Source organism: Perna viridis, chromosome 4, assembly GCF_037379345.1.
Source record: "Perna viridis isolate PV_CMFRI_1.1 ecotype Kerala chromosome 4, ASM3737934v1, whole genome shotgun sequence".
In the NCBI taxonomy this organism is placed as follows: Eukaryota; Metazoa; Mollusca; class Bivalvia; order Mytilida; family Mytilidae; genus Perna; species Perna viridis.
The window spans coordinates 32,721,233-32,782,180 of record NC_142448.1 but is presented as its reverse complement, the minus strand read 5'-3'; the positions used below and the strand labels follow the sequence as shown (position 1 = coordinate 32,782,180).

The 60,948-nt window shown below is 31.7% G+C and overlaps 1 protein-coding gene and 1 long non-coding RNA gene across 2 annotated transcripts; both read left to right on the top strand.

Annotated features, from left to right (window-relative positions):
- The first annotated feature begins 306 nt into the window (after positions 1-306).
- Positions 307-6,301, top strand: LOC148619798 (pituitary homeobox x-like). Its single transcript, XM_088580077.1, has 3 exons — positions 307-830; positions 3,596-3,801; positions 5,312-6,301. Exons 1-3 carry the CDS (start codon positions 614-616, stop codon positions 5,837-5,839), a joined length of 951 nt encoding a protein of 316 aa, XP_088436203.1. The 5' UTR covers positions 307-613; the 3' UTR covers positions 5,840-6,301.
- A 7,613-nt stretch (positions 6,302-13,914) lies between these two features.
- On the top strand, positions 13,915-44,952 carry LOC148619797 (uncharacterized). Its single transcript, XR_015921652.1, has 4 exons — positions 13,915-14,290; positions 39,663-39,740; positions 44,517-44,602; positions 44,899-44,952. It is a non-coding gene; the product is annotated as an uncharacterized LOC148619797 (long non-coding RNA).
- Positions 44,953-60,948: the final 15,996 nt, after the last annotated feature.

Here is a 60,948-nt window from a genome sequence, read left to right as displayed (position 1 = left end):
ACATGTGAAAAGTAAAATATCTCCTTCAGCCATATTTCTCAAAAATTTCAAACTAATTCCCAAACTAATTATTGAGTGAAACTATATTATCATTTTGTAAACAAAACTTTCTATTCAAGTTTCGTCAATATTATGCCCTCGGAGTTTAATATTTAAATTAGCGTGTGGCTAATGTTCATAAGCACGTGTGCTGATTGGTTGATTTTATCACAGAAGACAGTAGCCATTGCAATAGTAGGCAGTGACGTCACACACAAGCACATGCCCACAAGGCAAATTTGAGGGGTATATATCCTAGATTGATACTGTTCTCAGTATAAACTAAGCTTGATAAGCAGTCTTTACATATTCTAAACTTTCTTATTTTGTGGAATAAGGAGCCATATCAACTTAAACCTATAATACTTGTACATTATGGTATTTTTACGGGGTTGAAAGCTGATACGTAAATAGGACACAATAAGCCAACAGTGTCGGACAAGGATCAAATGGGACTTTATCTCTAAACAGATACTTACTAAAAGTGAATGTTATTGATACAAAATATTCTGAGTTTTCTTTTCTGGTCCAAATCGGATTAGGAAGACAAAAGGCGGACCTTTATTACATATAGATGGACTCTATGTCGAGTGAACATATTTCATTGGAAGAATTTGTAGCAAGCGTACACAACCAAGAAACCTCAAAGATGACCATGCACCATTTGGAATCAGTCCCTACTGGGACCACAGAATCTTCACTGACAGTCCCTCACAGTGCCCATTCAACACATACTACTATGTTGGAGTCTCCCAGTTCAACTGAAAGCTCCATTGACAAGGGTCATAATGGTATGTGGATATTTTGTCACTAATATTATTACTATTCGTGCAACAAAATTTTTAAAGATTAAATATATATCAATACATGTATTACATGCAAGCTATAAAAAATAATATTTCAAAGCTACAATTCAGGAGGGATTTAATTTGATTTTTCAACAGTACATTTAGGTTGTGTTCATTTTTCGTATATTTTTTTCAATGATTTATTTGGGTAATTCATTAGTATATAATGATATATTATATTATACACATTAACACACTTATTTATTTCATGGTCGTAATGGAAACACGTATTACAAAAAAAAAATATTAGAAAATTACAAAATAGAGTTATTCTTAAATTCGGAAAAAAAGAAGTTATCTCACTCCCACAATATAGACAGATGTATATATGATTTAATTTTACTTTCAAGTACTGGAAATAAATCATTCTTTACACGTTATAATACCAGGCTCTCTAGGCAGCTCAATGCTCTTCTGATTTTTGCAATAAAACATTGATGGATCGTAAGGACCTAAGTGTGACCTTAGCCATGTAAAGTGTTCGTCAAGAGTACTTCTTGAGTGACGCTTGTCAATTTCTTGCTGAAAAATAAGTTTCATTTATTTTTCCAATAGCATGGGGTACTTGAGTACGACTTTTTTGCGTAAGAGCTCATGTTAACTTTATTTTATTAATTTTTTGATATTAAAATAACATTATGTCATTCTTGGCATGTTGCTCTTAGGTTCTTGAAAAAAAAATAACGAGCGTACAGAATTTCATAATAATGCATATGTTATATGTAAATAGCTACCATTTCATACCTCGGATAGCTGTCTTTGAAGATGGTTCTTTTATACGAGCAAATTTCATGCATTACCATTTCATTGGGTTGTTTCAAGATTCAACCAATTATTCCCCGTGTCGTATGATGCTTTTTAAGTGTTTATGCATCATAAATACAAGCCGCAAATTCATAGACAAAGATACGAAATAATTAAACATTCCACATCATTTCTTTGGATGTAAACCTGGCTCCCGTTTTTCAACAATATTTGTTTATCTGCGGATATAAATATTTTAATCTGTTTAATTTTGTCAATGGATTATCAATTCAAGTTTCCGAGTTCAAACCAAGCATAAATTAAAAATATAAATGAAAAAGTTACAATGCAAATCAAACAACACAAAAGGCTAGGTCAGATCTATCTATAGGGGCAGGCATCCTAATAGATTTTTTAAAGCTGTAACGACATTCGACACCTGAAAAACTATGATAAACATCTAGCTTTATTAATTTTCGATGTATTTACAAGTGGGAAATAACAGCGATGCTTATGTTTTAGCCGTAACTTTGTTTTGATTTCTATTATTTTGACATAAAAACTGCGGGCGATTAATCAATTTCATGCTTATTATTTTACAGTTCTTGTTGTGTCCGTTCAAACGAAATTTCTTTGAGTGGGCACGTTCTCGATGATCTGTCGAAGATGAATTAATTTTCTCTGCTCCATCTTTATCGCTAATACCGTTAGGGTAGATTCCCATTGAACTTAGGGTGTCAATTGAATATAAGTGCTTGTGCAACTTCCCTCCAAGCCTTTCAAAGTTTGTCGATTAGTAAATACTTGATAGAGATGCATTTGAAATGAAACATTTCATTTTGAGTTGTAGCTGTAAACGCAGTGGGTATAGATTTTAATGACAAGTGCTTCACGGAAAGCCCACTTATTCTTTCAAATTCCTCCGTCGGCGAACTAACGGGGCGCCTGATATCAGTGCATTAAACATTCAAGTGTATATATGTACAAATTAAACTGACTGAAAATGAAATTAGGAAGGGAATGATCTTGTCGAAATAGACGAAATTCGAATGTTTTGACTCTCAACGTCAATATTAGATAATATTTTTGTACATGCCATGTTCCTCATGTCAAAAGTAATTGTTTTACATATTTACGAATTTTCACAAGTATCATTTTACAATATTTTATGTATAAAAATGCAACATTGTCGAAAATGTCATGTTTTTTTTTAAGTGGGAAAATATTTTGCCGAATTCAGTTATTCAGATTGCTCAATTAGCTTCAATGGCTATCGATGCCAAATTGCAATTTGAAATCGGGACAAGAGACCGTCTCGATTGCTTGTCAAATAAGCTCCTCTGGTCATTTTGATAAGTTATGAAATACATCTTTATTTGATCCGAAAAAAAGAAATAATTAATGGCTTCAGAAAAAGGTGTGGAATTTCGGGCCGAAGTTATATTTTTTTTCTTTATTTAGTCAACACTTTCGGGTGCAATAAATTATTTTGTTCTTGTTTAATAAAGAAAGATTTATCTTTTTTCGAATTGAAAATTTGTGCTTCAAATTTTACACGGAAACCATAAACCTTTTAAATAAATTTACTTTATCATCAGAATTAAAAAGGATTACTGCATATGTACCGCGAACTTTACTTTAGTTTCTAGTGTAACACTCGAAATGTTGACAAAAAGGGTGAAATAAACAAGAAGTTTACACAGAAAAAAAAATCAACTCTGAAAACTTTCCCAAATTTTTTACATTTGAAAAAATATTTTGGTCTGGATTTTTCGGTGCACATAAATATTTAATTTGCGTGCTTTGTTTCAATAGCAAACGCTGCTTATTTTTATTCTATTCTCAATTTGACTGGTTGAAGTTCTGTGTTAATGGATGCTGGTATTTTAGTCAAGCATATACATGTATTGAATTCAGTTGTTATTTTTGGAGTTTAATAAATAGTGATTTTTTTTAATTTACAGACTCCATCGATATTTCGAAACAGAAATGCGAAGACAGTGGATCTGAAGACGACAAAAAGAAAAAGCGTCAACGCCGACAACGGACTCATTTCACGAGTCAACAACTTCAAGAGTTGGAAGCAACATTCGCTAGAAACCGCTATCCGGATATGGCCACTCGGGAGGAAATTTCTGCATGGACAAATTTGACAGAAGCTCGAGTCCGGGTAGGTTTTATCATTTTGAATTTTGTTTTGACTTTGAATTGTAGATTTATAGATATTATATTTATTATTTCAAAAACAGTTTTGCTTAATGAAAGTTGACCAACCGTTCCACTTACTCAAAGTACGTAATGATTATCTCCGAAAGGTTTTTTGTATATTACTTTATGAATTTACCAACATACTTTATGCATTTCTTAAAAAAATACATAAACATGTAAATGTAAAATATAAGCGCTTAAATGCTTAAAAAATACCTTTAACAATTTAAAGAAGTATTCGTAATACTTTTGAAAAAGAAAATGAATAAATAAAATTGCGAGATGTAAAATTAACGTAATTCTTCATCTGCATTTAATCTTATATTTGTGGAATATTAATTGCAAACGAAATAGCGAATTTAATACGATAATTGATAAATAAACTTTCCTATCCAGAAATCTTTTCAACGCGTCACGCCCCGAAATGGGTAATGATGCTAGTGTATCTATTTATCGAGATGTTTTAGATTTTAGATACACAAATTATTGCATAAGGTGTTAGGAATATAATCAGTATTGTTTACTGTGATAACATGGGGTGAGAAGTTGATACAATGAAGTTTATCAAAAATGTAAATGATAATTTTGAAGTATTAGCGTTCGGATTCCCACCCCTAATTTTCTGTAACTTGTGAAAAGTGCATCTTGTGCTATAAAATCCAACATGAACTATCTCGATGAGGTTTGTCATCAATACCGCTATCTTTCTATATGAGATCATAACATAGAACTGTACACTTGTTATTTAATACATTATTGTAACATTGTGCATTTTCCCTGGTTCTTCATGAAAATTAGCACTTTTTTGTTACATGCAAATGCATTTATCTCGGTTCAGTTAATTTCAAATGCATGTATTTGCCGCAATATTATTTAGAAGTCGATTCCGAAATACATATACTTAACTAAACTTGGGTGTTAATAAAATCTGTAGGTTATTTGTACAAAACAATTAAACATTTCAAACATTATAAATAAATTTGTATTAATATCTGAAATCCGTCTTACTTGTTTCCTTGTGGTCATTCTACATGAAATATGTTTCCTAAACATGCCTTAATTTGAAAATTTCAGTTTCATAAGTAGATGACAAATTTTAAAATGTTCGGGGCACTATCAATTCAGTAGCTTTCTACTGTTAGAAAGGAGAGTTTCTTAAGTGATTGTAAATTTACTTTACAAATTTGTATAAATTTCTTAGGAAGAATTAATCTGATATACCCAAGTTTATGATTTAATAAAGTAGAAAATCTCCACCGTTTCCAAACACACTGTTACTACCAAATTGCCTTTATTCAAACAACATATGACCATTTTTGAAATGATATTGAATTTGCTTGAGATAAATGTAATAAAATAGAAAATTTTATCTTTCCACTTGTCTAACGTAGGCTGACGATTCCCATTATCATCCGATTATGATATTAATCATGTTGACACTATTCTTCATTACCTTTTTTCCTTTTCTCTAGGTGTGGTTTAAAAACAGAAGAGCAAAATGGAGGAAGAGGGAAAGAAATATAGACACATTCAAAACTGGATTCGGTTCTCAGTTCACCGGTCTTATGCAGACCCCATTCGACGATTCATTGTACAATGGGTACACAAACCCTAATTATTGGGCAACAAAAGTTCCGAGCCCTCTTGGGGCAAAAACATTTCCGTGGGGTCTTAACTCCGTAAATCCACATCTGTCTTCCGTTGTTTCAACACAACCTATGTGTTTTTCGTCGCCTACAAGTATGTCAAACAGCATTAGCAACGCAATGGTTCCGAACGTTCAAAACGTTCCTACAAATATGGGAACTTCCGGAACGCCATGTCCTTACGGGCCTCCTGGAGCCCCGTACCTTTATACAGCTAACAGGGACCAATGTTCAAGTAGTATTGCCTCATTAAGACTTAGAGCTAAACAACATTCAACATTTGGTTATCCTCCAAGACAGCCATCCCTTTCAGCGTGTCAATATGCAACCGTAGGAAACGGTAGTGTCGTCTGATAGAAATTAAAATGGCGGCTGGACTGTAACGACAATTACTGGTGCATCCGGTTTACCTCCAAAACGGCAATACTATACAATATTGATTCCTAGAATGTTCATCTTGCCAAAATTTGAAGGACACTGCCAAAATGTAAAATAAGGAATCGGACATCATTTACAATGACGGAGACCTCAGCCTGTCTCATTCGAAGTAGTGATTTGATGATGTACATATAGACAAACGTTAAACAGGACTTATTGAGTGTATGAACATATTTATTTTTCTTTGTTGAATACTAAGATAGGACTAATGTCTAGTCTAAGATCAGAATGAACTTCCATTTGACTTTATAGTGCTTTGATCCTGCCTCCTCGCAGATAATATAATCATGTTCTTGTAATATTATAGAAATGAGAACTATGGCAGTAAGTGTCATAATTCGCCTGAAATGTTGTTTACAATTAAATTGTAGAACTTGATATTGTCTTCCGCTTTATTTATTGCGTCTTTTTTTTCCATTGCACAAAAATGTGTACGAAATATTTTACAGCCATTATATTGTCGCGTCTTTTTGAAAATGTTTTTTTCAATCTCCCACGGAAAATACTGTGATTGTTCGCAGCAAATACACCAGTGGCGTTGGGTCCAAGGGTTTCTTGGCTTGGGGCCTCCTTTTTGGAAAATTTTGGTAGTTACGTGCAATATTAGCAGAAATTAGAAAATTATAGCCTTGTACCCACTTTTTTCTCCATCCCTCCCTTCTCAAAATTTCAAGATCCTCCCCGTCATTCAAACGACTACATTTACATTATACTTTAATATTATTGACATTATCATAATTCTATTCAGTTGCAAAAGAACAATATACCATTGATATTGTGCATATGTACTCTTCAGTAACATTTTAATACAAGTCATACAAAAAGTAATAGCAAGGACAACATCAAATGCATCACATTCTAGTGTAAAACAATTTTCTAGGATTGCATCGTTTGGAACGAATACATTAGTATTATGTAAAAAGAAATAATTATTTGTTATATAGAAAATGTTTTGCATGAAAAATTGAATGCAATAGAGTTATTTTATCGTTGGGTTGAAGTTACGAACAGTATATTACAGTTGTATCTTGTACATGTATGTCATCAGATAACTCGCCTGAATATAGCTGAAATATTGCTGCTCGGGCGTTAAACCCCAACAATCAATCAATCAATCAATCATCAGATAACATGGGAACAATGAAAAATGTACATATATGTACGATCATACATGTAGGAGTCACACGTATCATAGACTATAAAAAAAAACCAAAGAAACAAACAATTCAAATTTTATATCTTTTTTGTATTAAAATCAAACTTTTCCAATGATAATTTTTATTCCTGCTAGACAAAACAATGCTGTTTACAAACTGACATATTACTAAGCTCCGAACAGCGTTTGACGTTCCGAAGTCACTCTAGACGCTGCAGCCAGCCCTTTTAACAAATGCAATGATCTTGCAAACTCGGGAAATAGTTAAAGATTTTACGATGAAACCGATGGTAAAGCGACGTTTGATTTGCTACATGTCCGAGAATTTCAAAACGCTTGCCTGCAGAGGTATGTAAGAGAGGAAACGGACGCCTGCCGCTGTTTGGAGCTTGACTTATTGCATTTGTTACTGAAGGTAGTTCCCGTGTCATATTTGGTTTTTTACAACTTATAACATTATTTCAGTAATGTTTATATACTATATATATATATTCGATGTGAGAGACAAATATACTGAGAAGAATGTCCTCACAATTAACATTGAAATCCCGAGAGTTCGTTAAAATTTAATCGTGAACTTGTCTAGAAGAATTTCCCAATTTTAATAAATTGATAGCCGGGTAAAGTTCGTAAAATGCAAATGTAAATTGTGGTAGTAGCATATATACATTTCTAACGTGAACAAATCGACAAGTACACACACACACTCGAAGAAAAAATACAATTTACATCTCCCACTGCCATTCGTAGTTCACATCCGGGGAAGTAATCGAAATTTTATTAACCAAATTTTTTTTAACACTGCGAAATCTTACTTGCTAAAAAATGTATGCGATTCGATGTAATCGCTCCATCTTTTCGGTACCTGTATTTAAAGTATCATTACTCCAAATAGCATTGAACAGAAGAACAATTTAGAGAAATCAGAACCAAAAGACATGGACAAAACGTGAAAACAGGAAACAGAGACGATCCACGTAATACACACAATGTTAACTACAGAATAAAATAAATTACATGTAAAAATTAAGAAGATAAAAACACGAACAATACACAAACAACTAAAGCACTTGCAATGTGACCGCTGACAAAAAACTGGAAGTGATATCGAATGCTCCGAAAATTTAAGCACGTCTTACTTCGAGAGTGGCATAGATGAAAAAATGCATGAACAAGGCAAATATTCACCTTCTAAAATGTTTAGAATCCTCAAACTATATTTGAATTATTACGCGACTTTCAGACGGACGGACAACGGTTTGGCACAAAAAAGTCAGGCGAATAGAAATGTAATGGCCATAAGAAACTTAGAAACACTCGTTTCATACCTTTTTTTTTTTTTTTGGTAATTCAAACTTCTGTTTAAGCAAGTTCTGCTGCATACATGTAACTGTGTATACATTTGTAATACATGTAACTGTGTATACATTTGTATTGATAAAGACAGATTGTGCGTGTATAGATTTTTTGCTCAAAAGTGTTTTCATTGTACATGTACAGACAACATTTTCACTAAATGTAACAAATCCGATTAAGCTTAATAACTAAAATAAATGTTAACAATTCACTATTGTCAGTAGCCAATAAGTTTTCATCACATTTTACTCTGTGGATGAAATAATGAAGAACAAAGAAAGCCTAAATTAAATTAAACGCAGATACAATACAAAAATAAAACAGCAATGTAAGAAAAATGGCAGTGTTTTTATGTAAAATTGTGTTTCTAGCTATTAACCAATTTATTGTATTTTTTTCTTTACACAAAGAGTTTTATTTTAATGGTTATTTCTCAGTTCAAGGGGTCTCCATACCGCACACATTGAAACAACTCTAGTGCCGTACTTTTAAGTGGAATAAACTTTTGTTACATTTTGCTTATGTTTATGCAAGTTTCTTCAATTTGTTAATTGAGCAAAAAATAAAACATCCAGTTCTTTCCCGTCAATTTACACTCACTTCTCGCAGTATATCGGGTTTCAAACCAAACACATAAACCCAACCTTTACATACACTCGTTAGATTTGATAATTAGTCATTTTGACGCTTTAGTTTTATTTGAATTATAATAAATAGATAACCGGATAATCCCTTGTACAATGAAGTATTAACCTTAGCTTGTCAGAATGGCTTGCTTAGAAGATTACGATACATCTGCTTCAATGGCGTGAAACAGACAAAAGGGAGATAATTCTTGGTATTTGACTGTAATGCATTATATTTCTTGAAAAAATATGGCACCAAATACAACACGCTAAAGACATTGGTTGAATAATAACATATTACAGAACCCGCTTTAAATGGTTCTACATCTCAGTTGATTTCTAGGGTAGCGGTATCCATACAGTTCTTCCTTCACTTTTTATATTGTTATACGAAACTTGTAGCAAAAAATTGTTTTAATTTCTGTTGGTTTTTTTTCTTCTTTTACATTTTGTGAACATTTACTGGGAAAATGTGCTGTTCCACGTCGAATTGGTAATACATGAGCTACATTTAACTTGTCTAATAATATTTTCTGCTTAAAACATTGCCGTCAAATTAGATATATACATATGCAAGTAATCTGTAATTTATTGACGGTCACTCAAGTTGGTCTTTCAAACATCTGCAATTGCCTAAAAGTTGGCAATTTAGTCTATATTTAATTTCCATTGTGGCAGATCCAGGGGAGGGTTCCATAGATCGAAACTGGCACCCCTTCTGTTAAAAATATTTTGTTAATTTCACGCAGACTCTTTGGGACAAAATTCAGCAAATAATAGCCTGGAACCCCCTTTTAAATATATCTGGACCCGTCCCTAGTATTGAGTTTCCACTTGTTTGGTCCTGTCTTAATTATTGTCTCAATTGAAATATATTTAACAGATAACATTGGAAAATGAAAACAGCTAAATGTGCAATATTGTTCTTAGGACCGAGATAAACTGAGTTCTTCATATTCCGAACTCTGTGATGTTCCGGTTAATCAAAACGAGGGTAATCCTGCAAATAAACCAAACGTGTATTGCGGCCAACAATTGTCACGTTGAGAGAGTCTTTGATCTTAATCCTGATTATGTCAATTCTTTAATTTCACTTTACGCCTGCAAGTTAATGAAAAATTTAATCCTTCTTAAGTTTAAGATTTACCTTGTTTTAACACAGTTTGTGTTTAATTTACAGAATGTTGGGTCTCAACTTAAACATGTGGCGACTCCAGCTATTGGTCCGAAATTAATCAGAAAATATGTATTCATGCATACTTTCGTGTGTCCTATATTATACAACCAATTTACATGTGGAATAGTCTATGATGTTTTCCTTAAGAGTTATTTGAATTGAAAAATCGTTGAAAATAAATGATTATGAAACATTTATTATAATACAATACAAAATGTATATTATAATAATACAACGATTACTATATTTATGTATATAATCATAATACTCTTTCATTGTACATTGTATATATAAATTATTCGCGTGATAAACGAAAAATTTGGTATTTGGATGAAATGGAACCATGAAATTAATACTTAAATCACACGAATTTCATAAACAATGTCACTTAAAACATTTAACCCACCAAAACTAATAATGATAAAATCACATCACATTTATTCAAACGATCATAAAGCATTTTTCACGTTAAAGCAGTCATGGCATTGGCCAAAGGCCTTTTTGAATGTGTACATCGCTAGTGTTATGAGGATTGACAATATTGAAGTGTCAGTTCTGTTGTTACATGAAGAGTAGTACATGTACCCTAAGCCAAACAAAGTTGATTATATAATGTTCTTTGACAGAAGCTTCGAGTGTTTGCAAAGGTATAAATGTCTACCTTTAGCATCCGATACAAAATCTTTAATCTTTTATCCTTCTAGTTCTCGGCTTTCATCAGCTCTACTCAGACGTTGTATCTTTTTCTTAACCCTTTCAGTTGATAATCAAAATAATCGTGATGAATATTGATAATTTTGGACACATTTATGATAATATTTCAATAAAATCGCCTTGTTTGAATAGCGATATGATATGTCCATTGAAATCAAAGTTGTTGTTCATACCAAGGTGGACCGGAAGACTATATCAGCTATGGAAACATTACTCAAGAGACCAGATGGATGGTTGCAAAAAACTGAAATGCCAAAAATGATAACTGAGGAATTCATACACGGGGCAGAAATATTTTAAACTATACTTAACTATGATTGATACATATATAGTTTGCATGTATAATTCCACCGGGAAATGTCTACTTGTAGATCCTATCCCATTAGAACTCTCATAATCAATAAAATGATTCCATATAAATGTACTTTATTCCTTTAAATCAAAGAATACAAGATGTTGCACCTCTTGAGTGGGACTAAAAAGACATAGATATTATACATATGGATATATTATGATTCTAACTTTCAAATATTATTCTAACCGGTGCATTACCTCCGCAAAAAATAGCGGGAATGCACCTCAGCTTATAGTTTTACTGAACGACCTTAAAACATCATGATGATAATCCAAAACCTTACTAAAACAACCATTCCACGGCTTGGTGCCATTTTCTTAACTTCTCAGTTACGTTTTCTTTCACACAAAAAGTAAGATGTATTATGAATAGGAAATGTTCAATATTTGTATTAAAATATCCAATGTTTATATTTCCTGTACTTTACAAAGTTTATTTATAAAAAAACATCAACGGCAACAAATGTTTTTGTTTCTCAAGTCCAAAATCCCCTCCACGCGCGGTATATATTTTCATGACCGCTGAGTGCAGAAATGACGAACATCTGTATTCCACTTCTGCTGCACTACGAATCATAATAGTATAGGTCAAAAGGGTACCAGAAACAGACCTGTTACACCAAACTCGATCTTTTCTTACGACATAATTACCACGATGACTCCGACATCTTGGAACCATTATGGTATCACATGAAAGAGTCTCCTTTTGTAAAATTCAGCATAAGTTCCAACTTATCTTTTTCAAAGACAAATTCTCTGTTTGTTCATGCTTACTGTGTTTTTAATGAAACACTACTCGACCAGTCTCTAGCCTTATCGGTAACTGTGATCTTACGCATTGTCTTTAGTTACGTAAACATTGTCAGACCTAATATTGGAATTATTCGGCTACTTGATGTAACTTTGATAACTTGGTATTGGATCCTTAACTGTACTTTTAACATCCTTTGAATGGAGAACATTAAAAAGCAAGCATCGACGTCATTTCACATATATTTTTACAAAGGATTGCTTTGACTTCCGTCTCTTATTTCATCGTTTTTTCAGTAGTGTACACTTCTGTCGCCATCGATATGTGCTATTTTTAATTATTCTTTTGTAATACTAACATATATGTATCGTTAAATTGTATAACGAACTGCTTAAATTCTGCCGTTAATCATAGCTTAGATTGACAAACTAGCAGAAGGTAATAAATATATGCTAACCTCACTATCCGAACTCTTGAACTATCCACAAAATGTTTAGCCTTTTAAGAAGTGAAACCCCCTAAACTGTACTTACGAATATGGGGTATAGCACAATTTATGCATATTTATATGTGGTAGTCTACCAAGAACGTGTTGTTTTTGTTTTTGTTTTTTTTTTGCAACGGAAACGGTAATAATATAATAATTCAATATTAATAAATTCAAAACTCTGGAGACAAATGGGAGATCAAAAAGATACTGATTGTACGGATAAAACGACGATTCATATAAAATGAAGAAAGGCAGTTCATCTTCAAATAAAAACATCATTCATATTAGACTAATTGTTCCCCATCAGAAGAAAAGTTGGTCAAGCTACAAGTAGAACTACCAGTATTTAATAAACATGTTCCACATATGTTACCGAAGTGCTCGCCTAATTACAAAAAAAATATGTTCTAGAGGAATTATTGAGAGGTTTCGGTGGGTCTGCATGTATTTATGTACCCAATACGAACATACATGTATATATCCACAGTTTTATAAATAAAAAACGTTGATTTGAAGACGTCTTATAAAGCTTGACTCTTATACATGTATAACAATGTCTGATACATGTGCGTTCTATCCTTGTAGAGAATGAATCGTGCATTCAAATGAACTAGTACATACATGCACCCTACTTAATAATGTCCTAACGGTAACTTAAGTCCATCTATCAAACAAAATACATGTAATTACATGTACTTCTTTCTATTTGCTGTTGGCTTCAGTTGTATTACAGTTCAAATGCATTTATCTGTGAAATGTCTGCAAAAGTGAGAAACGATAAAAAGTCGGAAACTTGAAAGGCGTTATATACGTTGATATCAAAATCCCAAGGGCCAATTAGCGTGTTGTTCATACATCCAGCCTATACGTCTTAAGACGTGCTTTTCACGGGTTCAGTTTCAGTGTGTCGCCTTTTTGGTCAAATATCACAATTTTTTCTTGTAATTTTATCAGAGATGGATTATGACTTCGTCTGAGTTTACACTACTCCAACCAGTTAACCAAATATAGGCGGATACGTCGAAATATATCATTAATAAAACAAAGATAAAATTTACTGATATCGTTGAGGAGAAATTTTGCTTTATAAGTTGTTTATTTGCTTTTCTTTCATTATACATGCACATTGCTTTCAATATCTCGTTAAAAATCGTTAATTTTCACAATTTCATTTCTATACATGTATTTGAGACGACTTAATTGTTGTTTGAATTTCGGGGCATTTGAAACATTTTCTAATCCCGCTGGCTTGCTGGTATATCCTTAGTTATTGAATTGTCATAATACTATTTTTGTTTGCCCTAGAGGATTTTTAGTCTGATGTTTTATCCTCGGCTTATTTTTATCCAATGATAAGAGTTGGTTTTAATTTGAATATTAGTAATGAATGATGGCTGTTCTTATGTGTGTCTAACTTGGGTATTATATTACATTTATGGAAACAAATCTCTGTCTGAAGTTTTTTATAGCCATAATTGAGATATGCTTTACTACCTTGGAAGCTGAAACCAAACTTAATCCCGGTCGCCATTTTGAGCGATATGCGATTTTTGATTACTAGTTACTGAGTGAGCTTTGGTTTTGGAACGTTCGATGTTTTCGAGGTCCGAAAATGGTGGACTAAAATATTGTGCGTTTCTTTAGAGCGTAAACTTTCGATTTTGTCACTGACTACTGGATTAGGACAACGGTTCTATGTTTTGGAATGTTTAGATACGCCAATGGTGCGGACTTGTCTTATCGGTAAGTCCTCCTTTTTGTATTTTGGGGTCAAGGGGTCAACTTTTGCAACATGTGGATCAACCCCCCCCTTTTTTATTTTGTAGCTTTTCTTTTGTTTGCTACTCCATTAGTTCAAATTCATATTTGGTTTAATAAAAAATATATACATCAAAATGGAAACAAGTAATTCTTTGTACGAAGCGATTTGAATAGAAAAGCGGTTTTTTGCATTTCTTTTTATATTTTTTTTCTAAGTTTAGTCCCAAAAATATGATCCGTCTGTGATATGCAGGTGATGCTGATGTAAAATTTATATTTCAAATAAAAAATGATTATTTGTTTTAAATGTAGTACAAAAAAATAAAGCTTGACGGGTATAACACTAAAGAGAAAAGAAAAAAAAACGGCATATGCGCGCATTTTTTCTCAAAATCTTTCTTTAAAAATAAATTGAAAAGGTTATATTATAAATAAATGCATTCCATCCGTTTTGATAACTACAAAACTGCTACTTTTAGCATCAAATAAATTTCAACAAATTACGTATATTTCTAGAGATTATAACAAAACTTTTATATTTTTAAAACACGCAATTTCACATTTTAATTTGGACAATATTTGTTGATTCAAAAAACGAATTTGAGGTGTTTTATTTTATTTTTAAATTGTAAATCTTTAAATAAATTTAATTCGCAAAGTCTTTAAAATTCGAATATTAAATGCGGAATAAAATTCAGCCTTATTCTAATAATCTAATTGTACTAAAGTTCTTCTCATGAATATTAAAACATCTTATTTTAATAATAAATGTAAATGTACATGATCAGCAATAATTTCTCTCTGTTGAATTTTGATAAGGTGTTTGTTGAAGGAGTTTGTAATTTATTTCTATACAGATAATTGAAGTATTTGTACCAGACGAGTTAATTGCAATTACTCTGACCGTCGCTTCTTTATCACACCAAAATCGGGAAAATTCCTCAGAAAACAAATCAAATTTAACACAAATTGTACAATTTGTCACATTTCGTATTACTTTAAAAAATTGTCCTTTGTATTTTATAATTATAGCAAATTATATTTTGAATAATTTAAGACTTAATATTGAAACGATTTTAAGATTGTTAATTGAAAAAAAAAAGATTATAAATTATTATTCTTCTATTTTTACTCCATTAAAATGAATTTCATTTCATTTATCATTTAAAATATTTTAAGAATTTTAGGCTCTTAGGTCTCTGTTTTAAAAAAATAGAAAACTTAATATTTTTTGGTAAAATTCAAATTTGTGTAAAATGATTCTTTAAAATTGTAATTCAAAATTAAAGGTTTTTGTATAATGAATTCATTCCGGTCTTGGATTGACATTTTCATCCTGGTTGGACAGTTGTCTCTTTGATGTATACACCATACATAATCTCATTACATTTAAAAAATTACAGTTTACATTTTCTTATTTGGAAAAGATATTATTTGAAACAAGCTTATATTAAACTAATTATTATAAGTTAAAATATAAAATTTCATTTGATCTTAAAATGCAAATTTACTTCTAATTTGAATAAATACGCATAACAACATTAAAATCAAATTTGCAACGGGCGGAGTCGCTGGAAACATGTGAATTTCACTATATTGTAAATGTTTGTGTTAAAAACATAAAAGCAATTATGAGTTGCTCAGATTTTTTATTTGCATTGTTTAATTTCAAAACATGCGAGTTCCGCCCTATCCATGTTAAACATACTATGCATGGATTTTTGATCAATAAATTTATTTTAAAGGAGAAAACTTTGTGTGCTTAGCTATTAACTTTTCCATGAAAAGGAGGCCATTTGCTGCCTTAATTAGTTACTAGTTATTCTCTGAATGAATGTTCGATTTGTTTCCAAAACGGACAACTTAAATTGATTTCTTTATACTCGACGGCACAGAAGTAGAAAATAATGTGCATAATCTAGGCCTAGTAGAAATTCGGGATGGTTGCTTTTATCTAGAAAAAATTCAAAAATGAAAAACAAAATTTCGGCCTAGACTGTCGAAAATTTACTTTGCGAAAAATTCCTATGAAATTAAGTACTGAAGAAAAATCTAAACTTTTCCACTATTAAGTACACGTAGATGTTTATATGTATGTAGCCACCACGAATATATTGAGCTAAACGTGTAATTTACCGTGTTTCATGTCAGATCGAAACTTGAAACCATTTTTATTAACACCCCGATATATGTTGAAATGAAATAATTTTTTTATCTCATAGATGAAGTATTTGTGTAGTAAAAAATTGATGTTTTAACAGAACGTCAATCGACGTGAACATTCAAGCTTCATTAAAAATATATATTTAGGGTACAGAGACAATGCAGTATATTTCCAACCATATGGAATTTACAATCGACTTTTTGTTTCAAACGTTAAAGTATATAAACAATGTTAAGAAAATATTAAATTCGACACTTAACTAAAACGCAAAATTAATGCGGTCATAAATTAAACACTAAGTGAAAAAAATAGAGAAGCCAACGCATATACAACAGAATCTGTTACAGCCTGAAACATATATCGTAAACTTATCTTTATTTATTTAACCTTTTCAATTAGCATGTCGCGAATTATAAGCCCCTTAAACCTCAAAGGATTAAAAAATAATGTTATCGCTGTAAAAATTCGTTTCGCGCGTAAACGAAAACTGATAACAAAATTATACATATATCTTTGAAAAAGTTGTATGCAAACAACAGTAAAGTTGGTTTTCAAAAATTGTTGTTTTGTTTTCTTTATCTACGTGTACATTGTATTGGGTGTAAATTGAACGTCCCTTAATTGCGATTTAGTTTCTAGATGCATTTTTTTTTAATTTTCAATACTATCGGTATGTACAATTTGTCGAGACAGAACATGTTTTTTTTTTATGAAAACAACTTTTTTTGCCGCCAATTCTTCTTAAATTTATACTTAAAGAAAGCTGATGACAAAATTTGTCTAGTTTGTACCATTTTCTGCTTTTTGTCCAATTTTTGCCTCCAAAATAACACACCTAGGCATTTAGTTAAAATTTGTGTACACACTATATGGGTACTCTTAATGTTAGATAAACATTTCATACGTTTGAATAAACTTTATTTGAACACACACAATATTAAAATTACAGTATCTTTTGAAGCCATCGAACCGGATAGGCTATCTACCACAATAGAAGTGTTGTTAGCCTGACATTAGTAAGCTGACCACACAAGGAAGGCGCGATCTTATTCAAAACCATTTTAAACACTAAAAGGATATAGTTGTTCCACCTATGTGCCATTGTAGGTATGTGAAAGGGTTCTCTAAACATAAATGAACAATGATGGCATAGAAACAGGATGTTCCTATTCGATGACTAAAGTTGGCCATCTTGAGAGATGTCCATATTTACAATGCCTGTGGTTGTCTTGGCGTGGATTGAAAGCCCTTGTCTAGTACCGTTCCATACTTTTCGCACGTTTAAATAGATTGATTAAGGATTTGGCATAAGTGTCTAAACATATCAATTACTGCTATTAGGGTTATCCTGTAAGTTTGAATACTCATCTGGAGCATGTAGAGAAATGCCCCAATTCTGAAATGGCTGTAAATGGTAGATAACAATGGTCTGATAAGGCAGAAGGTTCATACTGTTTTTAAGTGAGATTTTCTTCGTACAACTGCACATATACATCTGTAGTAAAGCCATGCACTACCTGATAAGTTTGGGAGTTCTACTCGGTACATCAATGCTGTACTCAGGGGCTGTACTCAGGGACTGTATTTAACCAAGACAGATTCATGTACTAATTGCATAGTAATTCACTTTTGTTTCTTTGTACTTGTTATGTTGTTGTGTCTGTCTGTTTTCCCTCTCTAGTATTTATCCTTAGAAATATTCATTTGATTTCCGCTGGAATCTTCGTTCCCTTGATTACTCCACTATGACATGTTTGATGTACATGTACAATATTGTGTATGAAATACTGTACTAAATCATCAAAAGTTCCTGTTTTATTAAAAACAAAATAGTTCTATGATTAACCATGAAATTTACCGCTTTATACATGCATGTGAGGTATAAAGCTGCTGTTCTAAGCCAAGTTTCATGTAGTACAATACATGTAGTGTTTGTTTCAACCAACACATTTGCAGTTTTTGTTTGGTACAAAATGCTGTTTTCGACCAAAAATATGCATACTATATACATTTATATATCATTTTAATCTGTATAATATTTCTGTACTAGTCTTGACAATGTCATCTAAAGTTTATTCGATAAAAATACTACATGAGACTCTCAGACACGACATGTCACGTTTTTCCGCACATTACAACTACTCAATTCATGAACAATTTATGCCATACACGTGCAATACTATTAAAATTGTACTTGGCTAAGTAATGAAGTGAATTCCAAACAATAATGTTGTAATCAGCCATGCTATATAATTTATTTGTTATATATATATATATATATATATATATATATGGATGTATTAAGTAGCACTCCAGCTAAGGATCATGCAAAATGATTCATGGGTAAAAAGCCTACATATTTTTATTTTTGATATTTTGTTTGAAATGTCATAGTAAACAGAAATAAACATTTGGTTTTTCATATAACCCGTGCTCTTAGGAGATAAAAATTAAATAAAATGCACTGTAGATTTCAAAATTAAGGGAGATAACTCTGTAAATGGCGCTCAAATACAATAGAATCCATTGTATTTTCAATGTCTATTATCTCCTAAGAGCAGGCAGATTTGAATGAATAATTACACATTTCATAGTACAGACCCATAAAACAACTTAATTACAAAAATAAAAATATGTAGCCTTTTTTGGGGTGTATCACATTTTTCAGATTTTGCATGATTCTTACAAAGACAGCTACTTAATTCGAAAGATTATTGTAGATAATAATGCATATTTGGCGTGTTCAATCAAAATATTATAAATTAAATTCTAATTGATGTAACAAATTTGAATTGTACTCATACAAAGACAGGTTCAGGCTTATCACGTATGTATACTGCTGTTCGAAACAATGACCCGAGAAGTTTTATTCTGTAATATTATTGTACTCAGCCAGGACATGCTAAGTTTTTTTCCAACGTGAAACAGCATAATATTCTGTTTCAAATAACCCACAGAGTAAAACTATATAAATGCAAGTTGCTTTTATCATCGAACTTTTCGAAAAAGTTACGACATATTTATAAATTATTAAGCATTTTTTTTGGGGAACACTTCATCTCTGCGATCAGGAATCGTTCATCCACCTCAGCATCTATTACAATGAACTGGGAAATCAAAGATGGTGTTCTCGAAAAAAGCCTAAGATTAATTCGTTCCACGACACGTCCTATGACCAATTCAGAGATGAACTACGGATCATCTCAGAACACTACTTACATATGACTCAAGGCTATCTCAGACGCATCTGATCTAAGGTCGCCTGAAGCATATCCTACAGTAACTTCAAAATTTTAAATCGTTATTGAAATTTTCTTACTAAATATTGTCGGACAAAACCAATTATCAAATTGTTTATTTATCTAAGTTTCACATGTATATTAATCAAATGCATGAGTTCAAATATAATAAAATAAAAGCTCAAAAGTGGTATAATTCAAAATGGAAAACAATTTGTTTAAAAAAAATGAATTTGAAGTGTCATCGTATTGTGAAACACGAAGTTCAAGTTTAAAATCATGCATGCACGATTTCTTTACGAGTTAAGCGAAGTGTGCATAAATTTCACGTTCGTCTTCAAATAACAATGAGCAAAAAGTGAAATCCAAACGTTTCGGAGACGCAAGTACATATTCTTTTTGGATGAGGTTGGGTGTCAAAAGAGCATTTTATTCGACAAGAGCCGAATTGTAGCCAAAACGCTGCTGGAAAGTTAGGATGAGGATATGAATAATACTATCTTCAGACACCTAATTACATGTAAGTCTCCTAAAGTTACGACAAAAAATGCGGTATATCCTAAGTTAAGAGAGCATCGTGAAAACGATTTAGGACAAAAAACAAAAACAAAAAACAAAAAAACAAAAAAAAAAAAAAAAACGTTGCATAAGATGGCCACAGGACACGTCTTAATCCACAGATGGCTTCGAGAAAACCATATCCGAGTTAATTTTAACCAGTATTATCGACCAACTAGTAGACAGTTTGGAATTCTGATCTGATATGGTCTTATACATGTAGTTTCAGTAACACATGGCTAAAGAAAAGCCGATATAAAAAAACAACATTGTAAACTATGGATTTACATGTATCATTCTATATATTTAATGGACCATCTTAACAAAATTTATCATATTATGGGTTATTTTCAACAATTTTCATAGAGAGCTGTGACTTCTTTCCCTTCATAATTCCTGCCGAGAGTGAAAAACAATATATGCAAAATCTGAATCTTTTGCAAAGTTAAATGAGATTATTCCGTATGACTTTTGTACTTCTTTGACATTATGATTATAAGCCATGATTGACGTGGACGTGAAAGAGGAGGACTTAGCAATGCTGAAATTCAGAGTCATGATCATCAATGGATTCGGTAGCGCAAAGTGAGAGAGTTGGAAAATTCAATGTAAAAGCTTTTAATGAATGATACCTTTTAAGATGTACACTGTTATTCGTATTTCGTTTCTTTTAGCTGGTTGTATATGCTCACGAATTAACGTAGTTTCGACTTCACGGAAAGTTTACACATTTATAATTTCAATATATCAGTAAGAATATCTACACTCCACCAGACGACAGGGTCCGACGTTCTCAAACTTTCAATGAAATTTGTGTAAACAATTATTGTTTTTTAACATAATTTATTGCTGAACAAACTTAAACTTTCGTTCCTGATTAAGTATAAACCACTTCAGAATCTATTAGTAGTTCTTATTCAGGCGTTCAAGTTAACACATAAATTCATTCCATTCAAAATGTTAGCTGAAAATTGGGGAATTCAAATTTTTAAGGAATAAGTACTTAGTTCGGTAGCCAGCCAGTCATTGTGTCTATGGCATATAACTAATAACTCATTTGGATATCTTTGATGTCGCTGAAAAGTTGTAAATACATATATGCGCTTTTTGTTTGATAGCAAACGCTTTTATTTATACAGCATGCATTGCTGTTGTTACCGAAGGTATCCCCAGCTGAGGACAAGCCCAGAAACCATCCTTACATGTATATACATGTAAGTCATGTCATCGAGAGGGTCCTTAATTCATAGGAGATGTCGCAAATTTGGCAAAAATTTAACGTGGTGTCTTCTATGGTTCTAACACTTCCTTGTGATTTACATCGAAATTTTCTTTCGATGGTCACTCTTTTATTAGATAAAGTACAAATCTACATAAAATTTAGACACTACCAATGGTGAAGTGATTCATGATGTAGAAAAAGACACCACACAAATGATGGCTTTTTCAGTCTATATCTGTACATTCACATAACGATAAGCATTTCTGCATCAAGATTTGCACTTTTAGAAAATCATACATTTATCTACCACTAAAATCAACCAAATCAAACCAGATCAAGAACGATAACTCTTGAAAAATGCCAATTTTATGTATTAACTATATAATATTTATCTCAAAAGCGTAACAACAAAATAAAAAAAACTAAGACTGGTTATGTGATTAGTAAATGTTTCTTAATAACAAATAAAACTGACTTAGGTGAGTTTTTGATATGAATGAATTACATTCTGTTTGATTTTTATAAGGACTGCTACATTAGTACTGGAATCTGTTAGAATCAGGCAAAGTTATCTCCCTTTGATGATGAAATTGCAACATATTTCATATATTAAGTTATACCTCAAATTACTGACACTTTCAAAAGAAATGAATGCCACTTCTGCATTTCAGATAGCATTTTGAATAAGATTTCACGGAGAGACTTCTTCGTTTTTTCACGATTCATCCACTGTCTGATTCCAACATACCTGACCATATACACTCCTTGAGACATTTAGGTTTCCCGCACGCACGATACCTAAACGCACGATAAACGCTCATCAAATGTAAGGAAATAATCAAAGAACAAAAATAAACGAACGCTTCTATCGTGCGTTTAAACGAACGCTCGTATTGTGCGTTTAAACGAGCGCTCATATCGTGCGTTTCAATGAACGCTTGCAACGTTCGTTTAAACGAACGCGTGTAACGTGCGTTTAAACGAACGCTTCTATCGTGTGTTCATCGTGCGCTTAAACGAAGGCAAAACGATGTGTAAAGCACGATAAAGGATGCACGAACTCTGAAATGGGAAATGTGAACGTTTCAATCAGTTTTTCATCATTTTTATGCTCATAAAATATAATAAAAAGAATAATGGATATGTAGTTGCTAATACAAAATCAGATATGATTTTGAAAAAAAAATATTGAATTGAAGAATGCGTATCTTATAGTGTGATACATTTTTACTGAAATAATGTGTCCATATCGGTATTTGTATAGAAAGAATGTTAGAAAAGGATTTGGATTATTTAAAAAAGACTGAAAATGACAAGAACAAGCACGTCTTTACGAAAATGGTCTAAGGACACCGTCGATATGCAGTTTTCTATAACGTATCCTCAGGACATCTTAGATCACAGTCCAGTGTTTAGCACTAGTGGAGTCCGAGTTGCTAATTTACTTTTGTATCTTTGTATGTGTTATTTTGGTTATTTATTTTTTGGTGTGTTTTTTTGTGTGTGATTGTTTTCCCTGTCTATTCATTATCCCAGGATTGCATTATTTGGACTTTTGGTTCCCTTGATTACTATTAGATTCATCATTGTATACATTCGTTGTATTACATTGGGCCAATTTTAGGATAGCCGTATGTTTTTTTTGTATCTGTCATGTTGTTGCGTCAACAATGGCAAATAATATAACATGACTGATTGGACAGTCAATGATGGCAGTAGCGATTATAACTTCCGTCTTCATAACAATTGTAGTTTGATGTTTTGGGGTTGTGGAGGTGGTCGCGTAAAAATTGTATTTTAATGTTTTTGTGTAGTGGAGGTGAGCGCGTTATGTCACAAAATTTAGCAGGAATACGGTTCTGCGTCGTTCATTGCATTTTGTTAAAAAATATAGACAAAGAATTTTTTTTATAAATATAATCCGTCTAAATGGTGTTCATGTAAGTTCAAGAAAAATGACTTCTCTTTTCAGCAATTTGGATGCAAATTTCGCACCACGTAAATCTGTTTATCTGTATAGTTGACACACCAATGTTATTTGACGTACTTAAAAAAATAAGATGCAAGTCCTCTTTTTGTTAAAGGAAACAGTAAAAATTCACTTAAGCAATAACTCTTCCTTGACACTGATTGTATACATATATTTTATGTGAATTTTATTTGCTGAAAACAAACCATGATGTGGTATACGTGTATTTTATGAACCATTTCTTCTAAAAAAACAAACGATTATATTGTATAGTTATATTTTATGGGACTTAGCTACGAAAACAAACTATTTACAAAAGCTACGATAGAAAAGGCAACAATTGATGCAAAAAGGTATACTATAAATCAAGCCCTTATATTAGGGATACCCAGACAAGTGGTTGCTGATACTTTACTTGATTCATCAGACTTGAATTTGATAGACTCAAGACACACGACGACATTGGACATTTTAAGAACTCTTCAAATTTATTTCCACTTTTTAGCCATTCATTGTTTCTTTACCTCTCAAAATTCTAACCTTTATAAAGAAAATGAGTGTTGGAAGCTCAAGAAGCATCCGTAGTTAGGGATGGAGGAATTTGATTAAAGATAACAGCCGTGATCCAAGCAACTGATAAAATAGTTCCAATTTTGTCACCAGATAAACTTAATTCGCGGAATATTTATCACAAATAAATAATTTTCATCCCTTAATCCCGCCATTTTTATTATCCCCCTCATTATCTATTATTAAAGTGCAAATTTGAAGCTCCCATAAAGTCGCATTGTTATTGTAGACTTTGATGTTTTACCTATTATTCCTGCTCAATTTTAAGCTTTAGAATTATGGAACTTAAAGAAAGAATGGACTCTTTCAAGTAGAGGAATCCATACAATTCTCGAGGAATTAATTAATGGAGCAATTTGTGTTATTTGTACCGACAACACGAAATTGTGGCCACCAATACTATGGGCTCGTACAAATGTATATAAACAAATGGTAGAAACTTTTGTAGTATTGATAACGAAATGGGCATCAAATTCTGTGTCTGAACAAGAGTTATTTATCATTGTTGTTGTATTATCCGAAACTATGTTGTCTCTGAACGGTCTGGCTTTTCATTGCAACTTACTCTTCATGTTTTGGTCCATCTCTTTTTTTAGAAAAGAAATATTCCGAACCATCATTAGTATATGTGTGTTTTTATTTTTTGTGTGCATGTATGTATGTTGGCCTTAAGTAGCATTTGCTAGCCTTCGTGTTGGTCTTTTTTAATGAGTGATGTTGTAAAAATCTTCGGGGCATAATATAGAATTTACATTTATGTACATGTATAATTATGAAGGCAAACAGGGATTGCATCTCAATAAGGCCTCTTAGTTGAACTAAAATCAAATATAGGAAGATAAAATTGTAGCATGCTGTCAGTGATTTCAACGTGATCTGTTTTCTTGGGGAAATAATTGAAACAACAACTACAGATTTACCTACTTCATGTACAACAACAGTAACAACAAAAGCTAACAGCTCTACCTCTCAACATCAGACAGAGTAACAATTTAGTTTGAAACAAAAACAATTTTATAATAAGCTTTCCTGACTCAAAATAACAATAAGTATATGTTCATATTTATTTCGCCTCCCCCCTCTCTCTCTCTCCCCCCCCCCACACACAGAGTTATCTATAACAATCGTATAAAGCCAGCATTATTTACATGCAATTAAAATAAAACCAGCACCACGCAATAAAAATTTTAGTAGGGGCGACAACTCCGTTCTTCGTAAATTCGATCGAAACTTCATCTTGTGATCAAAATACCAACAAAAGTCCTTATGTACTTAATGCACACCAATAGAAGAGTCCAGAATACCACAGAAAACACCAGGAGTAAATGTTGAAGATGCTCGTCCTTAAGTGAGTCAATGTACACGTAAGAGCTATAACATTTCTGCCATCGTTCATCTTGAAAATCCTTTGGCATTTCATCATTGCCTGTGACAATTCCACTTTTAACAACACCACTGAAACTATATTTTATTCTAGAACTTTTTAATAAAAAATTGGCTCTGCTTCTTAGAGCAAGAGCTCAAAATCTTGAATGACGCTTACCCTACCGGTGCACCTGGTCCATGCTCCCAGTTTTTAGTGGAGTCCGAGTTGCTCATTTGTTTTTGTTACTTTGTATGTATGATTTTTGGTTACTTTATGTCCTTTGTTGTGTGTGTCTGTTTTCCATGTCTGGTCTTTGTCCCTGGATTGCATTCTTTTGATTACCGCTATAACCTTGGTTCCCTTGATTACTCTGTTCCTACTGCTGGAACATGTATATTTAACTTTTATAATTATTATGTTTAATTCTTTAAACATTGGCATTTTTTCTTCTTTTACATCGTTGTCATTTTTGCAAGAAAGCTTATCGTTATCGAACTCCTTACAAAGACTAGTATCAGATAAATCTATCTAGAACATACCATTTCCATGAATGCATACGCTAAGACAATTCTCTAAATTTCGCATTTTTTATATTTAAATACCCTTCTAGATAAAACCAAAACACTGCCTTAGTAGAGGTTATTCATAGTGTAGAAAAACCCATCGAACAAAAAAGGCTTTGTCGGTCTACATATGCTACATTTTAGCGAAATGATAGTCCTTTCTGTATTCATATCTGTATTTTGGAGAAAACCATACATTTATCTCCAACTAAATACATCCAAATCAAACACAACAAAGACCATAAAGTAACTAAAATAATACATATAAAGTAACAAAAGTAAACGACAAACTCGGACTCCACTAAAAACTGGGAGCATGGACATGGTGCACCGTTAGGGTAAGCGTCCTCTGCTTTCCTAGAAACACCCGTCGATAATAAGTCAAGTCCGGGGTAGACGAAAAAATTAAGAAAGGAAAACTATGACACGTTGAACAAATCAGTTTTCATGTTGCAGATGGATACAACGTAACGATCCAAGAGTTCATGATGACGACTATAAAACTTATGTAGTGATGACTTTAATCCTGTAGCAACATAACCCTGTTCCAGAAGCCTTATTGTAAGAAGTCTAGCATGGTACAAAATGTCTCCGCAATACCTCCACATTCTATATAATTTTCAACTCAAAAGTGGAACAACCAAATGACAAACTACTATGTAAGAGTGGTTATGTGGTCTTAAGTGTTTCTTAATAAGAAATAAAAGTAAATTTGAGAGATATTTGACATGCATGAATCACCAGAAGTCTGATTTTGATAATGACTGCAACTTTAGTATCAAATTAAAAATGATTCCATAAAACTTTTACTTATGTAGGATATGTAGAATTCAAATTTCTGCCAAAAGAAAAGAAAATGTAAACGATTTTGCTGAAGAAACAAAAGTCTCGAACTATGAATAGCATTTTTTTCCACATTCAATTCTATTTTGCACTCACCATGCCTTTTTAGAAGCCAATTTCTATGTAATCATGCTGAATTTCCCTGAAAAAAAGTTTTGAATGATGTAATATGATGTTTGCTCTATATCATAAGCCAAAGTTTAATTTTTCTGTCGAAACACTGTTTTATAAAGAGACAACCCCTCTCCCAAAAAATACACATTTTGTTTAATTCTATGCAATATAAGAATCTATTGGTTGAATAGATAAACAATCATTCTTGTCTCCCTTTCATCCACGTGATACGGTAGTACGAGGAGGCCACAAACTTCTCACATATTTATTACTTATGCCATTTACAATTAAAAATAAATCCTCAGACTCATATACATAGGTATTTGGAAGGGTAAAAGTATGAAACAACAAAACTTTAAAAAATGAATAATAAAAAAGTACCGCCCTTTTCTCAATACACAGTACCCCAAATAATGACCCAAAATTGGCTCGAAAGTATATAAAGTCGATCTTTTTTAATAATGTCTTACTTCAACACATCAACTTATTTTTTCCGTAGCCCCGTGCAGGTCCGGGTGTTAAAAGAATAGGTCTGCAGCAGCGCTAAGCTTGTCGTATAAGGCGACTAAATAGTGCTCAGAAACCTAGCCGGGGGCTAGGCGCTCTGCCCACAGAGCAACTGGGATGTGTGCCCCAGGTGGTGGAATGGGGTACCCCTGGCGTGTTGCATGCTGGGGTTGTCAGGCTATAATACGGAAAACCTGACCGCAAACCATAGTGGTGCACCGTGTTGGGAAAGATGCCACGTTCCTCGCACGTTAAAGAACCCTGCTGTGGTATTCGATAGGAGTAGGAACCTTTGCGCTCCGCCACAGGAGGCTAAATTGCTCGACCTTACCCACTTCCCCTTGTTCCAGTGGCAATCAAAATTTGTCGACCCTATTATCCTTGTGACCCATCCTTTTTTTTCATTTCATGTTCATTTTATCATCCATTTCATGTTCATTGTCTGAATATAGCTGAAATATTGCTGCTCGGACGTTAAACCCCAACAAACAAACAAAATTTTTTTTCCGTATATCCTCTGACTAGATCAATAAGTAAAGAAAATACCGAAAGAAAGCATCGCGGTCAAGTACTGTTCTAATCGTCATGTAATTGAATCACCATTGGTTGTACATATATTCTGACAATTATCAATCACTACAATTACCTTACGAAAAACTTTTATGATATTTGATTTAAATAAGCGAAAACAACACAACCATTGTTTAATCCATATCTTCGTTTGCACCTTTTGCATTGCGCATACTTCATTTAACTAAAGCAGCATCAGATTATATTTATAGAATACGGAACCGACCGTACCGACATTAACAATATTTTAAGTTATCTTGAGAAAAAAATAGTACAATGCACTTTGTTTTTGAAAAACGATGAAATGTTATATTCAGCATAATAATCTAAACCCTTTAGTACTTTAAGCAAAAAAAAAATATTGAACTTTCTTAGCACAGTTTAAAGGTGAGTAACAGATTGCCATTTAAAGAGGGCGTTTTGATACACAGTTTTGACTTTAAACGGGTTTTATCCTGCTTCAGTTGATTAATAAGGGATAATTACTTCGAATCTAGGTGTGAAATACACCTGTGGAATTATAACCAATCAAACAACCCAAATAGTGCTCTGGCATGAATACAGAATTCCAGTTAGAATAGGGACATCTTTTCCGTCATCAATTCGTTTGATGTTTTTTTTCTTGTTTGTGTTTTTTGGGGATAAAAGGATGAAAGAAAAAGTGTAAACAACATGCATACTTTACTATTCACAAAATTATAACAAAATATTTTTTCTTGTTTTTATACTGAAGCCCACATGGTTTATATTTTTGTATGTAAGTGGGTGGTTTCTTGATTGTTTTTGTTTGTTTATTTGTTGGGGTTTAACGTCCGAGCAGCAATATTTCAGCTATATTCAGACTATGGACATGAAACTGATGATAAAATGAACATGAAATGATGATGAAATGAAAAAGGGATGGAACACAAGGGCAATGAGGTCGACAAATTTTGATTGCCACTGGAAATAGGGAGAGGTGGGTAGGGTCGGGCAATTTGGCCTCCTGTGGCGGAGCCCTATGGTTCCTACTCCGGGAGAATACCACAGTAGGGAGGAACGTAGCATCTTTCCCAACAAGTGCACCGCTATGGTTTGCGGTCAGGTTTTCCGTATTATAGCCTGACAACCCCAGTATGTAAGACGCCCGGGGTACCCCATTCCACCACCTGGGGCACACATCCCAGTTGCTCTGTGGGCAGAGCGCCCTAGCCTCCGGCTAGTGTTCTGAGCACTATTTAGTCTCCTTTTACGACAAGCTTAGCGCTGCTGAAGGCCTATTCTTTCAACACCCGGACCTGCACGGGGCGGGTGGTTTCTTGAGAATACTAGTTTGTGAACAAACCAATATATTCTATTTCCATTTTGGTTAATTATTGAGGACAAATAAGGATAAACTTGACAGGGATAAACTTGACTTTGTGTGCTTATACTGGTAAAGACATCTTGCACTCGTTATTTCAGTACTTTATATTCGCATATGATTTACATAATCATATATCTATACTCCACGTTATGCTGCAGATCTGTGCCGCGTTTACCGCCATAGCGTCATACTTCATACGAAATAAAAAAAAATATACCTCTTAAATATATATAACATACACGTGTGTTATACGTGTGTTTCTTGCTTGTATGAGAACGGGAAGTTCACTGGAAATGATCGATTAGTGTTGAACATTATCATTATCCATTTTCCGATTCAGGCACAGGGGCTCATTACAAGACTATATAGGTCATATACATTAACAGGTCCCCGACATCTATGAATATTCATTGCCAGTTGTTTAATCTGGTTCCTAATCTGGTTCCCTCTTCAATAAGCGACCCAAAGATCGCTATAATGTACCTCTTTTAAAATATATCATGCACATGTCTATGTGTGTTTTTTTACTTGTATGACAACGGGAAGTTTACAATAAAAGATGAAATGATCGGTTAGCATTTATTTTATGTGATATTACCCAGTTTCCGATTCAAACATAGGGGCTCCTTACAATTGACAATATAGGTCATATACATTATCAGGACCCCGATATCTATATATAGCCACTGCCTGTTGTTTAATCTGGTTACGGGTAACCAGTTGTTTTGATTAAAAACATTCAGGTCACAACGGTTACAAAATGGTACGCAATCATATTAAGGAAACCAAGATTCTAGCGGAAGTCATTCGATTTTAGAGCATATCGCATTCGTGTTGAATGTAAGCAAAATTCGATGGCAAAGAATATTTGACGATTAGCGACTTTGAAGACTTCAGTCTTTGATTTTTCTTTCTATATGATGGTGTATATTTCTCAGCATCTTATAAATGTAATAAATTGGGTACTTGGAGCAATTAGAGTTTCATTTGAATAGAATTACATGCACATTTATTCCAGTTGACTGTTATTTTGTACAATTTTATATTTGTAATCATTGTGTCTTTTTGTTAACTTTAAGGAAATCGAGTCTCATGATTCATATGATTGTATGACACTGGAAATTGATGCTGGATTACTTGTACATATAGCATTACACAATACATTTTAAAATTGTTATCTTTAATTATTATTAAATAATGACAAAAAGTGGAGGTTGGCAAAAAATCGATTAAAAACAGAATCGTAACGGTAAAATCTGGATTTCAAACAGCGGAATTCGGAAGAGAAAAAAATCATGTCAACAAGATTAAAATATAAATAGTCAAACGACGGAGAAGTTTTAAGATTGCAGAGAGCAAAAAAACTATCAGCACAAACAATAAGAACAGATAAATGAACAGCCTGAACCCCCCCCAGAAACTAAGATAACGCAATAGTGAAAATATCTTTAGCTTCCCGAACATTTTCAAAAACCTCCGTTGATGTCTTTTCTTTTTTGCTACAGGTCTCATTTAAATTTGTTTCAAGATGATTTGTAAAATTCATTGAATTAATTTTTAATTTCCCAAGTGTTCACCAAAATCAACAGCCCTACTAATTCATCCGGTACAACTCCTCTCGGGTTATTAAAAGTAAGTAAGCATAGGTCGACTACCAATTTAGTGTTTAACCGGAATAGTTTAGTTCCATCCACACTTACCCACTTTTAAAAGATTAACGCGTTTGTGAATCTGTGTGTTTGTGGATTTTCTTTTAATACGTTAATGATAAAAAGGTCAAGAATGGGTCTTAAAACTCTTATTACGTCCAACGCCTTTCGTATGCGTGTGAAAGATATTGTCAGTAGCTTTAACCTTGTTCTCTGACTGTGTATATCATATGTCTCGAGGGTTTAAGATCTTTAACATGAACTAGTACGACAGAATATATCAGACTGATTTAAAACCAGATTTAAATTGATGCCATCAATTATGAGCTGCTCAATTCATGATACTATTGTAATCCGGATGATAAATGTTCTGAAATGCGTATATATATATATAAATATATGATGCACGTGTAATATAGTTCAAGAGATAAAATTTGTCTTAAAAGTTATTCGTCTCCTGCAGACTATAGGATTTGAAGTGATCTTTCCGTCAAATGTTTCAAAAGTAAACAGCCGACGATCACTATGTGAATGGCGAACTCCATGTTGCACTTCGTGTTTTATGGAGAAAGCAGACCGTAAGAGCTGTCTTTTTCCGGTTGTTTTTAACGTTAATATCATATGTGTCTTTTGGTGGCAGTAAGTGTCGTAGTTGCATTCGAACTCATCTTAACCTGAACGGTAATTAATTTGCAATATTTAGGATCATCTGTCACAAACTTACAGGAACTGGAACGGCTATGTTTGTACTGTTAGTCTTTGGGAGGGTCAGAAGCCGTATGGCTTAGAGCGATTTCCTTCCTTAACTTCAATTCAATTTAAATTTTTGTAATCGACTTTGTCAAAACTGAAAATTCTTTAATTACAAAATCTTTGACAAATTGATACCATCAAAGAGCTGAAGATGATGCGGCCATTTTAGACTCATAAGCCATGACTGAAAAGAAAACATCAGATGTACTGCTTTACGAAAAGTATAGTAAATGCATGGTCCCTTTTTAGACTTTCGAAGATCGTTTCTTACGTTCGATTTTGTGATGTATTTATGGATTGTTTTTTTCAAATTTTTTTGACCAAGTTATGCGAGCAAGTATTAAATACAATCCTCAAATACAAGTTAGTTTTTGGAAAATAACATATCTTGCTCATATGAGGACATATAAAGCACTGCTTCAAAAACATGCCTTCATTATTTGATACTATTTATTTGATACAAAACAAAAAAGAGAAAAAAAATGACGTCACAATAAAATATGATATACATGTAAATAAGAAGATATAAACGGTTCATAAGTAGTTTCGGAAACGATACGATTCCCCAATGTATATGATATAGTACGAAGTTATTATAGAATCAACAACATTATCAACTTTGTTTATTGCGTCGCTTATTAAAGAAAACGGCTCCTGTGTTTTGCAAAAATTCACAGGGGTAATCCTGACTCATGCTCTAATAATGTAATGTTCGATAACTGGTATCGCTACGGAATTTCTTACAATATGTATAGTTAGTTTCGTACGAGTAGTAAATCGTATTCTTTAAAAAGCTTTGAAAACGTTGAAGAGACAGACTGTCAAATTGTAATTTAACGCCTGATAAGCGCTCAGGTGAAATGGAAAAAATGATCTTGCAATCTTCTTTTTACTGACCCACCATTCACAAATCAAAACGAACTAGCTACAAAAGTTTGATTAACAAATAATTTATCTCTAAGTTTAAATCAATTCGTCAAATTATTTTCCATTTACGTTCAATAACATATCTCGCGAGAAATGGCCCCTTGTGTGATTTGACTATTTTTCATTCGGAACCTTATCGAACCGCAACCATCTGTTGCTGGGGATCAGTGGCTAGTGCTTTAGTTATCAAATATTTTACGAATTATATCACATTTGTGTCGATGACGAATATGTTAAGGGCAATATCTAGTGTTTGTAAATCTGAATGTACACAAATAGTATAATTACATATCTAAGATAGGTTTTTCTTGTACAATTCACATCTGGCTTTCTGGTTAGCATATGAGTTAAGCTTAATGGAATGCAATTCATTTTATGATACCAGTTTGGCGGGAAAGTAAGTTCATGGCCTAATATGAGTAAAGTACTTGTTTTTTTCCCAGGCTTTTGAATGTAATAAATTCTAGGACCTCCTTCTTTCACTTATGTTTTAAAAATAACAGATAAAGGTGACCAAGGCATGTAAGATAAGAACTGTTGTTGAATTATTATCTATATATGTATGTAGCTATGTCTTTCGTTGTATTTTACACGTTTTAGCACGAATAATGTATTATATGCACACATCGTAATTCATCGAGTGCATCTTGATTGATTCAAGTTATTGAGACAATGTACTTGCTATTGAAGCAGTTCATACACTATACTATTCTTAAGAAGATGCCGTGATGTAACGTGAAATTTAACACTTAAACATGACAACCTCCTTAGTGCTCATTGTAGATTAATTGTGAAACATTTCTTCTGCTTATGTGTAAATAAAGTAATAATAAATAACTGATTGACCGGCAAATCTGCTGGACAAGACGCTATTGTTAAAAAAAAAGTCGACACAGATCGAATTTATGCAGCCACAATTAAGCTTCCAATACTATTTAATTATGTTTTTTGTTGGTGGGAACCAGTTTCGATAAAAGTGTATAGATAGCTGTATGTCGTTGTGTAGGTACATATATTGACATACAGTTAGTTTAGTACTTATTGAGTACGACTTTCTTGTAGTTACGTTTACCTTTTTCCCTTTTTTTATGTGGCTGCTTAATTCATATATCCGGGACTGTTTTCTAAAGTTTGTCTTGTCAGAACGATTATTTTTTGTATTAATATATAGATCTACTGTTTTTATTAAGCCTTGAATAAAACTTGAAATATTTTATGATCATGGTCATTCAGAACCAAAAATAAATACACTGACATTGCAACTTACTTTAACGTATCATGCGTGATGTATATATATATATTATCATTGAAATTACAATGAATACTATAGACACGTATATTTATACCAATAATTGCCACATTCTACACCATGGGGTACGCATTGTTTGCTCTGCCAATCTTTCAATACATTTTTGATATGATAATTCACCGTAACTGTTATAATTCATTGACGTACAAGGATTATATCTAATACGATGAGTGTCCTTTCTTGGCCTTTTTTCTCTTTATTTTAATACCAAAACAAGTTATGATAATTTGTAAACGACGATTCCTTTGATCATTTATATTTTCAGTTTCTTGCACACTTTGCAGGGGGAGAAATTGTTTGATTTCGACAGTTGCGTTTGTAGAACCAGTTTATGACATCCTTTCCACTTTGTCAGTTGCTGTCATTTTTGCAATGTCATCTCCAAGCTTTTCTGAAAACTTGTTTGCTTTAAACGTCTTTGATGTTGCAATACTGTCGAAAGTTGAAGGAATAGTTATGATAGCCATGAGAATATTTATCTTGAAATGTATCTATTACCCGATCTTGTCAACTATCGCAGGAGGTTCCTTGGTGCTTTTTATAAATTTTTTTTCACTGGGTTTACGTAAACGGTAATAAAATCATACACAAACTTAAAAGAAAAACAAAAAGTTTTTGATATTTATGGATTTTAATTCAACTAAACTACTACAGGACAAGAACATATGAAGTTTGTTGTTATATAATAAAACAACATCAAACGTTTTATGCCATAACAAAATAAGAAAAGCAGAAACATATAGCTTAGTTTATACTCCTATTTCTTTATTCCCTCTATTATAACTTTTAAACAATTTAACCAAACATTTCATTTTTTTTTCATTTAAAAGATTGGTTTTTTTTTGTCAAAGGTAAACTATTACGAATACTCTATGTTATTAATTTTAATGCTTATAAACCAAAATGTTAGCTTATGAAAATATATTTTTTATTTTGATTTTAAACTGCTTACATTTTAACCATCTTCCGTTATTTAATGGTACCTTCACCTCATAGAGTGTAGACGGTTTTGGATTCAATTTCTTGCAAATTCTAATTTTCTTGTAAATGGAGTCTCATCAGGCAACTATCAATATCCACTACCTGTGGTATACAGTAGAGACGTGACCGAAAAGTTTGAATCGGGTTTGAGAAAGGGGTGTATATATTTGATCAAAATGCTTTATTGAGGACTGTTACTTCGGTGAGGAACCATATTTTAACATAAATCTTATTCGAGGTATCGGGTTAGTAGTTAACAGGGCACGGCCCATAGAACAAACGGTCTTGTCCTAAAATAACAAATTAATAACCAATTTGATAATCTGCCTTTTTATACCTGCCTTTTTATGTATATTTAATAAAGAAATTGCTTGTTTAATTTCCTGTAACATCAATATTATCTGAACATTTATTGTAAACTTGACTAAATTTCACGTGAATATCAATTGAATTAACTGAGTATATTTTACTATTTAAATAATATTTTTTTCCTTTCGCTTATGCGATGCGTATTCACCTGTCACTAGTCATCTTTTTCTGAACATTTATATGAAGATATCAGACTTATCTATTGAATATTTTGTATATATTCCCTGTACGATTTAATTATCTTATGGAGTTTGTCTTGACTGTTTGTAAGACTGGTGTTTTGATTTTCTTTGTGAAGCATATCTAAATGCCCCCTGGCTATTGTATACACAGTTTAAATTATGTTTGGGAATGGAAACTAGCTACCATTTTTCTTCTAACAAATGATTTACCATACTTATCAAAACAGGTAGTTTCAGGTTTATCTTATGAGCACCTGGAATATTTAAACGTAATGTGTTAATCCCATCGGATTAACTAGCTTTACATTTTATAGTTTAACTATTCTAGAAAATTGGTTAAGTACAGTTAATCATATAATTTTTTTATGTATATTACAATGGATGAATAAAGTTATTTCTCGCGATCGTATTCCATTTATAGACCAATTTAAGTTATATATCGTTACGAAATATATTGCAATTTCTGTTCCAGGTAGAATTTTCTAACGAATACTTCTCTCACAAATGAACACACACAAAAAATAAACATGATGAAGAAACTATAAAAGATATTTTCTATGTAAATTTATTTGTTTTTTTTTATGTGCGAAATCAAATCTGATAAGCATTTGATCGCAAAATATTTGAGAGTAAGACCTTATGATCCTTTTGAGCCGTAACAATCTGAAGATGGAAAAAGTCGTCCACATTTATATCAGATGTTATATCTGTTAAGCTGTAAAAGTTACCAGAGATAAGAATTTTATGAGAAAAATGTTTTCTATGAAACCATTCATTTGCATACTATTTTATGCAAATTTATTATTAAAAGTTAACATTTGTTAAACTTTTCATTTTAAAATGTCAATTTTGATATTTCATATGGAGTAAATTACTACATTTCGACGTTCCTTCTTCCACACCTGTTTTTTTTTTAAATAACAAGTGCAGAAGGGTAATGTTGTTCTCTTTCCATTTCGGTAAGTTGGTTCTCATGTTGTATTGTTTCTGATGTGTGTATTGTTTATTTTTACATTCACGTAAGTTGAATTTGGCATTAAGCATTTTGTTATTAAGCTTTTTTGTTTGATTGTTGACATAATTTGTAGCCTTCATCTACGTTCTTATGATGGAAAATTGAAAAAAAACCTGTTTTTCAGTTTCTTCTCTCTTTATTAATTTTTTTTTATTTTGTTTTTGCTTTGTTTTTTGTTTTTATTATTATTTTTTTTTGTACACGCTGTTTATCGTGTTATATTTATCGTGTTAAAGATATATATAATCTTTTGCCTTTTATTTCATAAATACTCGAATCACTTCCTTTGTATGACTTTTGGTGATACAAGTAATTGGGTCTCTTCGAAAATTGTATTTTTCACGAACAATGAATTGCAAAACACAAAAGCTATACGGTTCAGAACTCATTCAAGTTTATCCACTAATAAAAAAAATCGATTTTACCATTAAATTAAAAAAATAATGGAAATGACTAACACAAACAAAAAAATATATTGAATGAAAAGTACATATAATTGTAAAATGAATAACAAGTGAGAATGCTTGCTGTAGTGAATAATGCAGGAATATGTCAACATTTGCAAGAATTTCCGGTATTACCTTTTTTAAACCTCAATGGAACAAAAGTATGCAAAACCGCACGCATCATACACCCCACAAACCATAATACGAGGATTAAGATGGATACGAAAAGAAGGCAATTTTGGTACAGGGATAAAATTATTAAAATAAAGTTATTTGGAATGGATTGCTTATTTATTTTGATAGTGTCTCAGCTTTGAAAAAAGAACGTTACTTTTTCTGGTACTTAGATAACCTTTTTTTGTATATGTACTTTGTAAAATCTGAAAATAAAATAGCTTCCTGATATTTGTCTAGTCATATTTTTTTCATGAAAACAGGATCTTATATAAAAAAATCTTCAGCCCCCTACTTCGCATAATTCCCCCCTTTTTGTTGTATTTTACACTTCAATACCTTATAAATTTTTGCAAATATAAAATAAATTTTAGTTGATTTCTTTTCCTTTGGAATAATAAGTAGCAATTACAAGTATACGACAATATGATTGAAAACTTCCATTTCAATTCCATTTTTATATCTAATTTTACTAAGTTGAAATTACATGCAATGATAAGTAATAAAATTCAAGACAAAAAAATAAAAAAAAAACAAAACAAAAAAAAAACAAAAACAAAAACAAAAACAAAAAAAAAACGGAACAAATGAAAAAAGAAACACAGACAGTAAATACCACCAACGTGCAACAATGTTAATTAAATAACAATTAAAGAAAGTCTATGTGATTTAGAGACTGGATTTAGATTTCCGTTGTTACCGAGCGTTAGACTTGGTTACAACTTCGTTAATGCAGCCAATGTGGTTTGTTTATATATCTATCCTATACATTTGGTAATTAATGCTCTAAACACATTTTTAAGATTTAGATAAATACTTACAGTTGTACACTAGCACATAATAAGATGGATTTGTTTGCTTTTGAAAGCTGTATAATTGATTTCGATTACATATGCGAAAAGATTAATCGCCCTATGAGAAGCCAGCGTATCTTTAGAGCTGGGTCTTATCAGTTGCCGTTATCAGATTCCATTCGTGCAAAAGTAAAGAAATTTTAACGCAAAGTATTGAATCGGTCACTTCACGACTCTTGAACTAAGCTATGTTTACAAACTAGCTTCCAGCTTGAATACAATGGGATTTTCTCCTATCTTTTAATGTGAGCCTAAGAGTGTAACATTTCACTGAATAAACGATGCTACTTTCCGAGGTAATGGGGTTATTGAAAACCAACGCCGCCAACATGAAAGTGTCTTTACTAACAACCAAAGAATGGGGTAAACTTGCAAAGCATTTATTTCCCTCCATATCATCATTTGTAAAACGAAACTTTGACGGACGAACCAATTTCAGGCACACGATTTTTATTTCACCCAAGTAACCGTTGACAGATTCGATAGAGAGAGAACAATTTGGACCAATAAGGTGAAAAACAACACAAGAGAAATTGGAACGATTCACATTTGAAAATTGCAGTGTCAAAAATATGCATGTGGGCAAACAAGAGGTCTATTTCTTTAAAGCTTTATTTCAAAACAAAGCTCTTGAAGTATATCCAGATATTTCTACAATGAAATGTTTTCACATAGTAATGTTATTACAGCTGAATATAAGAATGCTTCGCATCTTTTACCATGAATTTTGTACTTGATTCGCCTGGTAAATTAGGTAATCGAAATTCAAAATTTCCAGCCATATAGATATTGCAAATTTTGAATGCTGTACACATGTTTCAATTAGTACCTACCAGCAGCAGCTGCATTAGTACCAAAAGCTTAAAAAACAAGATTCAAAAGTATGCAAGAAGTAGTAAAAAAAAATAGAACGTTCAAGCCAAACCCAGCACTGAAATGATTGCAGCTCCGTTTATGATTTCTACTACCGATATTAATGCTGAAAGTATATTTATTGAGTACCAATCCGCTTTCGAATTATTAGCATATAAAAAGCTTATATCGGATATTGACTTCCAAAATGGTCAAAATACACCTAGGGGAAGAAGGGGTACCAGTTTTTCATTAATAAGAGCATATGATAATAAGCATGAATATGTTTATTATAACATCCACTTTATTTTTCTTGAGAATGAAAATTTATTATTGTTAAAATATACTCGTTTATGCTACATTTACAAGTTTTGTAAGTAGGTTTGATTTGTATTTGTTTGTTGCTAATAATCTTATTGTTATATTTTTTTTTGCATTTACATTTAATCGTTTATTTTTGGTATTCGTGATTTTTTTAGCCAAAAAATATTCCCTCTTCCAAAATGCAAGTCAATTTTCCCTCAATTTTTCCTAAATTCATACAGTTTTCATACAATAATAATAATAATAATAATAATAATAATAATAATAATAATAATCACCAATAACAACAAACAGCATAGCAACAACAACAACAACAAACAATGAAACAAAGCAGTAAATATCTGTTTAAAATTTACAAGAAAATTATCGGAACAAAGATACACAAAGAAAGACAACTCTGACAGAATTTAAATGTTTCGTTTATAACCGATTGTCAGTTTTTCCTTTAGTTTTTTATTGATTATTAAAAACCATTTCATTGTTTTTCAGTATTTTAATATAAAATAGAAGACAAACTGATGTCAACAGAGAAATAAAGATCTAAAGCAAAAATTCAGACATGATAAGGTTTGTTTTTAATTTGTTTTAAGTTTTGGTTCAAAGATTTTTTAAAATTTTATGTAGGTATATGAACTAACATTGTTTGATTGTTTAAAATATTTCTTATGTATGGTATTTATAATTTTAATTTTGTACATTTTGATTCACCATATGTTGTTCTCTTGGAAATCGATATAAATGTATGGATCAGAATTGGAATTCGTGGTATACTAGAACAAATTCGGTGCATGTTGAAAAAAAGTTTTTTTTGTCAGATATAGTTTCATTATGGTGATGTTACAAAGTACACTTACCTTGCAAAAAACGCGCCGATACATTCATTTTCATAATATGTTTTCCTCGCACATTCAAATTGCGTATAAAATCATACTTTTCCTATCAATCTATAAAATCTATTGGTATTGACTGAATTCACCGGTTTGCATAAATATTTCAAATAAGAATAAATTTAATGTAAAAAATGTTAAAAATACCTGCAGGTGGGCTAGACGTTTGTTGGGCTCAAATTATTGGCCTCGACCGTACCAGTATAGTCCGACCATGAAGGTGAACGCAAATAGTCCAGACTATGCACATACTGTCAAAAATACCAACATGGTCTGGAACAAATAGAAAGAAAAACGTTTGAGAAAATTTTGGTTTATTTAACAAAAGGGTATCCCTGAACATATCTGATAAAGAACAAGCTTCAGTAATTATATGAAACTTGCATTAATAAGAACACGACACAAATCTAATGACACCATTCCCAGTTGCCTACTCTCAGTAAATTATTCAATTATTATAATTGATGAAAAACAACAATATTCAAAATTAGAAATAATTTATAGGTTTTTTTGCTTGAATGATAACATTTATCAAGATATTGAATAAAATATATACCATACATTTTTCCACCGCCCCTTTCAATTCCCACTGTCCCGTTACCTAGTGGCTTATCTAACTTTCATTGATGTTTCTTATTCATAAAGACGAAAATATAATACACTGTCTAACCTTAATCGAAAGTCGCAGATGTCATAGCTTTCTCAAAACCTTGTATATGTACTGCGTTATAATGGGTTGCCAAAAATATAAAATTTCAACGTCAATAAAGAACATTTTACAATGTTCCATTACGTTACTACTCGTACAGTTCGTGTTCACTCTTGCAGTTTGTGACTTATTCTTAAATGAAATATATTAAAGGCATAGAATATAAACCTTAATGAGGAATAATTATACCAAAGCGCATTGGATCATAATGTAATACTTGAATAATCTAACATTTCCTTAAATTGCTTTGCTAATGATAAAGTTTAAATTCTTTCTAATTCAAATAGAGAAAATCCTTTGTTTGTAAATGAAATGTTCCAAAGGTTGAAAACTCCTTATCTGAATGCTTATGATGTGGTGAAAATTATTGTCATATTTCCCACTATTAAATATTTGATGTGACTTATAACCAAAATCTTTGTTTTGTATATGATGCTTGATCTATTCATAAACAGGCTTAAGTAATATGTCACGAAATAAGAACTAGGTGTTTAGTATGATCCTGCTCTTTGAAGTTTCTGAGACCTATAAAGCCTCGCGGCTGTGATCGCCTAGATTATGATGCATTTCTTGGGACTAAAAGTCATACAAATAGAGGATAATACTGCGATTTACTAAATCCTAAAATTTTAACAGAACCATAAACAAGGAATAAAGGCACACTCGAATGGGGTTTATATCGCGGAGCATTCCTTTAATTTGGAGATCATATGCATTAATACATGCATATGCAACAAAGGACAACACAGGATTTAAATGTTACCAGGCTAAAGCTGTATGAAAATTTAAATACACAATTTTAAGACGCAGAATTAACATAGCTTTTTTAAAACTTGGGTTATGTCAAATTCAGAATATACTTTTTTTGTTATACAACAAAATATTCTTGAAACTCCAATGTACCTTTTTTCAATATACATTGTTTTTTAAGTAGCTAGGAAGAAAGACTGTTCAAGATCATGAAGTATATAATTAAATCTAGTCGAAGGGAAGAGCAAAGAGCACTTTACTTAATATTTGGTGAAAACTAATTCATAGAAATGAAACCAAAGATAAGGAAAAGACTACAAGGTTGTAAACATTCTTTGCACTGTCTTGCTGGTGTTCTTTATTGATATGGTGAGAGTTCACTGTGAAACTAACAACACTATTGAAAACAAGGAACTTAATGTCAAAGAGTTATCAAGGGAAACAGAATTCTAGCGGAAATCAATAGAAATCACAATCATAACCCTCACCCTGGTTCATCTAGCCTATTTACCATTAATGTGTATTGGTCAAGTGAAAAAGAACCATCGATGTAGTCGAAGCTGAATATAACGCTTTTAATATGTTATTGCATTCCTACAGCTTTTTTGTTACACGTGCCGTCATATCTAGAATTGAATAAATTTGTTGTATTTATTTTTTTTTATTGGAAAACTAACCCCTGGATGAGTAAAGATGACAGTAACCAAGTTAATTATTCATGTTCAAATTGCATATTGGTTTTAGAAATTTTGCATTTATTTTATTTATTTATTTTTTTATTGTTGTTGTTTTTTTGTTTTTTTTGCCATTTTTTATTAAATATATGTAACTTGTCATAAACAATTTTGGTGGAGTGATCTCTGCTGTGACTTCAACTTATCTAAATTTACATAAATTTAAATCACTTTTAAAGGCATTGTCATGAATTCATGTGTCTAGTTATTTATTGCGGATTATCATCAATTAACATTTTGATTATTTTAATTTTATTTCTTTAAATCAGCATACAGCTCATTGATAAAACCACTTTTCAATGCACACCATTAACCATCAATTAATTGCTCAAAGAAAATTCCCCTCTCTAAATAATTCATGAAAATGTCTTTTTTAATTTTTTACCTCAAATTAACTAACCAACAAAAACATATTTTTGAGCAGTTACTTATTAAAAGCATTTATTTAAAAAATGCAATCTCTGACCAATCAAAGTCCTTTTAACAAAAGAAACACAGTCAAAATCCCTACGCTGTTTAAAATTGGCCATTTACCATTAACCCATGAGCAATGCACAATCTCCTCTTGAACTGTACACTATCAAACTTTTTTCTTCTAGAAACTAAAAATACCTTAGTAGTTAGGACATGATTTTGCACTTTCCAAATCTAGACAACTACCTACTTTTCCTCTTTTAAGATCCATCCGTTGAGGAAAACAAACGAGAAATGTTTGTTTACCAGTAGGTAGGCAGAATCTCACAACATGTCACTTTCAAACTGTTCAATTTTAATTTCAGAGTAACTTTAAATTTAAAGGTTACTAGCGCGTTTCCTTTAAGTGTTCTCGGCCAAAATAAATTTTAGAATATTTGAAAGTTTGCCTTTCTAGGGATTAAGGCTGAGATTGGTATTGGCATAAACTAAGGCATAGTTAAAAGTGTAGAATTATTTAATTGTGATTACTGTCACAAACCTCTGGCTGGGATTTGTCTAACGTTGTTTTATGGCAGGGTGAAAATCTGCTGAATCAAGATGAAAGGAATAAATCACCCTGTTTCACTTACCAGATAAAAAGAGTGTTGAATTGTCACATGCGTGTTGCCATGCTTAGCCTTCATTTATAATGTTTTGTTGTTATTAGAACTATAAATCAGGTACTAACAGAACCTAAAGCAGAAAGCTAATAAATGTTCTGTCTGCTATTTTTAGACTACATTGGTAACGTTTTTTTTTTACTGAAAGCCAAGTCGTAGAATGAGTCAGGAAGTAGCCATCCTCAAACGTTCACTTTTTCATAATATTACTCAGTTAGTATTATTTAAAGCAAACGGATAAGTAATGAACTTTTTACCCAATTAGCAAAACGAACTAAACTTAATAGAATCGCTTTTTAATAGAAAGCTTCTATTAGAGGTACTTTTCTTGAAAGACTAATTGAACCATGGTTTTTAGAAAATAAAAAAGAGATATTTGTGCATTTTACATGCTAAACATTGCTCCCTTTCAAATAAAACAAAGCTAAAGGTCGTTGGTTATATAAGGTTCTATTTCTATAAATAACATCATATACTTTCCATTTTCATTACAAGAAGCAAGAGCGTTTTTGATGCAATATTAATAAGTGTAAGTATTTGTATCAGGCAAAATGGGAAAAAATAGAAACATGCAAGCTAAAGCCCTACCGATTTGACAATATAATTTCACTCAATGATGCTTTCTCTATTTGAAAAAAAAAACATATATATCACTGGATTTTCTCAGAATTGATCTCCTCCTACTTTCTGATTGTACAAATAGTCAAATAGTGGTGGATTATTTCATACCATGTTTCACACACTGCCTGATTCTTACAGAGACTGACACTTTATTAGGAACACCATGTTAGAAATATATAACGATACTCTCTCGCAAAAATAAAGTATATTTAAGCAAAATTATGGATAAAGTATAGACTAACCATGATAATAATCAAACACATGAGTATGTTAAGGTTTGGTTATAATATCGTTAGCTTTCTTATATCTTTCACGTGTCAATTCAGTGCGCGTTTAGAAAAAATGCTAAAATAGTTGTTTTTGCATGCAGATTCATTTACAGACGAGCATGGTGAAATTTATTCAAGATTGAGTGTTTATAAAATAAAAGGCAAAATACTTCCGCTTTTCCTCAAAAAGCAAAACGAAAGAAAAAACCTAATATCACAGTTTAAGGACTACTTTTGCATTAACCATATCACAATTCTTTTTCTGATATGAAACACACCTCTCATTTTTAATTGCAGACTTGAAAATGAGTTTCGATGGTACTACATGTCAACTGAATAACTTGGCTTCCAACTGAGTATCTCGTTTCACTGCAGACATGAAGGTATTTATTAATTTTACGTGATATTTCATTGTGGATGAGTCGGAATGTTCTTTTTCATTATAAACTTTGTAAATTTAATGGACATTTTGCCTAACTTAAGGAATAATATGAAACTTGGGAAATTTTGCAGTTCCATTACGGTATTCCCAACTTTTTATATACATGAAGTAACATTTTTGTTACACAAATACAAACGTTACCAATTTTAATTAATCAATACTAAAAGTATCAGTTAGTTGCAAAAAAATATTTGTACTAGGTCAATGATCAATTATGTTTTTTTGTCTTTATTTTAGGACGTTTTAGAAGTGAAAACAGAATGTATAGTTAAATAAAGAATGAAACGATTACCTCTCTTATTTCTGTTTTCTTTTTCCTTCCATATTAAAATGTTCGATACGAATATGAACAAATCCGTTATACATTTTTCAATTTTTTCCCTACACAACATATCAATGACTCTGAAAAGTAACTGAAAGAGTAATCAAGGGAACCAAGATTCTAGCGGAAATTAAAAGAACGTAATCCAGGGACAAAGACAAGACATCAAAAACTGAAAAACACAACAAGGACTAAAATAATACAAAGTAACAAAAGTAAATAAGCAACTCAGACTTCACTAAAAACTGGGAGTATGAACATGAGGTTTTCTACAAATGATTAGATTGACTGTTACGTATAGATATGAAATACATTAAAACATCTTCTTTGTTATAGACTTTAACTCTAAAGTAAAACAGTTAGAATTACATGTACCACTGGAATTGGATAAAATCCAGTTTGAATTCAATATACAACTATATTACAAATTTTAAACGATTCCCTCGAAGGTAGAAAGATATTGTTTTTATATAAAATGCTTCGTATATCAAATTAATTTAAAACACTCACAACAAACTGCCACGTCCCTGTCTTCTGAGTGCATATTATTTAAAATTTTGGGTTGGGCGAGGAACTTTTGTAAGTAAAGAATATTGTCCATGCTGGTCAAGAAAGAAGTTTATGTTTGTTTATGACCAATACATACGTTTTAAGGTTCGCTGAAACAGAATTGTGCCAATTAACCATTGTTTTAAGTTCTTTTTGGACGCAGGATAGTAGTGTTAACTTTCTACTTTAACTTGAGACATCAAATGTATGTTGGACAGAAATGACAGGAACCTTTGGCATTAAATTTCAAAATATACAGATAACAATATAAAATCAAAGGCACGTCAAGATTGATGAGTGGAAAAAAAACATGGTGCGAACAATTTTAGCAGATTAATAACGCCTACATATTTAATGTAGTTCATTGTGAAATCTGAAATTTAAAAAAATAAAACTTGAAGGAGTAATCAGGGGAACCAAGGTTATAGCGAAAAAAAAAAGGTTCAATGAACACCTGCAGATCGAGATAATTTATGGCAATTTCCAACATAATCCCTGGTAGGACAACAATATATAACTGTTCATATAATTATGAGATCATGAAAATATTTCAGGTCATAGTTCCATACTCATGAACACATTACTAGGTATCCGAGGTACTAGAAAAATTCTTATTCCTGAAATTATAATTTAAACTTGATAAATGAATTTCAATCTCCTAAGTAAACAAAATGATACTGACTAATTTAATGTTAAACAGTTTAGATGCCTATTCTCCGTTTATTACGCACGAGGTTATTTGTTCAAAACATTATTTGTCAAATATTACACTTCCAAGTCAGCAATTTCCTCTCTAAATTTGGCATTAGAAAAAAAATCACGTGTTGACCTCGATTTAGGTATATTCGATTATTAATACCATACACCATAGTACAATCAAACATTGTTTTATTATCAATTTTGATCTTACATCTAATTTATCTTGTTATTTTAATTTTAAAGTTTTTTATCAATATAACACAACCTCATCTTATACATTTATATTTCAAAGACAAAAGTAATGAGACTTAACTGGTCAGAAATCCTATAAGACCATAAGTATCTCTACTTCCGTCAGGAATTTAAAACCGGAACCAAATAGAAAAGCATCCTTCCTTGAAATGTGATGTACACACGACAATATTATAATATCACCTAGTTGGAGTAATCGTCAAAAAGAAAATGCATGAAATTCTCAAAGCTGATATTACACACAAAAATAACCACTAGAAAAAAAAACAACATTACTGAAAACTACAGTAATATAATGTAGACCAGATCAAAACCGAAACACACTCAAAACTGAGCGTAGTTGTAAATGAACGTATAAGAATACCACTTCAGATAATATATTTTTATACTTGTATACAGTGCCACATATCCACCACATATGTAATCAGAAAAACATACTTCTTCAAACCCACCAAACAACTTATATACGACCGCGGTTATATCATGATATTTTGTTCTTATGGTTTATGTAATGGGAAATAAATTTGATTAAATGGTATCAAGCTCGAATTAAGTTTTAAATTATATGCAAAACTAATTATGATGAACTTCGTAAGCATTTCGGACACATTTCAATGGAAAAATAATGTTCTTGTACCTTACTCTCATTCTGTAAAAAAATATCATCTATATCCATCGATAGCAAATCGTTATACTTACTGTGACACCATCTTTGATGCTCAATTGCTTTTATTTTGAAATAAAGAACAAGTGTAAACATTTTTTAGCCCTGATGGGAACATTAAAACTTATCTTATGCACATAAGAGATATATATTTTTTCAGACACACAAAATATAATTATGATTTATGCACAATATCTTTTTAAAATTATTCTTAATACAAATATCTTCTCATTCTTATAAAAAAAAGTATCTTGCACTAAACGTGCACCATATATTACGATCGTGTTTGAACCGGAAGTTGATATATACGTAACTAGGTTTAATAAAACAAATCGGAGAGGTTTTTGGTCTTACCCACCCATTTGCTAGATTTTGATAAAAGATATTCGTATACTGAAAATTGGTAATGTACTACTAGTAATACTACTTAATGATATTCCTCAACAGCTAACTTGATAGTCAGCATTTGAATTATTGTTTGTCTCAATAAGTATATATATTTTTATATTCATACTAAAATAAAACATTTGATGTTACTTGAATCTCAAGTACAATAATTGAATAATCTCCACGAAAGTTACATTTATATATTCTTTAGTATCTTTTTCTCTAAACGCAGAGTGTTAACACTTATGTCAAATCTGTCTCTATGCTGATTCTGGTAAATTTGTAGACATAAACTAAACAAATCAAACTCAATCATATACTAAGTCAAAACTTGTTCCCGCCCTACATAATTATATATAAAAGTATTCATTGAACATACCTGACTGTAGAATGCGCGAGATTTTTTTTTCTGTTCGACTGTCATCGACGTAATTTGATTTGCACGCTTAATTCTCTAAAAACGATGCATATAATAGGTTTATTGGCGAGTGGTGTGAAATGTTAATGTCTTATAACTCATGACATATTTGCCGATGAAATTTTAAACAAATGAACCTAAATTATCAAAAATTATTACAATATTAAAATAGTATCTTATGGTGATATGTTTTAGGGAAAATATTTAACAATTTCAACTACTGTTTATTGCTTTCTGTAAATATTCGTTTGAACAACAAAATATTTGGACAAAGTGTTTGTCAACAGATTGAAAGAGTAATCAAGGGAACCAAGGTTATAGCTGTAATCAAAAGAATGTATTCCAGGGACAAAGACCAGACATGGAAAACAGACATACACAATAAAGAACATAAAGTAACTAAAATTATACATACAAAGTAACAAAAGTAAACGAGCAACTCGGACTCCACTAAAAACTAGGAGCATGGACCAGGTGCCCCGGTAGGGTAAGCGTCCTCTGCTTTTCTAGTAAATGATACAAATCATCAGCACAAATATCCGAGGTATATGTACTATTTTACTTTTATTGGTGCACTTACTAAACCAGTTTTAGCAATTTTCAGCAAATGGACGTCATTGTTATTCATCTGTCTCTAAAATAGAAAATGTCTTATTGGAAAAAAAGTACTAACATACAAGAAAATGTATATCAAAATTACAATTGTATATTCTACCTCCATTGCTTGAGTATGTAACTTCATAAAATTGAACATGTTTTGCTTATTTAGCGTAAAATACATTTTGCATAATGTGGGCACCTATGATTCTCGATTTGAGTTTATACAGTGCAACATTTGTAAACCGAACCAAAAACTCGTCTAAACCAAACACGCTAAATAGCTCCTTTGTAACAGTTCTGTTTAAAGCGTGTCCTAAAAGCTTTGGGTTTAGATAGGTGTCGCTGTATTTTATTCCGTTGTATTTAAATACTTCTCAGAGCTTGCCGAAACTACGCTGACTTTTTGTATCGGGCTAGAACTCTAACAAATAGGCTTCTGGAACAGGGTTATGTTGCTACAAGATTGAAGTCATCACTACTGAAGTTTTATGGTCGTCATCATGAACTCGTGGATCGTTATGGTATATCCATCTGCACCTCGTTTGTCTACCCCGGACTTGACTTTTTATGAGCAACTCGGCGGATGTTTCTAGAAAAACAGAGGACGCTTACCCTACCGGTGCACCTGGTCCATGCTCCCAGTTTTTAGTGGAGTCCAAGTTTGTTACTTTGTATGTATGATTTTAGTTATACTTTATGTTATTTGTTGTGTATGTCCATGTTTTCCATGTCTGGTCTTTGTCCCTGGATTACATTCTTTTGATTACCGCTTTAACCTTGGTTCCCTTGATTACTCTTTCTCCAGGTAAGAATCATGAAAATTTTGTAATATGTCATACAACCCAAAAAGGCTACACACCTTTATTTTTGTTATTACGTTGTTTTATAGGCCCATATGTTGAAATGTATAATCATTCATTCCAATCGGTCTGCTTTTAGGCGATAATTCACATTGACAATCGAATGGTTTTTATTGTATTCTAGTGTCACTTACAGAATTATCTCCTTTTAGTTTGAATTCTACTGTACATTCTATATAACTTATATCTCTTATGAACAGGGGTTATATGAAAAACCACATGTTAATTTCTGTTTACTATAACTTGTTAAACAAAATATCAAAAATAAAAATATGTAGGCCATCCAACCATGAATCACATTTTGTATGATTCTTATGTGGAGTGCTACTTAATTTTTTTTGTCATTACTCTTATGTGTAGTTTATGTGGCCTTTGATGTGTCTACCTCCATTCTCTTACATTCACTTTGCAAACATCGTCAATGGAAATGTGATAAGATATGACGTAATGCGTTGTTTCTGTTATGACGCCATTACTTAGGACTAATATTACTCTTACACTTTTTAGTGATATTGACGACCTGTATTTACGAATTCACAGTGTAAAATTGATAGTAAGTTTTGATAGGACAATGTGTGAAATCATTACGACTTCACAATTCTAAATAAATCTTTTTGTTATTGATAAATCTGTTTGTAAACTTAATGCTGACATCGAGGTTTTAGAAATGTACTTCCACTGTATTTTTACAACAGATATAAAATGACAACATTTTTTTCCAATCATAGATGTGAAGATTGTTAATACATCGGTAAAAATACCAAATCATTAAAACGGCAAAATAGCCTTTAAACAAATAAGAACATAAAGACTGCCAACACAGGAAATGTACACAATGTAGAAAACGGAATGAAGAACAATTACATATTAAAAAACACTGAAAATCAGAGAACCAAGACAGCCAAAAAACTGAATGATGAACTCAAGAAAGAAGAAAAGGAATAGTGACATCATGTGCTCCAGAAAGAAAACATGCACTATTCCGCCAAGTTCTTTAGTTAAAATAAAAGAGAGCGAAATCATGTAAAGCGTCGAAATCCACGTTGTTCTTCCGGTTTGATGCGAAATCAAACTAAAGGTAGTTTTACGCATGAAAATGTTATAAGGAGGTAGACCTAGGGTAAGGGACGCAACTCTTAAAAATCATTGGAACGTTCGTATTCATTTTTTTACATCAATCTCACGTAAGCATCAAAGTGACTTGGGCTGATTCATTCTGTTTCAGAGAAAAGCTTGAAAGGTTTTGGTGAAATTGAATATGATACAAACATACAAACATAACATAACATATTTCAGGACATGTTCTTTATCCTAGGTCTATCTTCTTAACTATAATTGTACAAAAAGAGGCATTTATTCTCATTCACTTTGATATCTAGATTTATCAAGATATACATATCTCTTAAAGATTCTTCTACGATTAAAAGTATCAAGGGATTTCTAAAATGATTGTAATGTTGACATGAAAATTGGCACCTTTTTCTTTACGCAGAAAAAAAATATGACATCGTTGCAGTCGAAATTAATTTTTGGTAATAATATATACCTTTGAAATAATTCCAAAACTCGGAAACGGGTAAAATATTATGGAGGCTCATAAATCTACATTTTTATTTATTTTCAATTCACTCTGAACAGGAAAAACTAATAAATAAGTTTCACTAGTACTTCACACCCGAAGATGTATACAAACCCTATTGTCAAGCAAGTGTCAAAATTGGAAGGGTTAGTCCTAAAATCCGTGCCGTCATTCAATATCTCGTAGGCTAGGGTGGACTGAGGACCTGGATAAGATGCCATGGCTTAACTTTCAATCGTAAATTATAGGTAATTGACAAACCAGAATTATATTTCTGCCCCTGATATTCCTTTTCCGATGATAAATTTGTCACTTAGGATCAAGTTTAAATAATTTATCTTTCTCTTATGAATTCTCGCGTGATTTTGCTCATTTTTAGGCACGCGCTAATCAATAGATGCTATAGATGACTGAAATGTTTTTTTTTTAAACCACTAGTGTTTCTAGTAGTAAACCATGATAATGCACATTCCTGTTTTAAATTGTTTACATTTGTTATATGATAAATAAGTTTTTTAAATAAAAGAATTTTTCGAAAAAGGACGAGGCTGCCTCCTTTTTGCACTGAACAAACATTATACTCAAATGACTGAGGTTTGCTCTAAGAAAACCTTTTTAACCTTTGAGAATGGTGTGTTTGAATACTATATGTTATTTTGAAAACTAATTTGATATTTTTTGCTCCAATTTTATAGTGGAGTCGGGGATGCTCGTTTATTTTGCTTCTTTCAACATGTTATTTGTTTTTTTTTGTTGTTCATGTTACAATTTATTTATTGGGTGTGTCTGTCTTTTTTTAGTTGTTATCTTGGATTATGTCCTATTTAATTACTGATCGAATCCTTACCTTTCACATGGTACAATAGTTTATATCATTTAAAAAAATGAAAATTATTTTGATTAAAAAATACTCAAATGTACATTTTCATTTATGTTGTAATTATATATTATACAGAAACGATCAATAAGGGTTGATATTTTGCATTGCGCTTATCTTTAGAACGGGCTGTTCGCCTATTCAAAGTCCTGTTCCAGATGCCTTTTACGTTCTAAGACTGATCCCATCACTGAGCACATTAATCACACATGTGGTATATATATATATATATAAATTTGCACAAATTTACTGATGATCATAATTTAACATGTCAGTGCGAATAAATCCTTTATTTACTTTCAGAAGTATTTTGTGTGCCCAACGAAAGAAATTTAACTCTTGAAATATGCTATTTTAATGAGTGCAACCCAGAATATTAAATAAAAACGTCCATGTAACTACAACGGTGTATTCTTTTTATAAGACACGGTGTAGATTATTTTGTATATAACATAACTTTAAGGAAAAATAATTATTGGCGATATTTTGACATCATGGCTTTTCCCTTAAATGTTTAATATTAAAGATACTATGTTTTGGCATGTTTATGGATTAAACTCATTTCAAATAAAATTTCAGTTTTATTTTTCATAATTAAGATACCACTTTTAGCATTCGATTAGTACTTTTAAATATAACATTCAAATATATTTCAGCTGTCATCTCCACTTGTTTGATTCCAAAGAATAAAACTTATGTTCTTTTAATATAACCCGTAAATGGTACTTTCGAAATGGCTATTTCTTTAAATTTGCATTGAGAGAAGTGAAACTGAATTATATAATAAGCGAAATTATTTCATTGAAGTTTCAAAAACTATGTCTTTGCGTATTGCCAACGGGTTCTTTATAACGCTGATAACAAAGCTCTTTTTATTAATGTCTCCAATTCACTTATTAGTTAATCCAAGAACATAGATTCCATGTTTATTGAAACTTCTCGAGTATATTTGCTTCATAATTCTAGCATGATGAATGGAATTATTTTCTCGAAAACTATGGCATTAGAATATGTTTGTTAAAGATTGTTATAGGCTTATCGTTTCAGACTTTAAGCTAGAACTCAAATACTTTGGACTAGAACTGTTTCTGGAGAGAAGAACATCAATGCAACAAAGATATGTGTCAGAGGCTGCATAAATGCCACTTTACAATCCTTGTCAATAGCAGTGTTTAATTTTAGGATATATTGCAGGCATACATAATAAACAACTAGATATTTAACACATCATGAATATAAAACCAGAATTAAGATTGATATTAGACAGCTAATATTCATTATGTAATCAGTCATTTATAGCATGCAATTATAAATGATTTTTAATATTTTAAAGCCTCGTTGTCACAATCTCGGGACCACATGTAGACTTGGTATTATCAGGATTTACATCCCTTCACTTACATCTACTCGTAGTTAAGATACTGTAGTATGACTAGATATGGGGTTAGTAATGAGTTAAAATAATCTAGGTACAAACATCACTTGACCGGACTATAAATAAATAGCTACATCTGGATTAAGAGGTATAAAGCTCGGCCATTTACAGGGGAGGGTGGACAGGCCGCTGATCCTTTTATCACAATATTTAATACCTCCTTTGATTCAAAACTGACAACGATCTAAGAGTGAAAAATCATTGGAGTGTCTATTTGAAATTTATGAAATATTTTACTTTTTGATTAGAGAGATGTGTCTTTATTGCAATTATTTCAGTGTGGTGATATTAAACCCGTAGTAACCTTATCATCGATGACACTTATACCACACACCTGTGACCTGATAAAAGCTTCGATAAAATCTAATTTTCATTTTCACTAATCCAATAAATAGTTTTTGTTGTTGTTATTGATATACGAAAGATAGATACATATATTTGCGAAGAATTCATTTGTAAAAGGCTCATTTGTAAAATTAATGACTGATCGATGTTTCGAAGTATAAAATCTTCGTCAGTTATAGCTTTCGGTTATCTTTCTCGAAAAAATTCAAATCTATTTAGTTGTTTTAGTAACAGTTTCCGTCATTATTTATCAAATTTAACTATTGCCTTGCTGACCATATGAGACAAATAAGACAAAAGTTATCAAAATAGTAAAATTTAGTAGTTACAAAACAAAATAGAGATATTAAGGACGTAGAGTTAGAATAAGTGACATGACTCTTGAAATCAGTGATATGGTTGTATCATGCTAATTTTCACCAAAGCCTATCAAACTTTCATTTGAAACAGAAAGAAATCAGTCAAAGTTACTCTGATGCTCTCATGCGATTGATGTAAAATGCTGATATAAACGTTCCAATGATTTGGAAAAGTTGAGTCCCCTACCTTAGGTTTACCTCCTTAAATGAGCATTCGCGATCATATGGCTTAATAATATTTTCATTTTTCCTGAAGTGATGTTAAGATATTTCCTAATTTTGTACTAGTTCCAATACTGAGATATTTACGCAAGTGCAATATATGACTTTTTTCAAAGAAACTGAAAACTGTTATTCAGAATTTTTACACTTTGTATGTATGATTTTAGTTAATTTATGTTTGTTGTTGTGTATGTTTGTTTTCCATGTCTGGTCTCTGTCCCTGGATTGCATTCTTTTGATTACCGCTATAACCTTGGTTCCCTTGATTACTCTAAAGAGCCTGAATTGTTCAGATGGAGAATTGACATAATTTAATCGTATGATTTGGAACAAAAAATTCATGAATTAAAAAAGTAATATACTAATATTATTCTAGCTACATGATGTTCCATTTGAGCGACACCAAATTAGATCATTTGTAAAGAGCATTGTTGGTCATCATCTCTATAAATATTTGAAAACACTGGCACTTAATGTTTCAGAGGAGTTCATCTTTTAAAATAAAAAGATCACAAAAACAAAAGAACGTAAAAAGGACTATACTTCGACGAAAATATCTAAATGGTTTGATTCAAACATCCAGAATACTTTAACTCAAGTCAGAATGAGTATAAACCAAATGTTTCTTTGAAAACAAAATTGCCAAAAAAAAACCCCAAAAAAACTGCTGTTTGACCCCTACCTTCAATTTTAATAATGGAAGTTATTTTTATCAGAGGATAATAAATCAAAAATCCTCACTACAGTTCTGTGCACAACACCACCCCCCCACCCCACCCCACCCCAAAAAAAAAAAAAAAACGTCAAAAAGAGCAGTAACTCAGACATGGGTAGACAAAATTTCACGAAAATTTCACAAATGATATATTTCATCTTGCTAAACACTTTTGATTGTTTTTTTTAACCAAATAGTTGAAGCGATATATGCAAAATACTATTATACCTACCCTTAGTCTTTTGTATAACAGCGGCCATGTTTGCCGATGGATAAAAAATCCCCGCATCAATTCTGGGCATGATTCCTTAAGGAATATATATACTAATATTTACATCTTTTTTCATACTTGCATGCTTTGCTGGCATATCAATTTTTTCTTGCCAAAATATCAAGCAGCTGCGATAAGTTGTTGCAGACAAAAATTGACGAAACTTTAAGATCAAAGGACGAACGCCACGTCGGATGGACTACAAGTTAGACGTACTGAACCAAAATAGGTAAAATGATATATCCCAGCTTCAACAGACCGGGGATATCAATGTATGAGATTTTTATTGTGTAAAATTAGGCTAATAATTTTTTTACTCGAGAGAAGTGTTATGCTAACAAAGCCAACTAAATTCATGCCATTATTCAAATTAAATTCGACTAAACTAAATGGTACACTTCAACCAGGTACACCAGTATGATAAGCAGTCTCAGTGTCTAGAAACATTCACCAACTATACAAATAACACACTCACAGATTTCTTATGAATGTCTTGTTTATTATTCATATTATCCTTGGATGCAATTAGTATTGAAAAGATAGATCAATCAAAAGATATATGTTAAAGCAAGATCTTCAGGCAGACATTATACAATTTGTTGGGTTTTGTGAACTTAGTCTATTTCAACGGTATGAATACACAATACAAATTTCTATTGAAAAATATTTGCACATGAATGTAGCATGTTATATAATTTTGATATGATATTGTCTTGGTGTCATAAAGATTATCATAAAACTGAAATAATCAAAATAATAAGCGACATGATGTCACTTACAGGTGATAATAGTGTAATAAATTGCATTATTTTTCTAACTACCTCTTTCCATCTTTCATTTTAACGACATATTTTCAATATAAATCTTTGATATTAAATCGCAATAAAATTATTTACAGTTTCATTCATGAAATTTAGATATGAAATCGTGAATATCCGTGACTAGAGCTGAATTTGAATAGTAGTCTAATCTCAAAGGATTCTAAGCCTGATCCCTAAATATCCTTCTTTTATCTTGGACAAATTCGCTTGTTTCATTTTTGTGGCATTTCATTTTCATGAAAACAATTTATCTTTTAAGTTGTCACGCCTAAATTCTATCGTCAATATTAATATTAAACTGACCAATGGAAGTCGCGTCCCTTGTTCCACACAACGAATATCCTACAATTATATTTTGAAATAAGATGTTTTATTCATTATGATAGAAATTTAAGTACGATTCTTTAAAAATACAAATATTAGTTTTCCGTAAATATACCATTTTTCTCAACATAAAAAAAAAAAACAATGAAACATATGAATTAATATTGTCTTATGCATAATAAATGTTTTTCTCGAAATAAAAAATATTGCTTTTTCGGGTAAGGTAAACAATTTTTAAACATTTTTAAAACATATCATTTTTTCTTAACATTAAAAAAAAGACAATGAAACATATGCATATGCATATTAAATGATTCCTTCGAACTAAAGAATACTGCTTTTTCAAGTAAAATGAACAGTATATGTGCAGATTATTTCTTTTGTGTAAAGTGTTTTTTTACTAAATGAAAAGACCTCAGCTACAATTATGGTATACATATATTATTGACTTGTATTCGACCATTATTCAAAACCTATACAATCATGTTATTAAAAGATTATCATGCAAGTTAGTGGTGTTGAAATTTATTAAGTAGATTCTCATTTCCTTTTTTTTTTAAAAAACAAACATTAAAAAATAAAATAAAAACAAAAAACAAAAAATAAACAAACAAACAAACAAACAAACACACCATAACAAAAAAATCTCGAATTGAAATTAGGGCGGAAAAAAGTCTTGTTGGTATAAGCATACGGTAAATGCTACTTGCAGTCTTATTGCTAATCACACACAAGTAATAATAGACAGTAATAATCCTCCAGTGCATTAATGTGAGACAGAAAGCGGCTAAGAATCAAGTTAATGAGTATTTCTTTCCATGGCTATCATTAACAAAGATTAACAAAGATACATTTATTTTTAACATTCGTACAATATCTTGGCTTCTACTGCCTAATTTGTACTACAATGAATATGTCCTAGACATAATGAGTGAATTTATCAAAGAGTATATACCAAAGTTTCAGTTGTAAATAGTCAGTTGAAGCACAAAATATTGTTTGCAAAATAATATAATCCTATTGTCCAAATATTCTACTAACGAATCATTAATGCAAAAAAATACCTCAGGTATTTGACTTAAAATCATATTTAACATTTTGCGTCTTTATTTGTTTATTTGTTTTTGCCCTATTTTGTATTTTTAATTGTTTTATTAGTGTGTGTTTTGGCTTTCAACAATACCAAATCTCTGCTGGCTTATTGTTAGACTTTTTTTGTTTCTCAACCGTAGCTTTACATATCTTTTATTCGAATAAAACTGAAAAAGACCTGTTTTATATAATGAACATTTATGTTTTGTATTAATGATAAAGACAGTAAAAATTGAGGGGAAAAAACAGATATTATTAATATTTAAAAACGACATACATATAATTTCTGGTTTCTAGATCCGACCGGTACATTAATTACAATTACAATTACAATTACATTACAATATAACGATGAAGATAAAATGTTGTGATGATGTATAGTACTTTATGTCAAGCTCCACGCAGCGGCAGACGTTCCTTTCCCTGCTTAATAATCGCAAGCCTTTTGACATTCTCGGACATTGTTCATATCAAATGTCGTTTGAAAAAATACTTGCAAAATGAAATAAAAAATACTTTAGTGAATCATCATTTGCTTTAAAAATTCTCAAATTTATAACATCATACACTGTAACTATATACATATTGGTGTGTGCAAATGATTCAGACAGCCTACCTTTAATAAATAACTACTAGAAGTAAGAGATTTTGAGATAATATAACAGAAGGTGTAGTGGTTCAAAACATTGAATTAGGCCATAGTTGAAGTTGATCCGAGGTTTATGCTGACGAATTTATTGAAATGTCACAATCTATTAAGCAAACGTTTATTTTTTTCAACAGAACAATTAAGAAAAAAGACGCATCAAGGAAGTTGCTTTACCACCGGTGCCAACAAAAAGGCTAGCTAAGAACGAAAAGTGGACTACTAATTATCTGAAAACAAAATAATTTCCGGTGAATTGTACAATATTTACAGAAAAGAATTCAAAATCGCTGTAAACAGGTTTTAAGGGGTTGGGTGTTGATTACAAGTTTCATTACTCTCCCTAAGCTTCATTTTTGATCATTGCCGGATTATACTTGCGTATAGGACGCATACTCTACCGGTGCACCTGGTCCATGCTCCCAGTTCTTAGTGGAGTCCGAGTTGCTCATTTGCTTTTGCTATTTTGTATGTATGATTTTAGTTACTTTATGTTCTTTGTTGTGTATGACTGTTTTACATGTCTGGTCTTTGTCCCTGGAATACGTTCTTTTGATTACCACTATAACATTGGTTCCCACGATTACTCTTGCACTCTTTGTGATTAGTTTTTTTTAAATTTTTGTTTCGTCTTGTTTTCATAATCTTCTGTTTTTACATTCATAATAGTTTACTGGGTTCGATACCTTTGTGTGTAGATCGTCTTTATTTCCTGGTTTGAATTCTTACAATAGGGCTTTTGACACTGGAATATGTTGCTAAAAGGTTGAAATCATCACTTCAAAAAATAAAAGGTCGTCAACATACACTTATAGATCGTTACGGTGTATCCATCTGCAACATGAAAAAAAAACCGATTTGTTTAATGTCATAGATTTCCGTTCCTCTTTTGTCTACATTAAAATTGACTTTTTATGAAAAGTTCGGCGGGTGTTACTAGAAAAGCATACAGGACGCTTACCGTTGCACTTGGTTCAATGCCCCGAGTTTTTAATGAGTTGGTGTTGCTCAATTCTTGTTGCTTTGTATGTATTGTTTTGGTTATTTTATGTTCTTTATTGTGTGTATCTGTTTTTCCGTGTCTGGTCTTTGTCCCTGTATATGTTTTTCTTTTATTTCTGCTAGAACCTTAGTTCCCTTAATAACTCTTTCACGTTCAAACACATGTACTTGGGTTGAGGTCTTTCTGAATTTTTCCGTTATTGACGTTTTTTACCGATATCTAATAAAGCAGTTGCATGACGCGCTAATAAATCTCGTCTTCTATCATTACCCTCCGTTTAGAACAATATTAAGAATTTCTATAGGTTTAAACAAAAAATGAGAAAGAGAAAAACATATACTTACGAAAAAAATAGTTTGTATAAAGTTGAAACCGTGTCCAACAACCCTATCATATAGTGTTTAAAAGCTGTAGTCAGCATTCGAGCTTTCAATAAAAGACTAAAAAAAGATGTTTTCGTGGAAATTGCCATTAAGTGTGGTTTTATTTGAATAATATTTCCTAGGCAGTAATAATTACATCCGTTTTTGAACTCATTAGGAAACATTTTGTGCTTTTACTTCTTTGAATAACCATGGAAAGTTAAGGATCAATGTAAATGACGAGAATCGATAACCAAAAACACGTTCCATATTATTTTAACATAATATGACTTCTTTATTTCCTTGTAATAATTGTTTGTTTGTTGGGGTTTAACGTCCGAGCAGCAATATTTCAGCTATATTCAGACGAATTTCCTTGTAATAAATAGCAATACTCAAATGGAAAAAGGTAAAGAGATATTCCTGGAACTAAACTACAATATTCAATCTAAGATCAATATGATTATAAGAAGAAACTTAGTGCTCTTCAACATTGTTTGTTTATCGTCTTTTCTTATCTTTTGAAGTGTTTTAGCCCATTTGTTTATAAAGGCAAAAAATGAATTGAATGATGTGTAAAGGTGATAGCTACCCAACAACTGAGAAAAAAATCAACCAACGGCAATGTAATTTCCGTCCATGAAAGGTTATATATTTCCCACACCAAAAAGTATGCCTTCGAAAGGCTTTTGAAGCGCATAATATACAGGGTTAAAAAAATAGGCATCCCACTGTAACCTGAACATATTAAAAAACATAAAAAAACTGTTAGACTTGGGATAACTAAACAAAAAAAATGCGGCGAGGTAAACTAGCTTGATTGGACCTAATACCCATACCCCGAGCTAATGCAAACAATAAAAAATAACGTACGATAATACTGAAAAAAGCCGTCAGCAGGCAGTATAATCAAGCATGAATAAAATAATTGGAAACGTACGTTTCATGTTTTATTAAAGGCTATTGTAGACATTGAATTCTCTCTGATTTGGTCGTTTTATCTACTAAATATCTTGCAATTATACACCATACGAAGATGTGATATGAACTATTTGTATGAAAGTTTCGCCGTTGGGATTGATTGTTATGTAATCATGACGTAGAGTAAATAAAATATAATGGTCGAAAGCGACGTTGTTCTCCCGCCAGTATTGAATTGTTATTGTTTCAAACTTAAAGTCAAAAATAAAGCTGATTGTTCTACTTCAATCTTACCCGCAAACCGTGAAAAGCTGTGTAGCTGTCCCTGTTACAATATCTCTGAAATATTCTGTGTCTCTGTACATACATGTATCCGCAGAGAAAATCCTTACTTGTACTGGAAAAGAATTTCAAAACTTCATAAAGGCACTGAGATTCAGTATTGAAATCGTTCTTTCTTAATCATGGAATGTCGTTAACGAATCTTTATTAATGTAATTTCCTATTGCACAAGCCTTTAAATAGGTTTCTTTTTTCAAAAACGAATTATGCAATGTATCTGTA

Bases quoted from the DNA above. Each gene is read 5' to 3' on its own strand.
- LOC148619798 (XM_088580077.1), top strand. From the start codon at position 614: ATGGACTCTATGTCGAGTGAACATATTTCATTGGAAGAATTTGTAGCA. The intron at 831-3,595 runs GTATGTGGATAT...TTTAATTTACAG, and splicing joins CATTGACAAGGGTCATAATG to ACTCCATCGATATTTCGAAA. The intron at 3,802-5,311 runs GTAGGTTTTATC...CCTTTTCTCTAG, and splicing joins TGACAGAAGCTCGAGTCCGG to GTGTGGTTTAAAAACAGAAG.